The sequence below is a fragment of the Benincasa hispida genome, chromosome 8 (genome assembly GCF_027475165.1).
Source record: "Benincasa hispida cultivar pf3 chromosome 8, pf3_genome.v1.1, whole genome shotgun sequence".
Classification (NCBI taxonomy): Eukaryota; Viridiplantae; Streptophyta; class Magnoliopsida; order Cucurbitales; family Cucurbitaceae; genus Benincasa; species Benincasa hispida.
Genome location: NC_143485.1, coordinates 26,825,145 through 26,897,233, shown reverse-complemented (window position 1 = coordinate 26,897,233; position 72,089 = coordinate 26,825,145). Strand labels below are relative to the sequence as shown.

Sequence of the window (72,089 nt, the reverse complement as noted above, 5' to 3'; positions counted from 1 at the left end):
AGTAGGCTTTTATAGGTTTTGGTTAATTGTATGAGCTTTTATAGAGAATTTTGACTGTTTTGCAGAATTTGTTGTCGATATGCATGCATCTCCCAAAGTTGATGCTCTCACATCAAAATTCTAATTTCTAGAATTGTGGCCAGTCATCCACAGCTACTATTCTCTCGATCCAAAATTGTTTCTCAGTGCCAAAATTACCTGGTAAACCCCTTTGAAGCATCATTTTTGGCCTCCTCTCAACCAATTTGGTTCTATGTAGGGAGGTCAAACTGTTGAAAAATATTTATAAGATATAGCAAAATTTTAAAACTATTAATAATAGACGTTGATAGACACCGATGGACTTCTATCAATGTCTATCAATGTCACCAATAGATACTGATAAAAGTCTATCAGTGTCTATTAGCATCTATCATTGGTCTAAAATTTTGCTATACTTTGTAAATATTTTGATTCATTTTTCTATATTTAAAAACAGTCTTTCTGTAATGGTAACTTTTTATATATATTTTTATCAGTTTGGTCATTTTGATATACAGGTGGTATGTAAATTCAAATCTTGGAAAAATTTTCTTTTCCTTCCATCCAATGGGCGCTTCAAAGTTATCTATCATTCCCTATATTTCTTAACTGCATATGTTTTTGTCTTTTCATTTTTAGGCATTCTTGGTCTACAAGGTTCAAAATTTGTTATGATTTGTTATCAAAGCATTGAATCTAAGTCCTCTTTAAGTGCTTTCAAGAACAGTCATAAACTTTCATGAATGAATAAAAAACAACATTGGACTATTTTGTTTGTTATGATTAGATCTTTTACTTATATGTACTTGTCTCCTGCTTTGTAATTATATTTCTAGAAATTTGGTTTTTAAAAATTTTAAGTCCCACAGGTCTTTCAGCTGCTTCAAGCCACTAAGAGGGTACCTGCTAGTTTACCTGATAAGTTAAAAACAATTGTTTGAGAATGCTAACACTTTAAATGATGTGTACAAGCAAGCTTGGCTTTATTGGAAGCTACACTATTCAATTGATCCAGTTTTTCTTATTCTGATATAATTGTCTGCTAGTATTCAAGTTTTGAGGCATGAGGTCTTCAAAGATTCTTGATCCATAATGGATGGCAAGGTTGACTATTGTTTTTATTCGAATCATGTCTCTCTATCACTAAGAAAAAGAAAAGCAATTTTGTTTATTTATTTTTAATTTTCAATCCATTGTATTTTCTAACATGGTTGCTGCTTTTATTTTACATGCAGGACACGTTATGACATATAAAAGGAGGATGCTTTCTTAGGTTTTTGTTCTCTAGTAAGTCTCCAGTTTGTAGTAGCAAGTATAACATATGTTTCTGAGTGATAATTATTAATGTCTTTATTGCTTTCAGGCTAAACCAAATCCTTCAGAGCAGTAAATTCACTTTTTTATATATGCAAAGCTATTGCTAGTTGGCATGTAAGAATTGGAGGATCTTGAGTTATCTCTTTCTTGAATCATGATGGATTGAGGATTATGAAAAAATCAAGACTTAATCTTTTTTTCTTCTAGGCTGTTACAGAAAGAACCGAGACAAAATGAAATGAAGTTGCAGGCAGTTGATTGTTGTCATCTTTTTATGTTTTGTTTGTTGTAACTATCAGAGCTTCTTCATTGAAAATGAGCGCTTGTATAAAAAGAAAATGAATGAGAGAATAATGAAAATGAGAGAGAACAAGGCATTCATTTTGTAAGGAAGTTTAAAGAAGAAGTAATAAAAAGAGACCCTCCCGATTTGTACAGTGGATGTAGGCCTTTGGCTGAACCACTTAAATACTTGTGTTCTTTCTTTCTTTCTCTACGATCATCTAGCTTTTACTTAATTATCGTGTACACGATAGTTTAGTTCCTCTTGCATTGTTTACACGATCGTCTAGCTCCGCATTGCATCGTCTATACAATCGTATAGTTCCTCAGCTGTCGTCCATACGATTGTTTAGTTCCATTCAACTATCGGCTGCACGATCGTCTAGTGCTTCGTAATATCGTTTATATAATTGAACTATCGTCTAGTTCCTCAGAGCTTCGTCTACAGGATTAAGCTGCATTCAGGTAAACGATTGAAGAGTTTTGAAGCTTGAAGGATACTGTCTTCCCTGAATCTTGAAGTGAAGTTGACCGTTAATGCTTAGTAGTTTAGACCTCAAAACAAGAGAAATATAGTTATCTGGGGCAACATAGGTAATCTAACTTCATTCTTTTTTCTTTTTTGAATTCTTTATTTACCAAGCAATATTCGAATTGATAACATGATCAGCTATTAAAGCTATAATCAATTTACCCATAACATTTAAGGTCTAGATCTATAATTTCGGTGATAGCTCGTAGAAATGCATGTTATTGTAGCCTTTTACTTAGAATTATGAGAGCTAATAAGCAGAATATGCGTTGATAATACTAAGAATTCATGTCAAAAGTGAGCTTGCGTCAAGCAGCACCAAAAATCCTCACCAACCCTATACCATACGTTATTTCGGGTCAAAGTTTCCCTTTTTGCAGATATTACAAGAATTGATCACATGCGTCGGTCCCAGACTGCCGCAAGGTTGACCGCATGGGTTGATTGTCATAAAGATTAGTTCGCCGCATGGAATGTTGCGTCCACAGAATGATAATCATGATAGAAGTCTACTCGCAAGGTAGATGGAATGTGTTGGCACTTCAGGAGAAACAAGCATAAATGCATACCTTGGGAGTATCAACAAGATAAGATGATGTTGACATTGTCCATACCACGACAAAGATAGTAGTGAGGCAGAACGCAATCATGAACGCTGTCAGCGTTTAAGCTCTATAAATAGCACCTTATACCTTCACTTCAAGGCATCCGAGCTCCTGCCTTAAGACAGATGTTTGCGATCACAGATGAGAGCATGAGCGAGATTTTCTTTGAGGATTCTTCACCTCCACAACCCATTCCGAGTGACGACCGGAGTCTTCGCTGGAGATAGAGCTCGAGAGAGACTTCTCCATCATCTATCCATGGCACCACCAACAGCCTTAACGCATTTTGGATGAAAAGCAAGAGATTGTTTTCATCCAGCCTTCCATTTCTCCTCTTGTCTCTGTATTGTATTACATTTTGGCTTAATACATTATACATTTTGTAATCAATGCATATCTTAATTCCTTCAACACCATCTTCTTCATCTTTGTCATCGTTTAGTTATCAAAGGCGGTCGCATACTCAATCGTGTAGCCTAGTTGCATGTAGCAGCCCACCGAGAGGTGTGCGTTGTGCGAGTATAGTGAGATAATCTTCTTCGCTTAGGTGTGAGGCGGTAGCAACGCTCATCTATGAGTCGTCGCAATGCTTGTCTACGAGCTGATTAGTCGCAACTAACCACCTGAGAAGGTGAGTGGTGGAACACACCAAAGCAAAGTATGCATTATTCCTAGAGATATTTACGATCTTATGCTCGACGCAACTATGCATTATAGAGATATAAGCATGCGGCTAGCCCCCGAGAGGTGCGCGATACGTTAGTGTGGCGAGTTGGGATTACGCGGGGGGGCTAACATAATGAACATTAGTATGCGTTAACGACTGTTGCATCTCTATCAATTCTCATAGTTAAACTTCCATTGCTCAATCTGTCTAGTTCGAAGTAGGAGTAACACATAATCCTTTACTTTTATCTTTTTAGTTTTATTCATTGCCTCAAACGCATTACTGCACAAACATTGAGTTACAAGTCCTTGAGTTCAACCTCGGATCATCCCGAGAAACTTGCGTTCTAGTTATACTTGGCGAGAAAACAAGAAAACTTGTGACAGGAACACATAGTCATCGCATATATGCTTAAACGTATATTGTATATTTTTCTAGTTTAATGCATGACCATCGATGCATGGAGGTTAACGTATAACATAAGTTGCATATTTATTTTCCTCTCCCTTTTCCAAAACCAACAAGTTTTTGGCGCCGTTGCCGGGGACTTGGCATCTAATCGTTTGTTAAGTTTTGTGTTTTCGCAGGCACCCTTTTAATCATGGGCGTATTGTAGCTTATGCGACCAAGTTGCAAACAATATTTGAATGAAGGCGATGCTCTGAAAATCAATATTGACCCCGAGGTAGAAAGGCTATTTGTCGCATGAGCTGGAAGTAGTCTTAGAAGCATGTTAACCAACATGCATCCAACAATTGTTGGAAGCTCCAATGGTCAGGACAACGAGTTCCTTGACCTTAGCAGTTGAGATCAATCTCCTGCATGGAAGACTCCTTGCGGCGGTTTCACTCCAATTTCTTCAGGGACATCTTCTGCCCTATCTTTACTTTGCTTTCCTAGTTAACTTTAGTTTATTCATTTGATTATTGTCATTTTGGATTTACGGCTGCTTTCTTGGATGAGATGTGCGTTCGCTCCTTATAGGTACGTTAATAATTTCACTCAGTGCGATGGTTCGAAAGAAGAATCTTCTCCATCATTCAACGCATGGCTATTTCCCCACATGAATTCTAAGTATTGACGAATTTGATATTCTACTCATAGGTCTTTTCTTGTTAACTTTTATGCGTTATCCTTCTGAGATTCTTCTTTGTCCGCTTGCTTTCTTATGCGTTGATAAATCAGCACCCATGATACTTATAATTCACCACATCCACTAACTAGAAATTGCACAGCTGACCCCACTTTAGTAGCTTCTTCAAAGTTTGACAGTCTAAGTTTTATTATGTGTAAACCTCTGCTAAAACATCTTTTACCGCATTTTGGAATAAGTTTTTTTTTTTATCTTTTTGGCAAATATCCCTACCACTCTCTAAGTTTGGAGGAGGCAGTGGTCCGGGAAAATGCGTCCAGTCTAAGCATTGCGATGTTTACTTCATTTAAAAAAAAAAAAAAAAAAAATCCACTATCAGTGCAAAGGGGAAACCCAAGCTGATAAGAGTTGAAGTTATGAAAGGCACTTACCCGTAGTTGGATACTTCGCATGACACCCATGCAGGTAAGCCAAAACGAAAGTAGGTGACCAGAATCAACGCATAATAACAGCTCCTTTGTCTGGTGCAACCCAAATAAGCTAAGGCAAGAGTTGAATTGAATATGGCACGCAACTGAAGTTGGATGTCCGCATGACACCCGTGGGGGCAAGCCAAAACGAAGAGTGTAACCAGGTTCAACGCCTCAAGCTAATAATGTATCGCAAAGCTTTGAATCACTTTAAATGAATATATTGTACAAAGTTAAATGCAAAGTTGCCAGAAATGGGTAAAAAGGCTTTTGAGCAGAGGCTTACCAGATTTAAACTTAGAAAATATCTCTTTGAAGAAATAGCCAAAGTTGAGGGGAGGGTTGCTGCCAAGGTTAGAGGTATGAGTGAATTATATTTTGAAAAGCTGGTCATCATAAAGGAAAAGCCAGTAGGTGAATTTTTTAATTTCCTAAGTATAGGACATGCTTGAGGACAAGCATGATTCTAAGTTTGGGGTGTGATAGCTCGTAGAAATGCAAGCTATTATAGCCTTTTACTTAGAATTATGAGGGCTAATGAGCAGAATATGTGTTAATAATACTAAGAATTCATGTAAAAAATGAGCTTGCGTCAAGCAGCATCCAAAATCCTCACTAACCCTATACCATGCGTTATTCTAGGTCGAAGTGTCCATTTTTGCAGATATTACAGGAATTGATCGCATGCGTCGGTCTCAGACTGCCGTAAGGTTGACCGCATGAGCTGATTGTCATAAAGATTAGTTCGCCGCATGGAATGTTACATCCACAAAGTGATAATCATGATAGAAGTTTGTTCGCAAGGTAGATGGAACGCATTGGCACCTTAGGAGAAACAAGCATGAACGCATACCTTGGGAGTTACAAGATAAGATGATGTTGACATTGCCTATACCGCGACAAAGGTAGCAGTGAGGCAGAACGCAATCATGAACGTTGTCGATATTTAAGCTCTACAAATAGCACCTTGGACCTAGGCATCCGAGCTGCTGCCTTAAGGCAGATGTTTGCAATCATAGATGAGAGCATGAGCGAGATTTTCTTTGAGGATTCTTCACCTCCACAACCATTCCGAGTGACGACCGGAGTTTTCGCTGGAGATAGAGCTCGAGAGAGACTTCTCCATCATCCATCCATGACGCCACCAGTAGCCTTGACGAATTTCTGATGAAAAGCAAGAGATTGTTTTCATCCAGCCTTCTATTTCTCCTCTTGTCTTTGTATTGTATTACATTTTGGCTTAAGACATTAATACATTTTGTAATCAATGGATATCTTAATTCCTTCAACGCCATCTTCTTCATCTTCTTCATCTTTGTCATCGTTTAGTTATCAAAGACGGTCGCATACTCAATCGTGTAGCCTAGAGAAAGGACGCATGTAGCAGCCCACCGAGAGGTATGCGTAGTGCGAATATAGTGAGATAATCTTCTTCGCTTAGGTGTGAGGCGGTTGCAATGCTCATCTATGAGCCGTCACAATACTTGTCTATGAGCTGATTAGCCACAACTAACCGTCTGAGAGGGTGAGTGGTGGAACACACCAAAGCAAAGTATGCGTTGTTCCTAGAGATATTCACGATCTTATGCTCGACACAACCATGCATTATAGAGATATAAGCATGCGGCTAGCCACCGCGATGCGTTAGGATTACTTGGGCAGCCTAACATAATGAACATTTGTATGTGTTAACGACTGTTGCATCTCTATCAATTCTTATAGTTAAACTTCCATTGCTCAGTCTGTCTAGTTAGGAGTAGGAGTAGCGCATAATCCTTTACTTTTGTCTTTTTAGTTTTATTCATTGCCTCAAACACATTACTGCACAAACATTGAGTTACAAGTCCCTGAGTTCAGATCACTCCGAGAAACTTGCGTTCTAGTTATACTTGGCGAGAAAGCAAGAAAACTTGTAACAGGAATGCATGGTCATCGCATACATGCTTAAACGCATATTGTATATTTTTCTAATTCAACGCATGACCATCAACGCATGGAGATTAACGCATAACATAAGTTGCATATTTATATTCCTCTCCCTTTTCCAAAACCAACATTCGGACGCTTTCAAACACCATCTAACATTATTTAGAGACTTTTTGGTAAGATTCGGAAAGGCTTGTTGCTTTAATTCTTATTTCGAATTGGATTTAAGTGTTCGAATGATATTTTGAATTCTTGGAATTTTTTTGTTGTTATGGTTGGATAAATTTCTATTTATTTGATAAAGTTCCAGCAAAGTTGAATACCTTCTAGACTAGTTTGGACTCGATTAAAGTGTTTTAGATCAGTCTTTGATTTATGAATATGGTTGTTGGTTGTAGTTTCGGACTAATTTGGAGTGATTGTTCCAAATCGACCTATTTTGATTTTAGAGTTCTATCTTCTTCATCCCAAAATTCCAAATCTTCCCACTGGTTTCCACCATCTCTGTGCAAAATGTTTATTCTCCTTTTTCCTCTTCTTCTTCTTCTCATCCTTCTCTTATCCCCCACTAAATTGGAGAATCATAAAACTTATATTTTCTTCTCATGCTTGATTGGTAATATATGTCGGAGAGGGTTTCGTGGTTATTTATTGAAGTTTCTAATTTAGTTTCCCACAGAACAAAGATATAGAGGAATTGGAATAATGGTTGTCATATTTCTCAACCCAACAAAACTGAGATATAGGTATTGAGATTTTATTTTCATATTCTATATGGTTTTTGGTGGTTCAGTTTTGTAAAAGTACTATAGTTTGTCAAATTGGGTGCTGAAATGTAATGGATTCTAATTGTTTTAATGATTTGTTCTTCATGTGCTTATGCTTGACCAACAAAATATGGACTTGTAATGTATTTGTTCATGTGCTCAATGTTGTTATATTTTAATTGTTTTGAATCCCTTTTAATCCTTTCTTTTTCTTTCTCTTCCTTTATTCTCTCCAAATTACATGGTATAGAGCTTCAAGTTGAAGGCTATTCAAGAGATTTAAGTTCAATTTGAATGCAAGTGATTAAATTTGGTTTGAAGCTTGTCATGTTATTAAAATGTGAGTTTGAGCCAATTGTGTTTTTAAATTTTAAGATATCATATTTTGAGTGAGCAAAGTTTGATAGTTCATAAGTTTTAAATAGGTTAAAGTTTAGGGGGTTTGATTGTTTTAATTGCTAAGGGAGAGGTGGATGCTTGCAAAGGTATTTATATTAATTTTCTCTTTGAGTTTTAAAACTGTTTATAAGCTTAAGAGGATGGAATAATTTATTTACTTTATTCAAAATTAGATTTGTTTATATGTATAATCTTTCTTGTAATTACTTTTGTAGGTGGATGGAATGAGACTTTTCTATGGATGGAAATGACGACTCACTTCACCCTGGAACTTTGTACTTGTAACTATTATTCAAGACTATGGTGAATCTTGTATTTTGTCTACTCACTTTATAAAAATTGCTTTGTGATTTTTTTTTATTGTATTAGACATTAATTAAATGTGTTATGTAATGAATTACAAAATTTCAATTATGAGATGAGATTTGTGATATTTTAAATTAATGAATATTAGTGAAATAACTTATTACTCCATTACAAATAATAAAAATTTGCTAAAATGACTAAAATGGCTATTATGACATTTGGTAATATATAGTTAACAAGAAAATGCTATAAAAATTTTTAATAATGTAATGAAAAAATTATAAAATTCTTGCAATAGTGCATACAAAAGGCTTACAAACACATAATGGCATAAAAAATGCTATTACAAAGTTATAATAGCTTATTTTATTAGATATGTAAACTTAGCTATAATATATTTCAATACCAAGGTAAATATACTATATTTTTTAGGTTTTTAATAGTATTTGACATAGCCAAGAAAAAAGGCTATCAAAAGTTCTAGACTTTTAATAATATAGGTTGCCACGACCTTCGAAAAAAGCTATAAGATGTCTATTTTGGTCTTTTCGTTAGCTATCTTATCTATTATTTCTTGTAGTGAAAGCCCCATTTGTTCCCTCTTTACTTTGCTCTCAACACTTAGTATTCGTTTGGTTTATTTTTATTTTTTGTTAATTGTTAATCTAAACTAACTACATTTAGGTTATCGTACCATGTTGAGTTTAATATCGAAAGAGTTTGGTAATATATAGTTGTCATAATAGTAATACAGGAGAAAAGCCTAAACATAGGATTTTGTTTGAACCCTATATATTATGTATCATTTTATCCCCTATTTCTTTTCTTATTTTGTAAAATCATGTTAAATGTTTACTATCTAAAATAAAAAATATATATATATATATATTTTATTCAATATTCAATTTTCATCCTCAAATATGTTTAAAAACTTTTGATAGCGTGCATCTTACGTGTTTTTAACTAGTTATATTAAAATGGACAATGAGGGAGAATCTTTCTCCCCATTTTGCCTCATTTTACCCTCCACCTATATTAAAACATTTCTTTTTAAAGCACCTCTACATATAAAACTATCATTTGATGATTGACCCTTATTTAAGGGGCAATGTACGATATCTTTTTCTACAACAAATCCATCTTTTCGTCAAAATCTACAATGAAAAATGTATCATCAAAGAAGAAAAAATGTGTTATCTATTTCTTTCCATAAAACATATAATGATGGTAGCTTTTGTGTACTTTATATTTGCCTCTTTTTAATCACTGTGATTTTTTTAAGAGTTTTTTTAATAGTGGAAAACTTATTATCAACTAAAGTATTTCATCTATTTTTTTCTCTTTCTTGAATATGATGTGTCTAAATTTGTTTCTTGGGACATTTCGAAATACATTCAATAATTTTATTTTATTTTTTTACTTTTCATATACATTTTGGAACATCTAATAAGTTTATATATATATATATATATTGTGATTTGGTGTATCTCTCTTTAATCATTAGGATTTTTTTTCCCAAGAGAAAACAACAATATTTATCAAATAAGGTATTTCATCTATTTTTCTCTTTTTAAGTATTGTTGGTAATCTTTCTGAATTTTATGATGTGTATATATTTTCTAATCAAAACATTTTTAAATACAATCAATAATTTTAAAATTTTATTTTATTTTCATATACATCTTGGAACACCCAATAAGTTTATATTTTTTGTGTTTCTCTTTAACCAGAAGGTTTTTTTTTTTCCAAGGGTCAATCGTATCATCGAATAAGGTATTTCTTGTATTTCTTTTTATTTTTTTGGTACAGTTTTATTATCTAAGGTGTAGTATAAATTTGTTTTATTTTGATATAGATTTGTTTGTGTTCGATTTTGGAACCCTATATAGGCCTTTCTTTAATAATTTTGAAGATTTGAGTGAACAACTTTTAATCAAAGGATTTTATTTTTAGTACCGTATTCAAATTCTAATTGATTTGCTTGAATATGTTTATTATTTTTATTTTTTATTTTTTACCTTTTTTGAACGTTCAAATCTTGAAATCAAGATTCTATATCTAAATAATTATAATTTTTTAAATAAAAAATCATTTTATTTTGATATTATTTTTAACCGCTAGGAATTTTTTTTTTTCTTTTAAGATTTGATAGTGAAAAAAATATCAAAAGAAGTTTTTCAATTTTTTCACCAAAATCTATTTATTCCATCGAAAATATTATCTATTTCGTTTGTTCATGCGATAAATTTAATCGATCATTACTTTTTTTAGAATGTTTTCCTAGAAAAGATTATTTAAAAAACAAACCAGTATTTGGTAAGTTAACCTAAAACAAAATACATATAGTTTTAGCAACTATTTCTATTATTCCTAAATTTATATCAAATGCTTAATATTCAAGCTAAATTATATATATATTCATAAATATTAAATTCTACCACAAAAAATTAAATTTTAATAAAATTTAACCACATGTGCTGCACGTGTCTTTTAACTAGTTATTTTAAATGTCAATCTATTAGAAATATTTTCAAATATGACAAAAAGAAAAATAAAAAGTTTTTCCAATAGACTAGGGAAATTTTTTACTATTTTGCCATATTTGTAAACAAGTTGTCATTTCGCTATATACCAAAACAATTCTTATTGAAACTTTTGAAAGTCCATAAGTATTTTTTACACAATAAAAAGTTTAGGGATATTTTTTATAAGTCTTTTTCTTTTAGGTTAAAATACCATTTTTGTCCTTATACTTTGTACTTTAATCTAGCTCTTAGTCTCTATATTTTTAAATGCCTAATTTTAGTCCAAGTACTTTCAATAAATCTCTAAATGAGTCCTTCAAAGTTAATTTTCAACAAATGTATTTAAATAATAATAATAATCTTTCATGCAAGAAATATAATATGCAGCCAAAATTTATAGTGAAAATGTTAATAGATAATAAAAAGTTTTTGAAAAAACTCAACAATAAACTAACAATAAGCTAAATTTAAGATTTATTAAAAGTACATGACTAAATATTGAATATCTGAAAGTACGAGGACTAATAGTGAATAACTTCCAAAGTGTATAGGAACTAAAATGATATTTTAACCTTTTTTATTTAGCTTATTACAACATCTTTCTTTACCAAAGTATATAGAAACCAAAATGATATTTTAACCTTTTTTTTTATTTAGCTCAGTACAACATCTTTTTTTTTTTTTTTTATTGATGGCAAAGTTCATCACCGTTGAAAAAATTAAGAATTTTAGTAGTTCTAGTTTCTATATTGGGTTGTTTTTAAATATAGAAAAATGAATCAAAATATTTACAAAATATAACAAAATTTTAGAACTATCAATGATAGATGTTGATAGGTGACATTGATAGACACTGATAGAAGTCTATCAGTATCTCAAAATCTATCATTGATAGTTCTAAAATTTTGTTATATTTTATAAATATTTTGAATAGTTTTACCATTTGAAATAATTTTCTTTCTATATTCTCGATTAAAAAAAACATCTCATCGACAAATTTTAGTAGGTAGAAGCTTTCCTTACCGAGATGGTATGAATTTAATTTTGATCTCAAGCAACAAAACTAATGTCAAAATTAGGGACTAGACGTGCCCTAGCCCACTTCTAAACTAGTTAAAATTAGCACTTTAAACATCAAACTACATAATACCATAAATATGCCTAAAAAGCATTTTGGAATTTTAATGAACCAAATCCTAGCCTCAAGGAACTTAAATGTGCATAACTCACTCTTTAGCAAATCTTCCTAATATGTTTTGGTTTTCAGATAATATTTTCTTTTATATCTCTTGTTGAATATTATGTCTCTGACTTTATGTGTAGATGTTTGGCTCTGGTTCTCTTGCCTTTCTGGTTGCATATTTACATGGGTATTTTTTCCTTGTATGATTCTTTTTTGTCACGGTGGATTCTTTCCTTTTTGGTTTCATATTTAGTTGCAGGTCTTCTCATGAATTAGGGCCATGTCGTCTATTTGTTTTGCTTGACTGAAAGTACTATGAAAAAGACAACAAACAGTGTATCGTTGTGGTGAAAAAGAATAACAGAAAAGAAGATTTTAGTTTGTAAAGCTTGATCTGTCCAAATCATTAGTTTAATCTATAACAGTGAAAAATTGGTTGAGGGAGCATTCAACTAGTTGGTGAAAAGTGAGGTGAAGTTGTTGCTAGCAGCATTAGATTAAGGGGGAGCCTGAAGCTACAGACTCATTTATAGCAGTATCAAATTTTGAGGAAGCCTAACTTGCTCGCTAACATTCAACTATGTATAAAACTGATAATGTTATATCATAGTTGATTTATATTTTATAAATATTTTTCATTCTAGTGAATCTCTTTTGGCCCAGGCGTTAGACTTAGGTTTACATTGAACTGGGTTAACAACTCTTTGTGTCTCTCTCTTTTCCTTACTTATTGGGTTTACTCTTGTCTTTATGATTGTCAATAATATTGTAGCTATTTTGTAATCCATCTATTTTTCAATTGGTAAGAGCGAGTTGACTTCTAGTTCATTAAGTCTTCAATGGAGTTGATCAATGAAGGTAGATCTACTATCCGTCCTCCCGTCTTGGACAGAACCAATTACTCACACTGGAAAGCTCGAATGACTACTTTTCCCAAATCTATTGACAATAAATCATGAAAGGTTGTTGTTAATGTGTGGTCTTTTCCACAAGTTACTGACAAAAATAGAGTTGTCAATTAAAAACCAGAAAAGGACTGGAGGCTGAAGATGAAGCGTTACTAGGGACCTCCCGAGCCTTAAATGTTATTTTCAATGGAGTACATCAAAACATATTTAGATTGATCAATATTTGTGTTTCAGCTAAGGAGGCATGGGACATACTTGTTGCTGCCCATGAAGGAACCTCTAAAGTAAAGATGTCGAGATTGTAGCATCAGACAACTCAATTTAAATCTCCTAAAATGCGTGATGATGAGACTATTGCATAATTCAATGTGCATCTTCTAGATATTGTAAATGAATCAGTTACTCTATGAGAAAAAAAATCTCAGAAGAAAAACTTATTCGTAAGGTGTTACATTCGTTATCTAAAAGATTTAACATGAAGGTTACAACTATTGAAGAGGTCCAAGACATTAGCACCATGAAGATAGATAAGCTATTTGGTTCACTTCGAACATTTGAAATGACATTCTTGCATTTTAGTCCTCTGTGAGTGAGGATAGTTCTATGGGCAAAAGAAAAGAGTTTGATGAAAATTTAGCTGAGTTAATATCTCATATGGAAAAATAGTTTGACAAAGCTCTTAGATGTTGAGACAGACGCTCAGGCTCCCAAGGCAACTACGTTCCTCCTAAAGGAATCGAATTCCTTTTGCGGAATGTTTTTTTGCCCATTTTATTTCTTTTTACAAAAACTTCATACATAATAGAAACAAAAAATAAATAGGCTAAGAATTCTTTTCTATAAGACTAATTAGGAAGAAGAACAATACCTTTGTAGAACAATTTCTTCGAGGACATCTCTCAATCTTGTTAATTAACAGCAAGAATAAGAATCACGAGCAAAACCTGACCAATACATCTTCTTTACTATTATCTTAGAACAAGGAAGCTTGTGGGAGCTTTCTATGTTTCTAAGGGAAATGAATTAACTCACGAAGAACTTTTCTCTGATCTATTTTTCTAGAGAGAATATTGCTAGAGAGATTAGAGTTATCATTTTTTCCTCATGTGATCCCCTTTTATATCCAAAAGAGAAACTAACATATAATATTTACGTCTCCCCTCACCCCACCACTCACTCCCCTGTAACTTTAAGGGAGTTAATTAATTAAATTAAATTAAATTAATTAAATCAAAATTTAATTAATATATTTATTAAATATCTTATATTTAATTTAATTTATATTTGAATCATATTCTAACATACATATCTCTCATAACCTATAGAATTAATATAAATCTCATTCCCATTAATTTTAATATTAATATAGTTTCATAACCTTTAGTTTCAATATGAATCCAATTCATATTAATTAATATATGAATCTTATTCAAGCATTAATACTCTCCTATTGTGAAGTTTAAATTTTAATTTAATTCAAATTAACGTTATATTATAATGTATCAATATGCATTATATGAAATTGTATTATATATAATTTATTCACTTATATATTTATTTGAACACTTCAAATTTTTCAACACCTAATACTTGTTTAATCCCATTATGAGCTAGCAGGTGAACCTAATAGACCTGCAATTATAAGTTCTAATGATACAATAGTAATTAATTAAACTTTTTTATTAAATTAATCAACATTAACTATAGGGCACTACAGTTGTTACAACATTAATCAACATTATCTAATACATTAACTATAGGACACTCCACTAAAGACCCACAGATGCACTCTTATGAACTATAGTATATTTATGTGTCCATTGATTTAATCGTTTTATGTAAATCAATCCTTCACAGGTTGTTTGTAACTATAGTTGGGTCAAATTACCGTTTTACCCCTGAAGTTATCTCTTGCTCCTTAAGTACCACCAATCCTCTAATGAATAATCTATTTATGGTTCAACCATAAACAAAGTCCTTTTCAGGCCAATGAGAGGATGAGGTCTCATTTTTCAAGTTCCAAAGTCAGCACTTAAGGGAACATCCTATCTACTTTCCCTAAAGGAAGAAAAAAGTGAATTTCATCTTCTGATGCTATGTTCCTAGCTTCCTACTCGGTCGCATCCCAAGATGATAGGCATATTTAGTCGACAACTAAATCCACTATCACCCATATAAATCAAAGAATGACCTTCATAAGCAAGAGTTCATAACTCACTAAGGATTAAGACCAAGTTATATGGTTATCGTTTGAAATGTCAATCTCTTCATTTAACGGCGTTATAAAGAGAGATTGTATATTTCGTGATCCGGTCATATACAAACTCATTGTATAGGATACCCCCACTACATGTCTTGACATTAACGATTTGGATCAAATTGTTTGTTACACTTACAACACTTGTAACACTTACAAAGTGGGTTGTATCCATAGTGTCACCAGGATAAGGCACCCAACCTTATCCATATACTATAGACCTTTTGTTGGGGTTGATGTCCTAAATCTCATGTAAAAGCAGTAACTCTAACTCTGAAGAAACTGTAGGTGAGATCATTCAGACATCAAGTTGAATTCAAAAGAATCATCCCTCAAGCAATATAATTAATGTAAGTACTATTCCTACTTACATTAATGCATGTATCTACTCATGAAAAAAGAGAAAGTGGACTATCTCAAACTAATCAGGAATGTGTGTTTCACTTCTTCTATCAAACCTAAGAATGTAAATGAGGCTTTGAATGATGAATTTTGGCTGAATGCTATGCAAAAGAAGTTAGGTTAGTTTCGACACAATGAGGTATGGGTTGTCGGCTGAGGGTTAAAGAAGATAACTTATGCCAGGTAGTCGGACGTATCATTAGGCCAGCCTCGATACCTCGTGTACGTCCGTAGCACACACAACGTGTGTGTGCATCCAACGTTGCACCCTCTTTCCCACTCGACACTTAGCATACACACCTTGCCCACCATAACTCACTCAATGCCCAACGTCAAGCATCCAACGACAGCACGCCCAGCCTCGCACACACACTCGATGCAGCATACACAAGTTGTCGCTCATCAGTTTTCCTGTGTGCATGTCCTAGTGCCCACACCCAACCTTGCCATGTGCCCAGCTACTCATCAATCTACTTAAGGGTCTTGTCTTGGTAATTCAGTATTTTGGTGAGCTATTATGAGTTCATTCATTGTTTACTTGAAATTTTGGCTTTAAAATGACTATGTATGGACTCTAAAGAGATCTTAAGAGTTAAATATAATCTAAGAGAGGTCTAATTATATATTTGAAGGATATGGGAATTAAGGGATAGTCTAGAGAATAACCTAGGGTTATGATCTAAGTTTCAGGTCAAACATAGATCGAAATAGCCTATAAACCACTAGAAGCCAGTCATTGACTATGAGTGACAATTATTCAGAAAATAAATTATTTTATGATTTATGATAAGGATTTCTTAACAAATGAGTTGTTTAACTAAACAGACATGTTTAAGCATGACTTACTATTTATGAGTTTTTATTATCAAACTCCAAAATGCAATGTTTTGAGCATGGTTTACTTAAAGTGAGCTTTGATAGTTTTTGTGATCTAACTTCAAAATACTCTCACCGTTTGCAGATCAAATGATAATGCCGAACAAACAGGATTTCATAGCTAGCTCAGGATTAAGATTGAGTTAACCTAGGTTACATAATAAATGAAATAGTCATTTTTAACAGTAAACGGTCGTTATAAAGAAAAGTGACTATTTTCGTGGTCCAGTTTATATGCAAACTCATTGCATAGGATGCCCTCACTCACATGTCTTAACATGAAAGATTTGTGGATCACATCGTTTGTAGTACCTTACAACTTCTTGTAACAACTACAGAGTGGGCCGCATCCAATAGTGTTACCAAGATGAGATACCCAATTTCATCCATATACTTATTAAACAATTTAGGCTATATACTGTCAACTTGATCCTGTTTATGTCACTACATAAAGTTACAGCATTCAGACTATAGCTAAGGATGCATTTATTGGATTTCCATAATAAGATGCAAAATCAATAGGTCATTATTATTAATAAATAGAATGTTTAACACGAACTGTGAGTTCTATGACATTCCCAACAGATATAAGCATGATTTTCTATGTTTAACACGAACTGCGAGTTATAGATGCATATGGAATTCTTTCATCTCCTCAACTTCTTGAGGTGTCTTAGGACATTGTTCCTTGGACAAATGAATCCCATGCCTGAAAGGTAATAAACCTTTCTTGGAATTTTGCATATTATATCTTGACAACATATTGTCAATATAAGATGCCTGAGATAGTGTCAACGTTCTATTCTTTCGGTTCCGAAAGATCTGTATTCCTAGAACATACTGAGCATCACCCAAATTTTTCATTTGGAACTGTGTTGCTAACCATCTCTTTACGTCAGCAAGAAAACTTGTCTCATTCCCAACGAGCAAGATATCATCAACATATAGAACTAAGAATGCTACAATTTTGTTGACTATTTTCTTGTATATACAAGGTTCGTCAATGTTCTGTTCAAAGCCATAAGATTTGATCGCAGTGTCAAATCTTATATTCCAGGATCTGGATGCTTGTTTCAATCCATAAATGGATCGATTAAGCTTAACTTTCTATTCCTATCCTTTTTCGACGAGACCTTCTGGTTGAGACATATAAATACTTTCATCAAGATAGTCATTCAGAAAAGTTGTCTTGACATCCATTTGTCATATCTTATAGTCATAATATGTGGCAATGGCAAGAAGTATTCTTATTGATTTGATCATGGCAACAGGAGAAAAAGTTTTTTCATAATCAATTCCATCTTTTTGGATAAAACCCTTTGCCACGAGTCTCGCTTTATAGGTCTATACCTTGTCAGTTTGGTCTCGTTTTCTCTTGAAGATCCACTTACAACCTATAGGTGTAACACTGTGTGGTTGATCTACAAGTTCCCAGACTAAGTTGAAGTACATAGACTCCATTTCTGTCCATGGATTTTATCCATTATTCCCTGTCGACATCTTCCATTATCTTCTTAAAGGTTAATGGATCCTATAAACTATCATCTTGTATGATGTTTTGAGTTTTTGTTAAACCCATGTAGCGTTCAAGTTGTTAAATAACCCTCCCACTACGGCAAGGCATTCCCAACTTTTGGGATGGACATGGCGGGATAACAACCGTTGTTGATAGACTAGCTTGATCAACAACTCTTGTTGATCTTTCTATAGTATCTTTAGATAGTTCTTGCAATATTAGTTTACTATGAGGTAGATTATTTTTAATATGATCCTCTTCCAAGAATGTTGCATTTGTTGATACAAACATTTTATCTTCTTAAGGATCATAAAAGTATCCTCCTTTTATTTCAATGGGATATCCTACAAATAGACATAATTTCGAACGTGTTTCCAATTTCTTAAGATTCTATACCAATACATATGCTGGACAACCCCTGATACGAAAATGACGTAAACTCGCTTTACGTCCTTTCCACAATTCATATGGTGTTTCTGAAACAATTTTGGACGGAACAACGTTCAGAATATAAACTACAGTCTGTACTACATACCCCCAAAAGGATTGAGGTAATTGAGTATAACTCATCATAGACCGAACCATGTCTAACAAGGTTCGATTTCTCCTTTCTGCAACACCATTTTGTTGTGGTGTTCCAGGTGCTATGAGTTGGGATTGAATTCCATGATCTACTAAATAATTCTAGAATTGCAAATCCATATACTCACCACTTCGATCAGATCGAAGTGTTTTAATTCTTTTACTTAATTGATTTTCAGTCTCTGTCTTAAATTCTTTGAACTTTTCAAGAGTTTCAGATTTGTGACTGATTAAGTAAATATAGTCATATCGAGAGTAATCATCAATAAAACTAACAAAGTACTAATATCCTCCGCGAGCTTTAATATTCATCAGACCACATAGGTCTAAATGTATAAATTCAAGAGGTTCTTTGGCACAAAGACCTTTGTCAGAAAAAGACATTTTTGTCATTTTTCCCTCAAGACATGATTCACATGGAGGTAGGGAACTGTCTTCTAACTGATTTAGATGACCGTTTTACCAATTTCTCAATCCTATTGAGATTAATGTGACCAAGTCTGAGGTGCCAAAGATAGGCATGAAGAGAAATTTTTCGTTTTTTGTTATGAGTCTCAACCGTTTTAAATATCTCTATATTTAAAATGACTCTTGCTTCAGTTGGTTGTAATATGTATAAGTTATTTTCAAGTCTAGCAGAACAAATATGAACACCTCTTGAATAAACAAACACTTTATTACATTCAAAAGATACATTGTACATATTCTTTAAAAGACAGGAAATGGAGATTAGATTTCTTTTCATCTTAGGTACAAAGAACACATTCTTGAGCAAGATAAAAGAATCTCCAAAAAACAACTTCACATCTCCCACTACTTCTGCTTAAATGACTTCATCTATTTCCACCTTAAAAGTCATCTCATATTCAGAAAGTCTTCTTCAAGAACTAGTTTCCTATAGAAAAGTACAAACATGATTAGCGACGCCTGAATCCAATATCCAGGTAAGGTGAGAATTTTCCACTATACATGTTTCAACAACTAGTAAATCATATTTACCTTGTTTAGCCTTTTCTGCTTTCTTTTTAGCCAGATATTTTGGGCAGGTTTCGTTTCCAATGCCCAACATCACCACAATGGAAACATTTTCCCTTGGGATTTTTGTTTTTGTATTTCTTTGCAGTGGATTTCTTTTTTCCTTTTCCTTTCTTCTTCATTTGTATGGTTTTATCCTTAAAAGAAGAAGGACCAGCTTTCTTATCATCAATGGGTTTCGTACCAGATGTGGACCCCTTGTAAAACTTCTTCAGTTTCGAAATAACATTTATTTCTTTTTCCTTCATTTCATCATAGATTGATAAGTTTATAACTCATTCAATGGCTTCGTTAAGTTATAAGTGATTTTGTTCATGACAGCATTTGTCCTAAATGGCAGATAGCTCTCAGAAAAAGATTCTAGTATCATACTCACTTGACTTGTCTCGTCTATCATATCCCCGTGAGCCTTTGCAATGTTAAAATGGACCATCATGTCGAGAACATGTTCTCTTATGTTGGTCCCATCTTTCATGCGAGACACATACACATATTTGATGGCTTCATGTCTAACAGATGATGATCGTTGCCCGAACATCTCTTGTAATGATGCCATAATCTCACGGACTGTGGGCATGATCTCATGTTTCTTGTTGAGTACATCAGAATATATTCACCAAGATATAGGCCCGGGCTTTCTCGTTCGCCCTCACCCACCTATCATAGACGTCCCGAACATTTTGGGTAGCGGTTGAACTGGAAACTGGAGGACACTCCTCCGTCAAGACAAGCCTCAAATCGTCTACTACTAATATTGTATTAATGTTTAACTTCCAATTCGAATAACCTTATCCATTAAATTTGTCAGAAGCAAGTAATTGTATAATTGAGTTCGACATTGCTGAAACATTTTAAACAAACTCTATTAAATATGCATCCAAATCCATTTTTAGCAAAAACTAATAAAGTACCTAATAAATCTTTATTTATTTGCATCGATACTTAAGTAATTTAGAACAAATACTACCGTGGGGCAGTAAAAAATTCCTTCACAGATGCAAGACAAGTCTTGACCAAATACTATTATCTAGAATAATTCATATTCCAATAGTTCTTTTGGTTATCGTTTTCGGTCAAGATCTTTACTAATAATTAGTAATTCTCGTAAGTGTGACTCACCATTTTCAGATCTTATAGGATGGTATGAATATGCCTTCGAGATAGAAGACAATATCCAAGACGGAACTATAAGACCCTATTTATTTTACTAAAGCCTGGGTTGTGAATCCTATGTTACAACCCTCCGTAGGGATCGCCACAGTTAACGACTAGCTAGTGCCACATAAAAATGACAGCAGGCGCAACATAGAATCTCACGGTTCAAACTAATGGAGGAGACCGTAGATCAATGTTGACACATTTCCTTCACCCACTTACTATGAACCACCTCCCTCATTCACCTTGTTATTGACCCATGAAAACACTTTCCGTATGGAGCAGTCGAGGTAAAATTGACACGAAGCCGAGCATAGATCTCACGGTGTGAACTCTTGAGGACGTGAGAGCTAATAACTATATATCAAATATATTGTTAATCTCCTACTGAAGTGTTCTAAATGTTTGGATAATTTACTTAAGCATGACGGCTAATTTCGTACAACCTAAGTCTAAGTGGTTTATCCAAATATAACTCTTATAATTGGACTTAACCTACGATGTCTAGGTGATAAACCATTTTATTACCTCACATCACTCACACAAGCTCGTAAAATCAGTTAACAACTCTCAATAGTTCGATCATAATCCTCAGGTAAGAGGTGTTCCGTAAACCTTCAACTTAAGTACCCCCAGCCTTAGACAGGTTTATGAACCGATATGAGTTTGTAACCGTATTTTATAAGGTAACAATCTATTTTAATGTTTTAAAATTAGTTGTTAACCTAAGTGAGCATGCAGCTGTTCTTTGTTATGGATTTTAAACATCTAACCAATTTTATAACAATTTACAAAATTTAGACATGCTTAACATCTACAACATTCGACAAAGGTATCTAATATAACCATTATATTAAACACAACCCTAACATACATACTATATATTATAACAATTATAACATACTTTCAATGCATGTAACATGCTTTCTACGATGGGGTTTTAAATACATGGCATACTGTATATATATACATGAATTATTTAATTATTACATACATCTCATGCATAACAATTAAATACTAATTGTTATGGTTTCCATTTTGGCATAAACAAGCAAACAAATGCCTAACTATTACAAACAGCTTCAAAACTATCTTTGAACTGCTCGAACCGCTCCAAAACCGACCCCAAGCAACTTGAACCGGACTGGATGAGTCTGAACCAGACCAACAAAGTCTGAATCAAACCAGCCAAAACCCTTTGAGGCTGAACCGGATTGGACCTTGAGAAAACCAATCGAACCGGCTGCTCTTGGTCCAACCTCAAAATGTTGCTAAGGCTGATTGTGTAGCGCTGAAGGCAATCATCTAGTGTCATCGCCTTATGTCTGAGAAGAAGTACACGATCTCTTAGTGTTTACTGAATCTAAACAATCGTTTAGCTCTATCATATAGAACTACATGATCGCTTAGTTCCATCGCCTTGCTATCGCTTAGCACCATCGTATAGAACATCATCGCGTCGCTTAGCATTTGTCTACACAATCGCTTAGCTTTGCATCTCGATCGCTAAGTGCTATCGCGTAGCACTTCCTCGCATCGCTTAGTGTGCATCGTAGCTAAACGATCGTATAGTGCCATCGTTTAGCATATCCAACGTATCGTTTAGTTCCCACGTCAAAGTTAAACGATCGTGTAGTGTTATCATATAGCAAATAAATGCATCGCTTAGCTCTCGCAGGTATACGATCGTTTAGCGTTCAACATCACAACGACTAGTGCCCATTGCTAAACGATCATCTAGCTTTTATTCACATTATGTAATGTCTGGAACTAAACGATCGCTTAGCAATTAAACCTCAGCAACAAATTTGAGCAGAAGCTGGAAAAACTGGAACAAAAGCTCGGCCTCCTTCATTTGTTTCTTCAATTATATCTTAATTTCAACTCTAATGACTCCAAATAAATTACAGACTCTTGCTAACACATAAAAGCTCATCAAATAAGAGCCAATTACAAATTTAATTGAGAAATTAAAGAGAATCACGATACCAAAACTCAGAAAACCATACCAGTGAATCAGTTTCATATATCTCATGAAAAACACCCACCACACAAAAATTAAACCGAATTGAATGCTTAAGAGATGCTCTGATACCAATTGTAAGAGTTAAATAACATGCAGCGGAAGTATCATGATCCATAAGTATTCAAATTCACTCATTTTAGCAGAAACTAAAGCATGCTTTTCTAAAAAGAGGGTTTTAAGATCTTACCTTTGAAGAACTCTCCAAGAACTTAATTGTATAGCAGCAGTCTTCACCAAAGATCACCGTGAACCACCTTAAGGTCTTCCCCACTATCCTCTTGGAGCTTTAGACAGAGTTGTGGGACTCAAGAACAGCTTGAATCGATGAAGAACAGTGAAGAACTCACAGCAGCCCAATTAGAAGAACTCTTTTTTCTCACAGAGATTTTCTATCAAAATTTCTGTATTAGCCCTCTTCAAATCACTCCAAACTTCTTTATTTATTGCAGATGAACATGCAAAGAAGTGAATTGCATGGCTTGCAGCTCATGCTTGGAGTATTAATGAAGAGAAGGAGATGGGCTTTATGTGAGCATGATGAAGATTATAATGGAAAAACAACATTTTCCATTTTGAAGACATGCAAAAACCGTTTTTCCAATTTTCTTTTAAAATAAGAATTGATTTCAAAAACCATTTTTGATTTGATAAAACTGAAAAAAGATTTTCTAAAATTAATTTTATAAATTAATTTAAAATATTAATTAATTTAATATCAAATATTAAATTAATTTTTGCACAATAATCATCTTCATATATTTAAATCATCTTTAAATATATATTCTTCTATTCCGTTTAATTTGAACGTTTCAAATTAATTTCTCAAGCTACTCTAAAGCTTATCCATTTACAAGCTAATAGGGGAACCTTGCGGATCTACAGATCATAGGCTCCAACAATTTGAGATTAATCAGCTAAACTCATAAGTCCGATCTAACCCTATTTATTAACTAATGGGACACTCCATTATAGCCCATAGTTGAACTCCCCTCACTGTAGATATATTATGTCTACTTAATAACCATAATCAGTAACTCGATCCTTCACAGGTTGTTCGTAATCACAGCTAGGTCAAAAATATCATTTTACCCCTGTGAATACATCTTGTTCCTTAAGTTCCTACTGACCCTCTAATGTTATTCTGATTCATAATCTCTATGAATCAAATCATTTCTCTATCATGAAAAGGCGGGGCCCCGATTGTTCAAGATCTGAAATCAATACTTAAGAGAACAACCTATCTACTAACCCTAAATAGGGTAGGAGTGAATTCCATCTTGCAAGACTATGTCCCCAGCTATTCATCCGGTCTTATCCCCAAAATGGTAAGCTTATTGAGCGGTGCTGTTAGACTTCTCACTGTTTGCAGATCAAAAGATAATCTTGAACAAACAGGATTTCATAGCTAGCTCAAGATTAAGATCGAGTTAACCTAGGTTACATAATAAATGAAATAGTCAGTTTTAACAGTAAATGGTCGTTATAAAGAAAAGTGACTATTTTCATGGTCCAGTCTATATGCAAACTCATTGCATAGGATGCCCCCACTCACATGTCTCAATATGAAAGATTTGTGGATCACATCATTTGTAGCACCTTACAACTTCTTGTAACAACTACAGAGTGGGCCGCATCCAATAGTGTTATCAAGATGAGATATCCAATTTCATCCATATACTTATTAGACCATTTAGGCTATATACTGTCAACTTAATCCTGTTTATGTCACTACATAAAGTTACAGCATTCAGACTATAGTCAAGGATGCATTTATTGGATTTCCATAATAAGATGCAAAATCAGCAAGTCATTATTATTAATAAATAGAATGTATAAACGTTTACAAACGATACTAGTTTTAAACTCGTCACTTACTAGGCTTCCTAGAGCCTGCCACAACTTCAAGTCGTCAGTTAGCTCAAGTTTTCTTAAATCTTTGTATGTAATGAGTTTTGGTCAGTTTGACATGTACTCATAATAGCAAGGAATGAGAGATGAACTGTTGGTATGTATTTTTCTGTAAATAACTATGCAAGGGTTGTATAAGTTCTTGATTTCCTAGGAGGCTGTTGGATGTGCTGTGAATATTATGTTTGCAAAGTTTATATTTTTCATTATAAACTTTACAAACTTAATCACATACTATTTTTTCTTTCTGGATCAAATCACAATTTTTCTTTTTATTATAGACTGAACAACTATCTGAAATTTATGGGATTTGATATCATATTAGATATAACATGAGGTTCCATCTAAAAACAATTGGCAATGAGAGGAGTGTCTCATCTATCTTATGAAAAGTGTGAAATCCCTTGATTTTTCCAATATGAGATCCTCAGTAATAAAGGAATTCAAACCACGGATTTCTTGATCGCTATTACATTTATATGCCAATTGAACCATACTCATTTCAGTTGCATTGGAATTATCTTATAAACATGTCCTCTACTCATTTTTTAACTTTCTTTTTTCCCAATGGAAACTTGATAGAAAAATTTTAATACAGTTAATCTTTTATTGTTTTAATTATTTAACTGAAAGAAAACATATTCATGAAGAGAACAACTCAACTCATTTCCAAATATAAGTCATCTCTCATGAACTGAACTCTATATATTAGACTTATATTACATTATTCTAAAGATAAATTGTTTGTTTCTAATACATTTATATTGCTCAATATGAATACAGAACACTACAATTTAAGAAATATCACAATTTTCCTCTACAAAATCCATCTAAAAAGAAAAAAGGCAAGAGCTTCAAGAAACACCAACAGTCTTGTTGAGCAGCCACAAGAAAAGTGCAAGTTCAATAGCAAAAATGGATTTCAGCCATGTTCTGTCCACCTCGAATCCATACACTGTAATTCCTGCTTTGTTATTCCTCAAATATGTCACTGCACAAAACAAAACAAACAAATATGGTTGGATTACCTTAAATCTGTTGTCTAACGCTTTGAATGACCCAGAGGCAATATGCCCAAAACCTAAGTTATATTCGTATTTATCCTATTTACATTATCTACGATTTTGGTCCTAAGTTCAGAAAAGTGTACTATATTAACTAACTTTTTAACTCTACAAATGCCTCTGACTTTATAATATAATATTTTCTTCCTCTACTCTTGGATGTAGCTAAACACTATGAACCACTTAGATTTTTATGTCGATTTATGTTTTTCTTTATTTATATATATATATATATTTGATTGTCGATTTCTTTATAAATATCCTCCTTTTGTGACTTGAAAAAAAAATGATTGATGGATTTTAAACATGTTTTTAATTATTACTTACCAAGTGCCTGCCTCTTCTGGAATGAGATTGTGTGGGCAAAAACTGGCATCAGTTTGGCATCATCCAAGTCGTCCTCGTCGCTTTCCTCATCAGAGTTGGATTCAACAATGTTCGAAATCAGAGATGCTGTTGGGGGCGTCTCACTGTCCAGGTCGTCGAAGGTGTTTATGACGGCGGAAACGTGCCATTTTGCAGCAAGGCATGTAATGGACTGTGCTTTGTGGGTGATCTTTGCAGCACTGCGGAGGCATATGAACAAGCCTGTCACCAGGCTTATGGAGCATAGCTGCATTGTTCTCAAAACTCATAGCTTTTACTAATTTATATATATTCAAATAAATTTCCATCAGGTAAAAACATTCAGTACATTAGAATTAAGAGCATGATAATACCATGCTTGGAATTACTTCTGATTCAAACATAAGTGAAAAATCAAATGTTTCTCTAATGGTAAGAAAATGAGAAGAAAACAAGCATAAATTTTAAAAACAAAACCGTTACCAAATAGACTTTCAAGTTTGCGTATATTAAAGTTTAAGAAGTATCTAATATGACTCAACTTTTAGTTTAATACTAATTGCTCTCTGAAACTTTAAAAAAGTTTATAATAAATTCATAAACTTTCGATTTCATGTCCTACTAGGTCTCTAAATTTTCAATTTCACATCTAATAGTTGCTTGACCCATTCAACATTTTTTTATAATTTATGGCCCTCTACTAAATACAAAATTTAAAATTTAGGGTTGTATTACATAAAATTATATTTATATCTAATAGATTAGTTAATTTTTAAATCTTTCAAATATTTTAGGGACAACTTACTATACACAAAATTAAAACATCGGGAACCTATCAAACATTCTAAAATCCAAGGATCTAACAGACAAGAAAATAAAAATTAAAAATTTACTTAGACATGACTTTTCAAATTTCAAGAACTTTTAAGGCATAAAGTTGAAAGTTACTAAACTTGTAATTTAACCGATAATGAAATATTTAGCTCTATAACAATTTGCATAAATCAATCAAATTGCTCGAGACAAGAAAGACATATAGTAATTTAACTAGTACGAGAAGGTTAAGAAAGTAGATTATTACCGCAAGTTGTCCAGCCTTGGAGAGGTTAACATGAGCTTTTGATCTTGTAGTCATCAATAAAGAGATAAACTGACTAGCAGTGACCAAAATCAAAGACAGCAATATGAAGGCTCTGAAGCGATGGCTAATGATGGTGAAGGTTCTTCTAAGGACCAAATGCTGCATCAAGATGGTGCCGACCTCGGCTTCCCGATGAAAGATAGAAGCGAAATCTTCGAGTCTGATCATTTGGAGGTGGCAGATGAGGCGGAAGAGAATGCAAACAAAGAAGAAGATGGAAGTTCTGTAAAGCCATGAACAGAGCTCCAATGTGCAAGAAATAATGTAGCTGATGTATATGTTATTAGTGTAATATGGGATTTCCTTAGCTGCTGAAATGTACCACCAGATTTTGTAACCTGCTTCTGCCATGAAGCATGGCAATAGGAAGAAGGACATCAGCACCATTGATCTCTGCAATTATACATTCATCAACATATTAATTAACACTTGCTAAATGTTGGGTTGTTTTTCATTCATTAAATCTCTTCAAGAATTTGTGTTTGAATCACTTTTTAGTTCCGAGTTTTGAAGAATAGGTATATTTGATTAATGAGTTTTCAAAATATATCTTTTTAGTCGTGAATTTTTTAAGAATAGATATACTTGGTCCCTGGGTTTTCAAATTGTGTCTTTTTAGTTTTAGAGGTTTTAGAATGCACCGTTTTATTTAGCCTTTTAAGGATAAGTTTGAAAGGTCTTAAAGTATTTTTTTTTATTATTATTTTACATAATTATATGACATTTTAAATTAAAAAAATAATTTTAGAGTAGAGAAATCTTTTCTAAAATAAAATTATTTTTCTAATTTAAAATGTAATATAATTATTTAAAATAAGTAAAGAAATTATTTATGAGACCTTTTAAATCTATCTTGAAAACTCGAATTAGAAAAATATATATTGAAAATTTAGAGACGCACCTTTTATTAAAAAAAAAAATGAAAAGTATATTTTAAAAACTTAAAAACCAAACATACATATTTTTCAAAATTCATAAACTAAAAAGGTAATTTTTCCAATTATATATACTCTATATTTGATTAAACCTTACCGACCACAATCTCTATAGTTAATCAAATAATCTATAGTTTGAGAGTTTCTTCAAATTTTGCTTTTAAATTAATCTAAGTTTTTAATGCTCTTTAATTTAATAGGATTTAAAAAGAAAAAAAAATATATCATAGAAAATCATTCAAGAAACTATACTAAATGTACACTAAATTAATAATTTTTCCAAAATTGTTTATTTAAAAAAATATTTGTTTAAAATGTAATTCTATAGACACTATAGGCTCATTTGGATTAATTTTTTAAATACATAAACACTTTTTTACATTTATAAATATTTATTTAAACACTTAGAAAGTTAATCCCACGATCTTGCACCATTCCATATTTTTCCCATTAATATGACTTTTCATATTCCTTGAACAGAATGGTCGGTGAAACTTAACTGCTCTAGTGCTATATTATTTCACATCACAAAACTAACCTACAACATTCACAAATAATTTTATTAAAGAAAATTGGCCACTTGAAATAAATTTGAATAGAAAAATTAGAAATGAGAGGAGGTATGGTATTTGACATATAACATTATGAAGGAATCATTAACTTCATAATTTTAAAAGATATAGAGGAAAAATATGAAGGGGTTTTTTTTTTTAAATAAATTTATCTATATACATAGTTATTTATTTATTTTTTATTATTATTATTATTGTTTAAAAAAGAAATCAACTTTTACTTCTATATTTGTCAACTTATAACAATTATTTTTAACCCCGTTCATTTTTTTCTTATTCGTCCACTACTTTAACACAAAGCAGTGTAAAATTACTTCATGTACTTATTAATTTCAATGAAATCAAACTTTGCATAAATAATAATAATAACTAATCAATATAAAAACTAACCATGGAATAATGTTGCCAATTTTTAAAATTTTCATATAAAAATTTAGCTTTTAAGTTTCATCAATTTTGTATCATACGTATGTCCTATAATTCATTAAACACATATATAAAACCTTTTCTTTAACAATATTTGAAACGCTGATTTATTATTTGAAAGATAAAATTGCAAACATATATAGTATATTATTTTTAAAATAACTTTCTATTAATTTTTAATTTATTTATAAAAAAACAAAGGAAACAAAATTGCAGGCTTGCACGTGCTACTACATATTAGGAGTGCAACACAAAATTAAAAAGTGAATTGGTTTGATTTGATTTCTTTTAGTATAAATATAGGACATCTTGATTTATATTTGAAAAACACAAAAATTGGTTCTAATCAATTTTTTATTAAGAAAACCAATTAAAATCGAACCAAATCAAGGGTATATCTTAAAAATAAACTCTAACTTCATGTATCTTTTAGTATTTCAATTATCATGATGCATGTATATTTATTGTAAAAAAAATAATTATTATGGAGCATGTATGTTTGTTATAAGGTAATTGATTTAAATAGCAAAACTGTTGAAAATATTTTCAAATATAATAAAATGTCATTAAATACTGATATATGTCATCAATGATAGTTAATTATATTTTGCTATATTTATAAATAAGTTTGTTCATTTTTCAATATTTGAAAATAGTTCGTTGTTCATATAAAAAAAAGGTCAAGAAAATAATAAGAATGTTCAACTTCAATTTATTAAAAAAAATGACCCAAAATAAAAGTAGAAATAAAAAAATAAAATGTCAAAAATCGAGAGTCAATCCATATAAATTGAACAAAATAAAAATCAATCTATTGGTTTTGTTTTTTTTATTGAATATTGATTTGGATCTCTTCTTTATAAAATTGATTGGTTGAATTTCTTGATTGGCGATAAAATCGTCAAAATCGAATTCACTTTCACTCTACTATATTTATAAAACGTGCAGCTAATTTCTTTAGGGAAAAAGAAAAAAACAACTTTCTTTTAGAATGAGAAGTGATAATAAAATTGAAAACAGTCAGAGTCTGAAATAGTCCAAACCTGTCTATTTTTATAAATACATTAACCCAAATTAAAAGTAACAATAATAGCAATAACAATGATAAATTTGGCATTTAGTGCACTTAATTTAATCAAGCTTCTTTCAACGAAGCTACAATTGTACATCTAATCATTTTTAATTTTGTGCATACATATAATATATTATTTTATGACACAAATAAAATTTTAAATTTTGTAATTCGTATCTATTTAGTCAAATTTTAAAAATTTTATTAAATTTTTAATTTTTCGATTTTATGCCATTTATCATTTTTTTTTCTTTTGAAAAATTATATAAGCTTAGGATAAAATGTATATTCAAGCTTTTATATGATAAATTGTTTCATTTCTAAAATTCTTAAATATGGACATTTTATTAATTAGATGTGTTAAAACTTATTAAAATTCGACACAAAATAAAAAATAAATAAAAAGTTATTTGATCTCTTACAAGAAAAAAGTTTAAAATATTATCTTGATCGTATATGTTAAAGTTTATTAAATTTTAATCCATGTTATTTCAATAAATTTTAAATGGAGCCATAACTCTAGTCTATTGTTGATTTTTTCAAAAACTTTTTATTATCTATTAAAATTTTAATATCAATTTTAAAAAATATATTAACATATTATATTTTTTATATTAAAATTATCATTATTATTTAGTCAATTTTAAATATATATGATTAAAACTTAAGATTTATTAGAAGTAGCGGAAATTGAACATTTAAAATTATAAAAACTAAAATCGAAATATACATCAACTTAAAACTGAAAGTGATAGATTGAACAAATGTATATTACATCAACATCAATTATTAATTTTCCATTTTTCAAATAAAATTAAAAAAATAAACATATTAATTTGACATCAATTTGGCAACAATTTGCAGTTCAGGCACAAAATATTGACTCATAAAAACAATAAGATAATTTTTTAAAAAAAATATATTATTATTATAAAAAAGAAAAAAAAAACAGAAAAAGAAAAAGTGGAGTTCCTCCATCTACAGGGGAAATTGAAATTATGTAAAGAAGAGAAAAGAAAAGGAAAAAAAAAATACCTGTAATTGCCTGAAATACTCAGCCCGAACCCTAGGACTTGCTTCAGAGAGCTTATCGAGAAAGAGAAATCGATTCAATCCGAAGAAACGAAGCCAGAGAGAGAGACAGAGAAAAGAGAGCGTAGCAACGGCGGAGAGAGAGAGCTGAACGACGACATGGAAAGGCCTTTGGTGATCTTCATCGCAATCAGAGCAAGAAAGAGCAAAGTGCGATGCGACAGGGACGGCGATTGCAAACACGAAGAAGACGATGCAGGAAAGCGAAGCGCGATACGGATTCGAGTGATCCGTTATGCAAATCCATTTCAGGATTGATTTGAACCTTCTCAATTCCGCTGCTTCTGATTCGGGTTCTGATTCGGGTTCTGATTCTAGTTTCTGTGAATCAATTTGAGGTTGAGATTTCTTCTCCTCTGTTTCCATGGCTTCTTCGAGGAACAGAGGAGCGGGAATTTTGGTGCTTCGACAAGAAAAAATTAGAGACACAGAAAGAGAGAGGAGAGAGAGCGATATTTATGTATTTTTCTTATTACTATATTTATGGGTTTCTTTTTTGAGTAGTTTTATGGATTATTATTACTATATTTGTGATTTTTAATTTATTTATGTAATTAGAATTTCTATTTTAGTTATTTTTTTTTTTTTAAAAAAAAAATAGGTGATATTATTATACAACAACAAGGGATTAAGGCATCAAAGCAACAAAGCACGAGCAAAGACTGGGCAACAAAACCAAAACAGAGCCAACAAGATAAAACCAGAACAAAACCAACACAAAAATGCAAAACATCCGGGAGAAAGGTAGAGAAAAGAACCCAAAACCCCACAAACTAGGGGCTACAGCAAAACAGAGAACATCATGAAGTTCAAAAGAAAAAACATGTACACACTAGATAAGACCAAGAAGGTCAACCCGCTAAGAAATAGCACAAGCACGAATCGTATAGACCATAAGGTGAACCAGCGTAGACACCGACCTCGGTCAACCTCCATGCAGCTGCCGATTACGCTCCTGCCAGATATAATATAGAGAAGCACACCAGAAAACACGAAACAACTTACTACGCACCTCCTTACCCGACCCCACTCGGCACAACCAACTCAACTCTACATCCCAACCAGCCACCCGATGCGTCAAACCCAACTGATGCAACACACTAGATTATACCTCTCTCCCAAATCCACACTCAAAAAATAAATAATCCGTGGCTCCACACCTCCTCACACAGAAGACACCCATTTTTTTATCCTAAACTTTTGTGTAATTAACAATTTAGTCTATAAATTTTGATTTGTAACAATACTTTCAATTTTGAAAAATTTTATTTACTAAAGAGAGATTTTCAAAAATAGAAAAATAAGAGAAACTATTTACACAAAATAGTAAAATTTAATCTTATTTAATAGAGGCTAATGAAGTCTATCAATATTTATCAATAATAGAAACTAGTACAAGTCTATCATCGATACTATGTGATAGACGCTGATAGAAGTATATTAGTGTCTATTAGCATTTCTTTTTGTTATTTCTATAAATAATTTGACATTTTTTCTATTTGTGAAAATTCCTTTGAACTTTAATACCTTGAAATTTATAACAATTTAGTCCTCAATGTAAAAGGAAAAAAAATCATCAGATGTCAATTTTTACTATTTTATGATTTAGAGTTTGTATTTTATTAAAATATTGGATCTTTAATTAATTTATAGATCTTAGCATTAAATTCTATAAGAATTAAATCGTTACAACTTTTAAAGTACGAGAATTAAATTGTTGCAAATAATATTTATAGATTAAATGGTTAGAAAATAATATACATATATAGCCTAAATCATTAGAAACGAAGGTTTTGAGATTAAAGTGTTGTTTTTATGAAAAATCTAGGGATTAAAAAACAATTATATAATTTACCCTTTCAAGTGTGTCATCTTTTTGGGTTTAGGTTTAAGATAATCTTTGGAGTATAGATTATTTGGGAGAGGGGACAATTAGACAAGGGAAACAAAGAAGGGGGGCCCAGTGGGAGCAATGTCCACAGTAGAGTTGCCACGTATTATTTTATTTTATTTTATTTATTGCTTTTCATTCTCTGCTTGAAGGTGCACCGTAATCTCCACGTGGCGATTGGTCGGCTATACTATTTTTAATCTAATTGTGGACGTGACCTTCACTTCTATCATGACTATTTTTATTTTTTCTAGTTAAATTATAAAACATGTGCTCGAAATTTGCCCTTTACTTTAAATATACTCATACTTTTTTAAGAAAAATTATTCTTATATTTTTCTAAAAGTAACAATATTATCTTTGAATAATGCATGTTTCAATATCTTTGAACTATAAAAATTCTTTAAAATTTTAGATGAAAATTGAGATATGAAATGGTGTTACGGTGAACTACAAAAATTTCAATCACTACATCGATTTAAGACATTTCATACAGTTCTATATCTCAACTTTTATTCAAATTATAAAGAGTTTCTATCCAATAGTAAATTTGAGAGATTTATGAAAGTTCAAGAGTAATGTTTTAGTTTTTGAAAATATGTGGGTATTTTTTTTTTTTTAAAAAAAAACAAATAGAAATGGTCAAGAGTATTTATTATATTTTAGCTTTGTTGTTTTAGAGAAGTTAAGAAGTATGCTTGATTAGCGATTTCATTCAATAGATCAACAAGCTAAGGGTAATCCAACATACAATATCAATAAGGGCTTCGTATAGATTTATCATAATAAGTTTAACAAATTATACAAGTTTTAGTTTTTCAAAAAGGTCAAAAGCCAAGCCCATTTGAAAATGTAAAATTACCTTTCTACCCTCACGTTTCAACTTCCACCACCCTACATTTTAGGGTTTCACCTTTTCACCTTATTTTCTTCACTTTTCAACTTTACCTTTCAGTTTCCTCACTCACTGTTCAACTTCCTATACTCAAAAAATTGTCGATCACTATTCACCATTCATCGTCTGTTCATCTTTCGGTCAACATTTTTCTCCCTTACACAGCCTTTCATCTTCCGATCGCCCATTCATCTTCATCGACCATCAGTGTATCATTTCGTCTTCTTCCCTTATGTTTTTTTATTATCCACTGTCTATTCATCTTTCTGTCTACATTTTATTCCTCTTACTCAACATTTCTTTCAGTTGTACGTTCATCTTCTTCGCGCTACCGCTGTGTTTATACATATCAATCAAAATTGCTAGGTAGTTCATACTTTTTAACATTTATTGATTTTTTTTTAATTTCCTAATTTTTCTATTATTTTATTATTCTTGATTGCTGTTTTTTTTTTCCTTTATCTTATAATTTATTGACACTAATCTTTTATTTTTTTTGGTTGAATATAAACAAAATATGGGAAATATTAAAAAAGTCAAGACAACAAAGAGGAAGATAAACTTCAAAATAGGTGAAAGTTCAAAAACTAGAAAGAAAACAAAGGTAACGAGGTAAGTACTGTACCGATACACTTAATCCACTTTATACGTTTTATATGTTTGATACACTTGATGTGATGCTGATACACTTGCTATGGTTCACTGATACACTTGATGTGATGCTGATACACTTGCTATGGTTCACTGATACACTTGCTATGGTTCACTGATACACTTGCTATTTTGAATAACGAGTCAAGTATTGTAATGATAAACTTAATCACTTGATATGTTTATATGTTTGATATACTTGATGTGATGCTGGTACACTTGTCATAGTTCACCGATACACTCGATGGATTTAATACATTTTTTTTAACATTTTTTGGTGTTGAGTGCTCATAACTATATCTTAAATTATCAACCATACATTAGCTAATAAATTATAAAGATGCTTGTTTATGAGAAGAACGGACAATTATGAAGCAATTATGATCACTAATGTACTTCTAAATCATCTATAATTCAGTACTTTTATAACATGATGCTCTAACAAACCAATGACAACCATCTTGAGTATATTCCAACTCAATAGATCTTGAATTGGATCTCAAAGTCCTAAACTCAAAATTAGACTTGACAACTATAGAAAGAAATGACTTCAACAAAATTTCTTTACTACAAAACAAATCCTCTACCTTAAAAGTCAACTCATCTTTAATATTGGTAATATGAATATCTCTAAAAATTGATAATTCATCTCCCAAATCAACCTCAACTATGGAATAAAAAGAAGAACCACCAATTGAAACATCCAAAACCGTTATAGCATGAGTGACTAAAGGATATTTGGTACATTGATCCTTAATCAATGTCAAAAATCAAGAAACATTTTTATCTTCAACAATCTTAAGGACATGTTGAACATCATTACTATCTATATCCAACAAAACTGAAAGTTCAATAGATGACTCAATTTAAAGTTCTTTATGTATCAAGGTAACAAAAGAATCAAATATCATCCCACCATCAATCAAAAGATAATTAGTTTTATAATCCACAAAACACATTCTATCATCCCATTGACCACTATGAAAAACAATTACTGGAAGATTAATCATAAGTACAACAAATTGCAAAAAATATAAAAATTAAAATCGGTTATAACTAAAAATTTGAAAATAAATATATCAGTTCACTAATACATGTAATATAAATATAGCATGCCCCTAAAATACTATATAAAAATGAAACAAAACCAATGTAAAAAATAGAACAAAATCAATGTTAAAAACATCTGAAATCAAAATCAACTCTAAAATTCACATGGAGAAAAAAAAAAGAACAACCAAACACTCAGTTGAGTTCCTCAGATCACCACCCATTATATGAAAAGAAATATATATATATCTCAACTTTCAATTAAATGCAAACGATTTAAGACAAAATCAGAAATCCAACTTCATATAAACACGAACGATTCCTACACAAGAAGAAGAAGAATAAGAACAAGAATAAGAAGAACAAGAACAAGAAATTGTGGATGGCTAATCTCAATACTTTAACTTCAAAACCAGAGAAAATAAAACAAAACAATCGAATCCTAAATAGTTGAAAACAAGAAAAATTGAACTCTAAAAATCGCAAGAACGAAATCAAAATCAGTAACCATTTAGGATGAAATCAAAATTAGAAATCGAACTACATGCATAAACACAAAAAACTTAGATTCAAATGTGTTTCAGAGAGAGAAAAGAAAGAAACTAAGAAAGAAAGAGAAAGAACACGTTCGTGAAGAAAAAAGAACTTGGGTAGTTTAAGAATAATAAAAAATTCAAAATAGAAAATATCTCAAACGTATTTGATATTTGCCATATTTGAAAAGTTTATAAAGTGGGAGCCATAATTGCTAAACCTTGTTTTTGTATTGCTACCCAATACAATTTTTCTATCAATAAGTCCAAAGATCGATCTAGTATATAGGAGATCAACAAGCCAAGGGACCATCTAGCATACAAGATCAAGAAGCTCAATAGTCGATCTAGTGTACAAGATCAATAGGGAAACTAGATAATGTAGCAAAATTTGAGGATTCATTTGGATATATAGCAAAAATCAAGAACAATAAGAATTTTAGCAAACCAACTGTACAACATGTGTTCCATCTTCCTTTATTCCAAGATTGCCCTTAATGGGTTTCAAAAGTACCCCCAACATAAGTTAACGGATTTGAATGACAATGTTCCATATATTTTTCTCTTTAGTTAGATTTGAATTTCAAATTTTAATGTATCTACGTGCATTTGATAGATAAACAAAGGGAAGTGTGTGGAGATGGAGATAGAGTTTGAGAATTTTGGAAAGGGTTTTAATCTGGAATATTTTATAGGAATTGTGGCATCATTCCTATTGAATTGCTAAACCTTGGAAATTCTCAACCGTCATGGAAGATGGTTTTTGAAACTTCTCTACCTTAACAAACTTTGCACAAGGAGAAACCATTTTTCTTATTCTTTTGAGTCTCTTTTATCACTATTTCCTTCTACTTCTCAATCATGTCAGAAGCAGAATTGTAATCTATTGCTTAAAAGGATTATGGAATAACAGAGAGGTTTGGATGATTTTTCCTCCCAAATGACATTAGATGCAAAAGTAGTCATTTTAAAGAAAAAAAAAATGAGGAAGAATTACGCAGAACCAAAGAACATCGCCAGGTAAAAGAGTTTCTTATTCAAGTTATCCGATGAACTTCTTTTTCGTATGTTGAATTAACCAAGTTGAGCATCATCCATATCGTGACTCATTAAATACCTCGTTTTTTCTTATTACTTCTTTCTCTCTCAAGTTAGACATTTGTTAGTATGTTTTTTCCCCTTCTTTTCTTTAAGCTTACAATGTAATTCCTTACTTGATTTGGTAGATTCTTAAAGAGAATAAATTAATCAGGGATAAATTTATTTCTTTATCAAGTTTGCCAAGAATAAGCTCTCCAACCCTCAATCAAATATACACACTACAAGAAATTCGATTTTTTTCGATAAACGAAACCATCGGAAAAAGTAAAAAGATCATTGGGAAAATCTTTCCCGACAAAATTTTGACCATCAACATTATTATTGGAAAAGCCTTCCTCAACTCAAAAAAGTCTTGTCCACGAGAAAAATAGATTTTGTGACGGAACAAGGATGAAAGATTTCTGTTGACTCTAAAAGGAACCGTTGATAAAAAGATATTTCTCCTGATAGTAAAAATTTTTTCACTGTCGGGATAATTTAACTTCTATCGACAATTCTTTTTAGCATCAGAAGATAGTTACTTATCCTGACACTCAATCGTCGAGAAAGATTATTTTAGCATCAGAAAAGTTCTTTTTAATGTTGAAAGAAGTTATCTTTGTCGACGGTGGCCTATTTTAGCATCGGAAAAAAGCTCGACGCTTGTACCGTCATGATTATATATTTAGATATCAAGAATACCTTTTTTTTCTTTATTTACAACTATTAAATCTATTTTTTTTTTACAAATATCATACTTGTTTGAATCTTACAAATATCAAATAAACTAAAATAAAAACATATAAAATTAATTAGATGTCTACAATATTAAATAGTTGTAGGGATTAAAGTCCTAATGCAGCGGAAGAATACATGATTAAATTTGAAATTATTTAGGAAATATAAAATACTCACACTGGGAAATTCCAGAAAAATTATAGAGACAACAAATAACAACAGGCTATTATAAAAATTAATCTAGGTTAAGCATGCTATTATATAATTCTATAGAGAAAAAGGAAAGAATACTTACTTTTGTAGAATAGAATAACTTCGCCAATTCTCCAATTGGATTGAAATCAAGAACACTACCAACAAGACTATCTTCCTATTCTCTAAGAATGTATGAGGTGTGGTCTGTGGGAACCAGAATTACGGGAAGAGAATGAGGGAACTTGTTTATGGAGAGGAAAAAAATTCACAGAACATTTCTGTGTTTTCGATCGCAATTCATTTGCAAAACATAACTAACAGGAGAGAGATGAAAAGAACGTATCCCATGTTTCAGATAACTCCCCTACATGGGAGTTATTTGATTAATTAAATTAATTAATAATTAACTAAATCTAATTTAATTAATGATTTCATTTAAATCATACTAAATCAAACATCTTTCACATCATCTATAGTTTTAATTCAATTAATTCAATTAGATCAAATTTAATTAAATTAATTAAATTAAATAATGATCTAATTCTCCAATTAAATAATTACCAAACTAAAAATCAAAATTTTAATTTAGCCTACATTTGAATCATTTTCAATTGTATTTTTCTCATAACCTATAATTTTAATATGCATCGAATACACATTAATTTTAATCTGTAGTTCTAATATGAGTCTAATTCATATTAAATTAATTGAACTCTTTCAAAATATTTAATTCTTCATAAATTAATTTTGGATCATACCCAAAATTAAATTTATATTATAAAATTTAATTAAAATATAAATTTTATATTAAAATGTATCATTATACATTATATTATGTTCCTAAGTGAATTTGAGCATTTGGAACTCAATTCAAGACATAATTATCTCAATTCCCTTTACAAGCTAGGAAGGGGACCTCATGAAACTACGATAAGAAGCTACAATGATATGAGATTAATTGACTAAACTAATTAACCAAATTAATCAATATTTGTTAACTGTGGATATACTGTGCTAGCACACAAATACTTTAGTGATTAGAGGTGCTAAGAGAAATCTTTGTTTATTATGGTAAAGGAACGTTTCTGTTAATATTCTATCATATTCAAACAATTACATAGATTCTACTTTTGAATGTAATGGTCTTAATTAGAGATTTATGGGTTTATATGGGCATTCTGAAACTCATAAAAAGCATCTAACGTGGAATATTTTAAAAAATCTCTATAACTTTGATAAATTTCCTTGACTTTTAGGTGGAGATTTCAATGAAATCCTTTGGAATCACGAAAAATTAGAGAATCAATAATTATATGCGTTATAATTAACGGAATTGGAGAATCAATTAATATTTAAATATTATTTAAAATATTAAATCATGAATAGGGTATACCGTCTCTTTTTTTTAGAATAAAGTGTTTATTTTCAAGAATGGAATAGAAATTGGTTATGGTTCAATGGAAAGTGATATAACTATAGGATCATTCATACTAAATTGTCAATAATAACATACTGGATTCCATTGCAAAATTGACGGCAATTATAAGACAACGATTGTCTTCCTCAACCAACTTCCTAATGCCTTAACTGAGATCTTTCTCTAGATGGGTTCAAGAAAGATTGAGTGGTTAATGTTTTGGTATATCGGGGACCATAACCCCAAGTATCTTTATATACTAGTTCAATTAGAATTCCCATCAAACTCTAATTAACTAGGAATAGACTTCTACCTATTAAGTTTATATTTAATTAGGAATCTAAGGCTTTAATTAATTAGATCACATAATATGACCCAATCTAATAAAATAATCCAATGTGATAAATTATTAATCTACATGCATAGCCCATATTTTAACTAAACATATTATTATTTAAATACGTCTAACACACTCCACTAAAGATCTACAACTATACTCTTCTCGTTGCAGATATATTTCTGTGTACACGAATATAGACCAATAACAACAAAATTAGTCCTTCACGAGAGTTCATAACACTAGATGGGTCAAATTATCTTCACGAGAGTTCGTAATACTAGATGGGTCAAATTATCGTTTTACCCTTGAGTTACTTATGTTTCTAAGTATCAATGCTCCCTTAATGAATAACCTGTTCATAGTCCAACCATTAAACAAAAACTCCTCTTGGGGCCGTGAGAGAGTATGACCCTTTGTTCAAGTCTCGAAGACACCACTTAAGGGAACATTCATCTACTTACCCAAAAGTCGGGAAGGAGTGAAACCCATCTTGTATTATTATGTTCCCAGATCTCCACTCGGTCGTGTCTCCAAAATGGTAGGCTTGTTGAGTTAGCGAATGTTCGGATTCAGGATCGATGTCGTTACTCAACCCCAAAATGGAACAAAAATTTATTTATTTTCACCGATCTAAAACTTATACCACAAACGTAACAAAGCAGTAAGATCAGGGTCGAATCCACAGGGAGACTGAATCAATCTAGGACAATTTATGAATTCCAAAAAAAGGATTTTGATTGTTTTGGTTTTGATGAGAGAAATTAAACAAAAAGAAACAAGAGCAAGTGTAGAAAAAGTTTTGAATCAAATTCAGGGAAAATCTTGGGATTAGTTTGTATGCTTTTTATTTTCTATCATTAGGTACAATTTTTTTTTTCCAATTATGTAAATCTCTAGACCTATTAGAAATTCTAATAGCCCAATTAGTCAATTTTTGATAAAAATCTAAATCAGCCATAATTTAGTTAAAAAAATTTCTTCTTAGCGATGCCAAGTTAAAACTGAAAAACATTAAAAAAGAGTTTAATTGTCGAGACATTCAACAAGCCGAAAAGCCATATCTTGTTGCATGATTTATTTGGGAAAGATTATATTAGGAACCATATGAACTTGGCCAGAAAAAGTCTAGACCTCAACCATGCGATCCTAATATTTGCAACTTAATCGATCAACAATGCATAGGCTAGAAAGATTTTGGAAACATGAAATTTAACAAATCAATTTGTCAGAAAAATTTATTGAGTTCAATTAAAAATAAAAACAAATCCCCCAAAAGGGTTCACAACAATGGAATAAAATAAACTAGATGGCCTTCAAGAATTAAGGCATACAAGTTATCCCAAGAAAATAATTTAGCCTATAAAAAGCATATTCAGACTACAATGATAAAAAAAAAAAAAAAAAAAAGAATCGAGGTTGACTATACCAACAATTTCTCAGCAAATTGACTCAAATCACTCAAAAACTGGACAAAACCTCTCAAATTTCTCTTTATTTGGGCTTAATCTCGAATGTGTAGTAGCTGCCTTCAAACCTGACCCTGAAGGTCCTATTTATAAGAAATCTAACTAGCCAACGGTGTTACATCTACTATTTCGCGGTCCGATCTTATTCAAACTCATTATATAGAATAACCCTCTCGCATGACACCGACACAAACATGTTGGATCATTGCGTTTGTATCAAATATAAAGTGAGTTATATCCATAATGTCACAAGGATAAGGTACTCAGCCTTATCCCTATACTATAAACCCTTTAGACTTTATCTTGAACGTTGATCCCTATATGTCTCCACATACGGTTTATAACTCATAAGACAACCTAGGATGTTAATTTATTGGATTGAAGGTTATTAAGACAAAACACATACAACACAATCAATAACTCTTTATTAATGATAGTCAGTTATTTACATTTACTATCTACAAATTTTAGAACATAAAACCCAACAATAATATCCAATATAATTATACATATTGAAACAAACCAACTCATATTTACATATTTCAATTTCAAACTCAATATAGAACTTAAAACTCAATTTAAACTTAAGCATAATTATACATTTACCGCTATACCAACTTTGGATCCGATATAAGAACATTAACAAATATAAGTAAACTTTATGCAATCTCTCTTCCCCAACCACTTTAACCTCAAAATTAATATAGCATATTCTCATCTCAAAATTAATCTCAAACTTAATAAATTCAAATGAACTTTATACAATCCCCTATTTACAAATTGAAACAAACCAACTCATATTTATATATTTCAACCTCAATATCCGACTCAATATAGAATTTAAAATTCAACTCTATACATCACAAACATATTCAATGGATGAAAGACACATAAAATTATTGTACATTACTTCAAACCATTGTGATAAACTTTGTGCTTTTGTATACAATTAAAGAGCGCGCACTACATAAATTTTAACTTCTCCAATAAACGAAGTAATTATAGTATTTTTTTCTTCTCGAAAACTAGAAATCATTCATGTTTGGGACAAGAGTGCAATACTTTAAATCCATCTAAATCATTTTATATTTCTGGAATAAACAATCTAAACAAGTAAAACATATACAAAATCACATTCACGGTTGAAACTAAATCAAGGAACACAAAATAAAAAACAAATAAAATAAAATAAAATAGAAGACGATATACCTCAAACTAAATTATACAAGAGAGAAGATTGGGTAAAGAGCTTTGATTTTCTCAGTTTTAGAAACTAAAAAACTTGATGGGTTTAATAAATAATGACGTCATAATAACTGCCAATATGTTCTACTAAACCCGTGCAAGAAAACTTATTAACAAAGAAAGAAAATACAACTTGAAACAGAACAAACAAATCCAAAATTTATGTATTATATTCTATTAAAATAACCAGAATCGTAAAAATTTAATTATGATTCTATTTTCTATACCTTCTTACATCCATTTTTAAACATAATAAATTTAAACTATGTAAATGCTTATGAGGCACCTTTATATGTCATATAATTGCATGCATATGAAAGTTGAGTCTACATGATTTTATGTCAGATAAACCAATTAACACAAATTAATTCAACATACAAAACAAATCAACTTAGTCAACATACAAAATAAACCAATTCAATCTAAAACTTATCTAAAATTTCAACTTTGGTTTATTTTATATATAAAATATGAAATTCAAAATAATGACATTTAAATCTAAAACTTTTAGAAGCATATAAATATGAAATTTAATCTTAAAACTTATTGAAAATTTAAACTTGATACTGAGAAGAAAAAAAAAACTAGAAAGGGGAATTGGCATAATACATGAGGAAGAATCTCAATGTCTGGAAGAGGCTTGAATCATCATCACTTTTAGGAATCAATATTTAACTATGTGAAAATGGGGAAGGAAAGTGACAATTTCAACTTCAACAAGAAGGCGGAAGTAGAACAACTCATTGGATAAGTTGTCAAAAGACCAAGGAAGTATCAAGTAAGGTACGTAAAACATATAGTTTTTCATTACCACTATCAAATCAAGAGGATTAGTTGTTGAGAGATTATATACAGAACTTAAGTTGTTGAGTAAACAAAGCAGTTCATTGATATAATTCAGGTTATGAATTCAATCTTAAACCTTCCCTTTTAACTACATTAACATAGCAACCTTTATATATCACTATGAGATGATAAGAAATCCCATTTCTCAGTAGAGAAAATGGGGAAGAGGTAGAGAGAAGAGAGTATGAACTAGTATATGCTTGCACTTGGTAATCAAACTAGACGATATAAAAATAACCGACCTGGAACAACATTAATGTAAACCCCAACCTTGTTTTTGGTTAAGTCCTCTTAATTATGAATTTAAGTTTTTATAAGTATGTGTGTATGATTATTGAATTAGTTGAAATGGATGAAAAGTTTAATGTGTGTGTATGATTATTGTATGCGATGAAGTCATGTTACACTATGCGGTCAGTCTTGTTGAATATGTGACCAGAAGTCTGAAAAGAGAACATTATGGCTAGGTATGGTCCATGAAATATGGAGAAGGCTATAGAAGAAGCTAAATTGGCTCTTGTGTGAGTCAGAGTTGGCTAAGATTGGTAAAGAGGTATGCGACCAAATTCATATGAGGTTTTTGAAGGTTAATATAGGCAGTGTGCAAGCAACCAAATTCCCTAAGCAAGCACTCCAAGAGGATGCAAAGGTAGTGTGTTAGGAGGGTTGCGAAGTAAGTGTCGATTGAGAGGTTTAGAAGTTAACAAATGAGGCTTTCGTGGATTGACGTGGTGATGGTCTCGTTCAATTGATGTGATGATGAATAGAAGTATGTGATGACTAGGAGAAGATTTAAGTGATCGCAAGCCCTATGCGATGAAGTTAAACTGAAAAGTTAAGCTTAATCAAATAGTAAGATGGCTAGTAGCACCTTTAAAAATGTGAATTGATGATTAGCATGCCAGGTGGCGTTTAGTTAAGGCAAGCTTACATGAAAGCTCAATTATAAATATATCTTGTAAAGAAGGGAATTATTTTGCCAAAATTTTTAGACTCCTAAGAGGAAGTATTACTGCCACTTGAAACTCAGTTGTATTGAGGGAATTTTAGGCAAGCTCGATAAGAGTAGAGGATTTCTAGCTTAGCCAACGAAATTTGATACTCAAATCCTAAGGTAAGAAAGTTAAGATGTTTATGAGAAAATTCTTAAAAGGACGTTTAGTTAAATAATGGTTGGTTTACAATTAAATCTGGAAGTTGAAATCTAGATTAATGTTATGGATGAATAAGTAGGCAGTTGCATCCAAAGGATAAGCAAGCAGTTGATCGGATAGGTTATGCGACAAGCACGTAAGCAATTAGTAAGGATTCATGCAAATGAAGGTAGTCGTCGGGTAAGGTGCACGCGCAGGGTAAGGTGTGAGACTGCATGAAGAAGTGTGTTAGCAGCCGAGGCACACTAAGTGAAACGCACATTAGACGCTCGTCGCATAGGCACGGAATCCTGTCTTCGTGACTTTTTGAGCACCCGTAAGCGTGGGTTGCTATTCTTCAGCCAAGTAAAAGGTAAATTAGCTAAGTATAAGTGATGCGATGAGTTCAGTCACGATGCGATAAAATTAGTAATGATGTGATGGGTTAAGTTATGCGATCAATAAATTAAAAGAAAAATCCCTGAGTAAGATGTTAAACTAAATGTTTAAGTTGAGCTCAAAAGGGAGCTAATGACATTAACCAAGGGATTTATTCTTATAACATAGCAATGTAAATAGGGGAGACGTACAAACCTTTTTGGGAGTAGCTTAAGACAGTGAGTGACAAGTTCTCACAATAATTTCTAATGAGTAGTTTTATAAATGATTTTCAGTGAATAATCAATTTGACTTGCTGTTTTTTATCATGATTTCCTCGATGCATGCTCAAAATATATGTTGATCATGTGATCCATAATTTAAAATAATTAAATTTTATATGTAAATTTGGCATGCGTTTTCAGTACGCTTATGTCAATTTATAAAATATGATAAGTTTCTACAAAGAATTTATAAGCATGTTTATATATACAAGGCACTATGCGATGACATAAAAATTTTAAAGTTTAATCATTTTACCATGTATATGTTGTTTTATGTTCATAAAATGTTTAAAATTTTTTGTGCCTTGTACAAAAAATCTACTCTGAATGTTTGATACCGAAGGAATCGTTAGGTACCTAGATTTCCAGTTATGTTAGAAATCCCTGAAATCGAAGATATGATAAGGTAGTCAGGATCCTATTCAGTTCTACGTACACGTATGACTTATGTTCTCGACGTTGATGAGAACGAGCAATAGGCTCTCTCTCAACTAAGGTTGAAAGGGATTGAGTAAAAGAGTTTTCTCTCATGTTCAGGCAGAGGAGTAGAGGTGTTTTACAGGAATTAATTATGAGTTTTAATTCAAAGTTTTCATATGCTATAATTTCATGTTTTCAGTTTTTATTTTCAAACCTTGAAAACGAGAATGTAAATATTTTATGATAAGCATGTTTATGTTATATATGTATGAAAGCATGTTTCTTAAAAGTAGTCACTCACTGAGCATTTTGAGCTCATACTTTCAAATGTTTTCCTCCATTGGTAGTGCTCGATGTCTCGAAGCCTAACAGATCTACTAGTCAGTCACTACTCAGGATCATCCAAGCATTTTGAAGTTTAGGTGTCCATTTTGTTATGTTTAGACCCTAGTTTTTGTCTATACATGTCATGGGGGAAAGAGTAGAATTTATATCAAATTATTGTTGTATTAAACTTAAGTTTCCAGAATCTATTAATGTACGTTAGTTTGGTAGCTGACTAGCAGTATGTATATATATGCAGTGATTTGATGACGAGTTTATGGTGCATGTAAAGATTATAAACTACTAATCAGGTTTAATAGGTGCTAAGGAGACAAATTCACAGGAGCAGGTTGGATAGTAGTTGTCATAAAAGGGTTGGCGACTGTTGTCTTCACATCCCTTCTCAGGTTTGAAGGATAATTTGGGAGGGGGTATGACAATTAAAGTCAACTTATGAACCGAGATCTAGACATGAAAAGAAGGTGCATTCAACAATAGATTAAGTCAATCCAAATGATATATGGGGAATTAGATAATGCTGAAAATAACTAGTCAATACTAACAAATTCATTCTTATTTGATGAAGATTATCATTATCAACAATCCAATGCACATAATCACATTCTTCGGTGAACAATTCTAGTAGGTAAACTAGATACCTAAACTAGAAATTAAAAGTTACAGTCACAGACTCTTCGTAGATCAAATCAAAAGGTTAAACAAAAAGCATCAAGAAGACCCGTGAAAGAAATTAAATAACAATTAAACGTTATTAGATTAGGGAAAGTCTAGCATACAAAAAAAGAACATCCGAACTTTAAAAATACTGAAGATTCAGCTTAAGTATCTTGAATTTTAAATAACTGAATCTTAAAAATACTGAACTTTAAAAATACCGAACTTTAAAATACCAATGGTAATGCTGTGAAACATCAGCGACAGTGACGTGAAGCACCGACGCTAGGGGTGTGGCTTCTCGACAGGTTGGAGGAGTAAACCTTCTCGATTGTGCGGTCTGTGGAAGAAAGAGGGAAAAATATTAGGTTAGGCAGCCAAAGATGAAAAAAAAAATATGGAGTTGGATATTAGGGTTTTAAATCACCCTATCGTGATGCCTTACATGGCGTCGAGAAAAGTTGGTCTCTCGTGACCGTAATGTAAACTACCATTAGGATAGCCTTAAAAAATAATATCAATTTTTTTAAAACTTCCACGGGCTTCCTTCCACCGTCGAGATAAGTAATTTCTCCCAACGCCTAGACCATACCGTCGGAAGAGGTCTACAAATTTTTTTTCACCATTTTTTATGTCGACAGTAAAAAAAATATTGTAAGGAATACTTGTTTTCCTGACGACATTTAAACTACCCTTGGAAAAACCCATTTTTTCCTACGTCAGAAAACCGTGGTGGCGTTTGGAAAAAATTCGTCGAAAAAAGTCAAATTTCTTGTAGTGACATATGAGAGAGAGAATCAAAGAATAAACATCAGAGAATACATCACACTTACATACAAAATCAATAAAATTCAAGTTCATTTTATGTATCAAATTTCTTTGAAAATCTAGATCAATCAGTAAGATATAAAAAAAATATATTCTTAAATTATGGATAGGTTTCAACAATAGCCTATACTTTGAAATGTTTCATTAGAACTCTTAAATTTCAAAATTGTTTTGACTATTAAAATGTCACACCAAAATTGACATGGAAGCTTGTAATTAGGAAGGCACATATAACATCATTTGTTACTATAATTTAACATTATATAAAATTAAAATTATTAGTACCTGTTATTTTGACTCATTCTTTAGTCAATTATTATATATCAATCTCGAAGTCAAAAGTTCTATTTCCTCACCTCACATATTTGTTAAAAAATGAAATAATTTTTACATATTGCACGATAATTTATTTGAATAATGTTGTAAATAATGTCATTGCCAACTTGATTTACTCATAAGTTTCACATCTATTTTCAATCTATTATTTTAATCCAAGAAAACTTTGAATTACATTTTTGATCTTTTGAAGTTTGGAATTCATGTCAATTTAATCCATGAATTTTAAAATTGAACAATGAAGTTTTAACGTTTAAAATGTTTATTTTTAATTCTTGAATTAATAGAATGCATTAAATAATTAACGGAAGTTGATGTGACAATTTTGAAAATAAAAAATTAGACAAATTAATAATAAATAAACAAAGGAGGTAGAGGGTAGGGGAAAATGGAAATGTGAGAGAGATTTTTATTTATTTTTTAAAATATTATTCTTATTCTTGTTTGTTTATTTTAGTCATTAATTTTTATTTTGAAAATGGTTACGTCAACTTGCATAAATTATTTAGTAGATTTATTGTTTATTGTTTATTTTTTTATTTTTTTATTTTGTTTATGTTGGGGACTTGATAGTAGGATTCTTTTAAATACAAAAAATATTTACAAATATTTACAAAAAGTTCCAAAACTACATAGCATTTTTAGAATTTTTTGCTATTAAGTTTAAATATTTTTGGATTTTTTTTATTTATAAGAATTTCCCTTGATATAGTATAAACTAATTTGATACGTTATTTGACACAAATTACAAACCTAAAAAATTTAAAACCATGTGATAACCATTTCGTTTTTTATTTTTACTTTTTTTTTTTAAATATTAAACCTATAGAACATCAAATCTTTAAAATTCTTGATATGTTATCTATTTTATAACATTTTTTTTAAAAAAACACTAAAAGAGTACTTTTTAAAAACTTGTTTTTATTTGTGGACTTTGGTTAAGAATTCAACCCTGGTATTCAAGAAAGATGCAAATCATTGTTAAATATTGAAAGAAAATATATTTAACTTTCAAAAAACCAAATTATTACTAAATGTGGCTTTAAAATTTTTTGTTATTGTTTTTGAACTTTAGCTAAGAATTCAATTAATTTATTTAAGAAAGACGAAAACTATTATAAAAAATTGAGAGAAAATATTGATTTTCAAAATTCAAAAGCTAAAAATCAAATGGTTGGACCTTAATCTCAATGATTTGTTGCAATGACATTAAATTGCAAAGAAAGGGGAAAAAAGTGAAGAGGACCTCACAAGTCACAACCCAAGGTCAAGGCACAAACAAAACAAAAAATACAACCAAAGGGAATAAGAGAAATAAGAACACCAATATCAAAGAAAAGACAAACACAACTCAAGATAAAAAGGTCCAAAGGAGGATAACCAACTTCAGTCCCCTTAGTAGAAGCCCCACATCACTACGAACAACAAAGAAATACCTCAGACCTCATATCGTAAACCTAACTAACCATCCTACGGTAGCTCCATGGACACAAATGCCTCAACCGTTTACTCACACTAAAATGATAGATTCAAATGAGTAGTGGTGCTTGTGGGTTGGGTTGGGTTGAGTTGAAGGACTTTTTAGACCCAACCCAATTGTTTGAGTTATTAATTCTTTAACCCAAATAATCCTTATTAAAAAATGAACTCACCCTAACCATGAAACATTTAGATTGGATTGGTTCAGGTTAATCAGGTTATTTATCTAAACTTTTGTTTTAAAAAGAAGTAAGAAGTTAATTATTTTCATATAGTGAATTCAGATAAACAACTCAATTTCAATTTATATAATAAATTCTTTCTTTCCAAAGTATTAAAAAAACTATTTTTAGAAGTTGTTAGAGAATAAATTATCCAAAAAAAAATAAAATAAAACTTAAATAAATATGTGTATAGGGCATTTTTAAATATAAAAAAAAATATTTACACTTTATAGCAATAAGTTCCAAAAGTACAAAACACTTTTAGAATTTTTTGTTATAAAGTGTAAATATTTTTGGAATTTTCTATTTATAAGAATTTTCCTATATATATATGTAATTGTTGTTGGGGATGATGTCCTAAAGTCTCATGTCCTGTAGTTTGTAAACATAGTTTTGTACGAACTTTTGTGATGTATAATATATGATATTTTCTTCACTACTTACTTTGTACATTGGATGCTTTATTTGTTTTATCACAAACCAATAAACTAAAATCCCTGGTTGTCATTATGGGGAAAATTAAAAGGATATTGTACTTTTAGAAACTATTTAGGAAAATATTGTTGTTTTCAAACTATTTGTAAAAATATTGTTATTTTAAATAAGTCAAGAGTTGAAAATTCGACCTAGATAAGTCGAATTTTGAACCCTCGACCTTCTTTTTTTTTTTAGGAAAATATTGTTGTTTTCAAACGGATTCTGTCATCTCAGCAAGTCTGACTAAATAACGAGCTAATGAATCTCCTTCTTTTTGCCACTGAACTTCCCAATCAAATTCGAGAGCGAGATTATGAGAGATAGCGAGAGTTTGAGAGAGCGAGAGTTTGAGTATGAGCAAGAGCGAAAGCCAGAGCGTGAGCGAGATTTTGATATAGAGCGAGAATACCGTACAAATTTTCTTTTTTTTCCTTTTTAATTATTACACATTCCACCTTCTTCTTTCTAATCATTCCTTTTTTTTTTTAATTTTCCATTTTATAAAAAAAATTCTAAAATATTTATTATTTTATTTAAACTCTAAAAAGAATAAATTAAAAAAAAATAATAACTCATAAAAATAAAAAAAATGTAAATTAAATATCTCATTTATATAAAAATAATTATAAAAATCAATGTGTCCCATAAGGCGGATGTCGTCGATTTCGAGCTAGTTGTCATCATCGACTTAGAACTTGAGGTTGCTCGGGTTCTTCTTGATGTTGCTCTCTGCAGGCGCTTCACAATATAAATATTCATTATACTCTCTACGACCCCGACCATGTCCATGCACATATGAAGACGAAGGACCATCTCTGAGTCATAATGTCCTGAACCAAATGCTGGCATCATCATCATCGGACTAACATAATCAGTTTGACTCTACGTCTGCGTCATAGGGGGCAACTCTTCCACATTATGTGCAACCTCATCAAACTCATCCTCTTCCCGAACAGGCCCTCTACGTCTAGGAGCTGGTGGAGGAACAATAGGTATATCGTACATATAATGAATTTCCTCTATATAGCTTTGGTTGTCACTACATATAGCAAGAACCTGGTTCGGATCATTCGCAACCTCACTGAGTCTATTGTTATTCGATCTCTGTGAATTATAAAACAATTAGACAATATTTAAAATAAATTTAAATTAAAAAAATTAGATAATATTCATTCATTTACCAGATGACCCACAGCTGCTCCCAAACGAGTGACGTAGCGCCTTGTGATATTATTATACCGATGAATATATTCTGGAGTGATATCTGTGTCAAAACTGTTCAAGAGAAATCCCTATTGCAATAAACCTTGCACAATAGTGCCATCGCACTACCAAATGTGCAACTTTTTCGGACCAATCTCCAGTCCTTAGGTCAATATCATGCAGTACGGGTTCAGTATTACAAGGCGATGGGATATCCTGCTGAAAACCGAATTGTCTTATCACTCTGTCAGGAAGATGCCATTCACCAATGTGAAAACATATGAGAGGACTCATCGTCCGCCATATGTTTTAACCATTCCTACAAAAAGTAGGCAAAGTATGCACAATAATTTTGTACGGCTCCCAAATAATCTGAAATACAAAATATTATATTAGAGAATATTAAAGAAAAATACAATAAAAATGTGAATAAAATAATCAATTAGGTTTAGTGTAATTTACCTGTTTAGGTTGAAGCAGATCAAACATGTATCTATACTGGTTGACTACATGTGTGGCTATCCTAGTCACACAAATTTTGTCTCTCCACCTAAATTTTTAAATTGATAATTTAGAATTTAAATTAACTAGATCAGTGATATAAAAATTAAATCAACATATCAAGAACCGTATGCTCGTCCAACTAACTGAGCGTCATTAACATGATGTAGCTGTGGAGCTATTGTTGGAAATCGCTCCCAAGCCCATAGTTGCAAAAGTATGAGAGGCCCAGTTATCTCTCGAATCTCAGGTCTTATTGCTTTGCATAGTTGTCTATACAACCATGCCAAGCATGCTCCACCCCACGAATACCGCCCCACATCATGGAGGTTAGCTAACAGTGGCAGAAACATCAAATGAATAAAATGACTTGATTTATCTGAAAACAAACTTCCACCCATCATTTGTAGTATATATGCTCGCACATATCTTATGATGGTTTCCTCGTCTGCATCATCTGTGAGCTCACGAAATTGTGTTCCTAACCATATTAAACTTAACCTCGATCCTTTAATCTTGTTGGCAGGTAGGGTCGCACCGAGGTACAGTTGACAAACTTCTAACTAGTCATCATACATCACTCCGGTGACCGGCTCACCGTCAACAGGTAACCCCAACAACACTTCTATGTCTTGTAGAGTGATAGTGCACTCTCCAACAAACATATGGAATGTATGCGTCTCAGGCCTCCATCTCTCGACCAAGGCTGTGATCAGATGCCAGTCCAACTGAATAAATCCTGCCTCTCGATGTCTGCAAGATATTTCTCCAGTAGTACGATTTCGCCATACAACATATGATCGATGAATGGATTGGTCGTACAAAACATCGGGAGCAACAAGTCCTGGGTTTATCTTGACGCTCCAATGCATCCCTTATTTCTATTCTTCTTTTCTCGAAATAGTTCACGCATTTGAATAATGTTATCTGAACAAGAGCATTTATAGGCAACATTCGAGCTCATTTGAGAACTCCATTTATGCACTCTGATAGATTTGTCGTCATCCACCGATATTTGAATCCTTCATCATGTGCAAGTCCATTGCTCTAAACTAATGTTGTCAAAAAAACTTAGACAACTTCGATTTATTCCTTTGATATCTTCAATTGCTTTGTTGAACTTTTGAATTTGAAACTGACACCTGACACGATAAACATAAACTGACACCCGAAAAGTTCACGTTATCACAACGAGATGAATTGGACAGAACCAGCTACTCGACAACGATGTGGATTTTGTAACCAGTTAGGACATAATCGAAGGAAGTGTCGTTCGTTACTAAGACGGGCTCCAGATAGTTAGGGATTGAATAATAAATAATTTTTTTATTATTATATATTCATTTTATTGTATATTCAATTTTTTTATTATAATTTATTGTGTATTCAATTTTTTTTTATAATAATCTACTGTATATTCAATTTTTTTTTTGTAATCAATAAAGTTTTACATTATAATAATCTAATATATTCAATTTATAGTATAATAATCTAATATATTCAATTTATTGTCTAATGATTATTCAATTATAGAATAATAATCTAATATATTCAATTTGTTGTCTAATGATTATTCAATTATAGTATAATAATCTAATATATTCAATTTGTTGTCTAATGATTATTCAATTATAGTATAATAATCTAATATATTCAATTTATTGTCTAATGATTATTCAATTATAGTATAATAATCTAATATATTCAATTATAGTCTAATGATTATTCAATTATAGTATGATTATTAGCTCTTTTTTCTTTATATATATTTCTATGGAAAATTCAAATAAAGTGAAGACTCTCGCTCTCTCCTAAGATCTCGCTCTCTCGATCTCGCTCTCTCAATCTCGTTCTCTCCTAAGATCTTGCTCTCTCCTAAGATCTCGCTCTCTCACTCTCGCTTTCTCTCAATATCTCGCTCTCTCTGTTATTGTTGTTATTTTTTCATTAATGATTACTAGCTTTCATTTCTTCTGGAACAATCACAAACACTTTTTTTTTTTTATTATTATGGATCTACTTTTTTGTTCGTAGACAAAGCTAATTCGGAATTGTCTTTCATTCCAAGGCATAACTTGTATCCATGCACTTTATGTTTGCCTGGAGTTCGCTCCCAAAAATATAGTCATCCCCACCCCCTCACGTTAATCCCACAAGCCTTCGTCTAATTCGAAATGATAACAAAATGCATAGGTTGTTAGAAGCAGCTCGAGTACACAGATACATATAGTATACCATCTCATTACTTTATTTCCTCTATGAGAGAAAAATAAAAGTAATAAACCTGCAATCTCGAGGGCGGATGTGTGTCAAAACTTCAACCTTCGACAACCTAAGTGAGATTCGCGAGATTTCCCTTTTCGAAGGTTGAAGTTTCGGCTTATGTATTGTTTCCAAGTTTTTCTTTGTTCATCGAGTTCTCAACGTTCGACCTCCACATTAGTCGAGTTCTCAACGTTCAACCTCTAGCCTCGAATTCCCAAAACAACAATATTTCTCTAATAAGTTTCAAAACAACAATATTTCTCTAATAAGTTTTGAAAACAACAATATTAATATTAAAGGTCCTGTCATTATGTAACTTAAGCATGTATGTGATGATATACAAGTGGATCATGTCTTAAGTGATAACCAAAATGGTCTGTAGTATATGGATATAGGAGGGAAACCTTATCCTGGTAACGCTATGGATGCGGCCCGCTTTGTAGAACAAGTTACAAGTGTTGTGACTTGTTACAAATGGTCTGGTTCTGATCATTCATGTGGGAATATGTGAGCAGGGGTGTCCTATACAAAGAGTTTGTATAAGACCTGACCATGAAATGTTAACGTCTCGTTATATAACGTCGTTCATGACAGAGACTTCACTTCACTAGGATGACCATAGGTAACATGACCTCAATCCTAAGTAAGTTAGGAACTCCTGCTATTGAGGGCAGTCCTTTGATTTGCATGGGTGCGAGTGGCCAGTTCACCGACTCAAACCTATCACTTTGAAGATTCGTCTGATTTGGGAGTTGGGAACTCAGCTACACAAGATGGAGTTCACTCATTCCTCGAAGCAGGGGTAAGTAGATAGATTGCTCCCTTAAGGGCTGATCCCAGGGCTTGAACGATATGGTGCCACACACCTTATCATGGCCCAAGAGGTGTCCACACATAGTAGAACTATGTTGTATTGTTCATTAGAAGGATCAGTAGTACTTAAGGAGTTAGATGTAACTACAAGGGCAAAACGGTAAATTGGCTCAGCTGTACTTACGAGCATCTGTGAAGGACTATCACACTGTTGATTGGTTATATCTGATGGACACATAAATATATCTGTGGTAAGGAGAGTTCAGCTATCGGTCTTTAGTGGAATGCCTGACAATTAACAGATGGTGGATCTCGTGGCTAAAAAGTTTAGTCAGCTATTCATGTATCGTTGGAGCTTCGAGCCATAAGCCCATAAGGTCCCCTTGGTAGCTTAATGGATTCAAGTTGAGAATAAATTTTTGGATCAATTTGAAATGTTCAAATTGATAAGAGGAAGTTCGATTATATATGATATAATTGAATTGGTTGATTGTATATGTTATGATTGACTTTATGTATGAGATACATTAATTGAAGGAAAATTGATATAAACACGATAGTTGATATATGATATTAAACTATAGGTTAATGAATATAATATGATTATATTTATTAATTTTTAATTGGACAATTATAGGATAGTTGGCCGTCGTTTTCTCCGTAAATGTGCATTAGTGGGAAGTTCCATTCGGTTTTCGTAACTGAAGAATAAAATGAAAATTGTTTTCATTTTGCAAAGAAAACACAGCACACACGGATAATTGCTCACAAAGGTGTTGGTTGCCTATCGCTTAGTAAATCAGAGACTATACGATAGCTTGAGTTTACTACACGATCGCTGACACATGCGCACTGTCTCGCACTATCTTCTAAACAATTGCTTACTTTTCCCCAAACGGTCGTCTAATGTTGAGCTTTTACTAAACGATCGTATAGATGATCACCTACCTTTTCCTACACGATCGTGTACTTCATCTAAACGATCAAGCAATTTGTCTATATGATAGACTTAACTTTCTCCCACTTGCTTGATCATTGTCTACGATCTATTTTCCTCCTCCCCTCTACCAAATCCGAATAGAGCCCACTATTTGGATTCTCACATCGAGAATACTAAGGGTTCCAAGTAGTGGTGTCGTCCCCTTCTTCCTGATGTTCATGTAGAGGCCGTTCATGGTAGACGACCGGACTTTTGGTGAAGGATAGTTTCCCGTTTCAACGAGAGCGAGAGCGTCCGTTCGTGGAGAGAGCGAGATTTGCCGAGAAGAAAGAGTCTTCAATTGGTTAGTTTCCTTGTTCTCTTTGTTGTTTATTTTTTAGCATGTCGGTAAATTTTTAGTATGATGCATATCTATTTGTTTGAATGCAAATGTGGTAAGTCTGTCACAATATCTTTGGAAAGATCCGCTTCCACTCAGAGGTACTCTTGTATAAGAGTTCCTACAATTGTATCATACGTACATATATATATATATATATATATATATATATATATATATTAAAATTAACAATAAATTTGAATTATTTTAAGTGAACCTATGAAAATTTATTTAAACTCAACTTAACTCAAATGAATTAATAATTCAATATTTTTAACGTGATTGGATTTTTTGAATACCTTTAGAAATGAGTTTTGTATCTCAAGATTCTACGAGAACATATGTGATGTATCCATCGTAAAAGGTAAATCAAACAATAAAGGATCCCTAATCTCACATATAATAGGGATATCTTAACGCCACCTGTTACAAATCTGATGGAAACTTATTTAATAACACCATTGAAAAAAACAAAAATAGAAGAACTTGATTGGAAGGTGGCAGTGGCAAACAACGGAAATGGCCACGGGAAACTGGCAACTGCCGATTGAAAATTCTTCCACCGAGTTCATCCTCCTTCCCCTCACTTTCTCTTCTTCCTCCATCCCAACCTTCATTTCCCAAAGCTATGGCTACTGCTTGCGCCATCTCCTCCGTCCAATGGAAGCCAATCAACTCCAACAACCTCGCCTCCTTCAGAATCCCCACTTCCTTCTTTGCACGCCCTTTCATTTCCAGGTAACAGTTTTTCTAAATCCTTCTTTAACACTCACACTTTTGGATTTCATCTGCTTCCTTCATCGCCATATCCTGAAGGGTTTTCCCAGGACTGAGTTTCGGGATTGATTTCTTATTACGAACTTTCATTTTCTTTATTTATGTAGAAAATCATGTCGGGTGAGGGCAACAGTTGTTAGGGAAGATGAGGAAAAAGTGGCTGTGGAGGATTCATTCCCTCCTAAGGCTTCTCCTGTTCTACACGGGGAAGGGGGTAGTAACCAAGGACCCGAAAATTCACCCTCCAATGGCTTTGATAAATGGATCATTAAGCTTGAACAATCTGTTAATGTTCTTCTCACGGTAATCTCACTTCAAACTGATCACTGCTCTTCATTTGTGCACAATTGGTTCTATACTACTTGATATGTTGAATCATGACTCTGCTTTACTAATCTTTTCAGGATTCAGTAATAAGGATTCTTGATACATTTTACCACGATAGACACTACGCTAGGTTCTTTGTCTTGGAAACTATTGCAAGGGTTCCCTATTTTGGTGAGTTTTTTTTCTTCCTCCTTGAAACAGAGCTAATCTGTAATAATCTTAATATGGGTGACACTTTTTTTTCCTTTTCGGTGAAGTTTTGAAGGTTATACAAACGATTTTATGACATCTAATGAAAAGCATTTTCATTCACGTGAAATTAAGTTCTTTAATAAATATGCAAATAGTTGTTTATTTCATAGAATTGATTCTGGAACTAATTACTTCTGGAGCCAGATTGTACAGCTCCTGTGGATGTTATTTCAGGATGAGAACAGTAGTATCTCGTTTGTAATTGTTTCTAATAATTCTCCCTTTCAAATTGTAGCGTTTCTGTCAGTTCTGCATTTGTATGAAAGTTTTGGCTGGTGGAGAAGAGCTGATTATCTGAAAGTTCACTTTGCTGAGAGCTGGAATGAGATGCATCACTTGCTGGTCATGGAGGTACTTATTATCTGGGGCTTCCTTTAAATGGCACGTAATATCCTTTCCTATGTTCCCCCTCGGAAACCCCATGATTTCGTCTTGGTTATAGTTGGAAGTATTTCCTTTTTTTCAGTTGTCCTAGTATATTGTAGGACTATGGTCAATAATGGGAGTATTAAGGGCATATTAATAATTGGTTAAGGAGTTTGTTAGGGGAGTTTGGTTATAAATACAGTGAGCTGAGGAGGAAGGTAGGCAATGTGGTTTAGCACTTGAGAGAGATCCCAAGATTGGGAGGATCCAAATACCTCTTGTAGTTTGGTTACCATTTATATTCCAATATATTTGGAGTTCTATCAGACCTTATTGATCATAATGGTGGCTGCATAAGACTTGCCTATTTCTTACAATATATTTTCCTTCTAAATCATCTCGATATTGCATTACTGGATTAATTGTCTCTGTTTCTGACTTGAGTGCAGGAATTGGGGGGTAATGATTGGTGGTTCGATCGTTTTCTTGCTCAACATATAGCTGTTGCTTATTATTTTATGACGGTAGTTATGTACATGATTAGCCCAAGAATGGCATGTAAGTGTTGTTGGAGCTGATAAATTCACACCTGCTTACACTCCTTTTCCAGCATCCTTCTATGGGCCTGTTCAGTTTTTACACTGTAATAATTACCAAGAAACAGAAAATTGGCATGGCTTTCCTTCTTAATAAAACTTACAAAGGAATTAAAATGTAAATTGCAGTTTGGCATCAATTTTGGTGTAAAACAATACGAAGTGGCTAGATACTTTGGGCCACCTGTCTACTTTGATGCACTTTAACATCTTCAAGTTTTTTGCATTACTTTTAGTTTTAGTGACATCCGATCTATATTGATATTTGATTAGTGCAGACCATCTTTCTGAATGTGTTGAAAGCCATGCGTATTCAACTTATGATAAGTTTCTAAAGGCCCAAGGAGGTATGTCGGTTCACTATATGATAATGATCTTATTTTCATCTAGTTAACAATAATTCTCAAACAAGAATATCATTGTGATGTGTTCCATTCCCTGTGTTTATCTATAGAGGAGTTGAAAAAATTGCCTGCTCCCGAGGTTGCTGTGAAATATTACACTGAAGGAGATTTGTACTTATTTGGTAAGTTCTAGCTTTCTTACCACATGCATAGTTCTCTTTTCTTCAAACTGACACTAACAGATTGCTTTCATTCAGATGAATTTCAAACTTCCAGAGCTCCCAAATCACGAAGACCAAAAATAGGTACATTTCGAAATCTGGGCTAGTTACTGTAGTTCATCACCCAGTGTATCATAATATAATACTGCCATCATGAAGCCATGTCTTAAACAAGAAAATGTTTATTATTGAAAAGAATGGTTGACAAAAATAGGAGGATAAGAGTAGAAGCACCGAGCACGTGTATGTGACTCTTTTTCTATTCTTGTTATTTGAAGTTTTAAGCTCCCTCAAATTAAATGGACATTTAAATTTAACTGGCTTATAATTTAATACGTAATGGTTGATACTGATGGTAGATGGTTTGTTGTATTGGCGTTCTTTGCGTTAGAAAGTTTGATACCTTCATGGCTTCATTTCCAGATTTGAACTTAAAATTAGAATTGATTGTGAAAACATCAAAAGTTTTACAACTCTTCAATTGTAAAACAGGGTTTTGATTCCCTCTTTTCTGCACCGACTTGATCTCCCTCTTCCTCCTTTGCTTTTCTTCAATATACACAGTTTCGTTCGGTGAAGTAGCAAGATAGCATATTGATATTGTCTAGCAATGCACAAGTTGGCATCTGTTCTATAGGTTGTAGTCCTTGAGTTCTAAGATATTGTCCTAGCAACTGAAGATCATTGTATCTCAGACCTTAGTCGCTTGATTGACTTCAAGCATTCAGAAATTTGCTCTAAAGAAACTGTATAATACATGACAGCACTTGATTTACATTATGGATGTTCTCCCTTTATTTCGTAATACTGTTATATATATACTTTTTCTTGAGACAATAATACCGTTGTATATTTGTTTTCAATTGTGGGCATATTTCTAATTCTTGCACGTTTGAATGTGTGACATCTTTTTCATAGAGAGCTTGTACGACGTGTTTGTGAACATCAGAGATGACGAAGGCGAGCATTGCAAGACCATGAGGGCTTGTCAATCGCACGGGAATCTCCGATCGCCACATTCTTATTCAGAGAGTTGTCCCGAAGATGACGAGCCACCCTGTGACCTTGCTGAAGCAGATTGTGAAGGCATCGTAGACTGTATAAAGAAAACCGTTACTTCTTCCCCTCAGGTAAAATAAAAGCTATGATATATATGCATACATAGAAAGAAATTGTAAATTCACTAGATTCCTACATAGTAAATATCTGTCACATTCATACAGAAGAAAAGATGTAAGGTCCATATATAGGTTATTTGATGATCTTATCTTATAAAAGGTGACATTTCGTCTATCTTTGTAAATGCAGTGGTTTTACCAATTATATAGGGTTCAAATTTCTAATATTATGCAATGGATGCCAATGAAAAAATGATTTTAGTTCACTACTGAGCTCTTATAAAGAATTATCTTATCAATTTAATAAGATTCGTTTAATTTAAGTCACTACGTCTTTGTCACATCATAGTTCTAACTTTATTTTGTTTTTTATTGTATAAAATATTAGGACAACCATCCTTTAGAAGCTATATCAATTGAAAATCGAAATTAATAATTATATCAAAAGATTTTTACACGGAAAATCTTTTGTATACCATATATTTCATAAATGTCCTAAAATTTTAAATTATTTTGTTAAGAGCTTTTCACTTTAGTTTTGGACCAATTTAACATTTTTTACCCTTATTTCAAAATATTTGAAATATCTTGTTCTTTTCTCATTATCATTTTCGAATTTGGACTTTGTTTTTGTTGTTTATTGGTTGATATTCATTCTGGGGTTGTTTGGGGGCTCGAAAAATGGAATGGACTTATAATATATTCTAAAGTTCAGGTTTGGATTGAGCTTGATTTGTAAACCAAATTTATTCCGTTTATTAATCCATGTAGGTTATATATTATGTAAGTAGTCACCATAGATTCCACCAAATGATGAAAATGCTTTAGTTATTGCATGTGCCAACCTAATTTATGAAGTTTGGTTTAATTTTGTATTGATTCAACTATACATATTTAATTAACTTCTAAACTTGGAAGGAAATACAGAAATGCACATAAAAAGCATATTAGTTTTTCTTATTCTTAATTGGATAAGCGGCTGCTAAATAGAGTCTACTCCTCCATACTGCCACTCTTGCAATCCTCGTGCAGCCACATTCCTCCATTCAAGTCCCCAAAATTTTTTATTATTATTTTTTTAAATAATGTGGTGTACATGGTACACTTTGTACAAAGTTTAAGAGTTAATCAATTATTTAGTGTTCAAATCAATATAAAATTAAATTTTGAGTATTTCTTAACATTTTTTTGAACGTTAAAATTTTGGAAACAAGATTTTATATTTAAAAATTTCTATTTTTTCCCAAAACTCATTTTATTTTGATATACGTTTGTTTATAAATCACTAGGCCTTTTTTTCTTTTCAAGATTTGACAGTGAAATAAATAATCAGAATGAGTCCTTTTTTTTCTTTTTTAATAAAAAAAGCTATTTTATTTGATAAAAAATATTATATATATTTTTAGTTTAGGTGATACGTTTAATCGTTCTGTAATATTTTATAAGAATGTTTTCCTCTAGAGAATACTATTCTAAAAACAAAGCACATTATTGATAGATTTTAGTACTCAATACAAATAGGCAGTGATTTTGTTGAATATGTGTACTATTTTTAGATTTTATGAACTAACAAAACTTGAAAACACCGTATTGTGTGTAATAAACAATTATATATTTTTTATATTTTAAGGAGATTCAACTATTTATTGATAGATTAAGAAAGTGAAATTATTTCAAATGGTAAAACTGTTCGAAAATATTTATAAGATATAATAAAATTTTAGAACTATCAATGATAAACACCGATAGACTACTATCAATATCTATCAATGTCATTGACAGACATTGATAAAAATCTATTAGTGTCTACTAACGTCTATCATTGATAGTACTAAAGTTGTATTATATTTTGTAAATATATTTTAGTTCATTTTTCTATATTTTATTAAAATTTTCAGTTCAGCAGGTTTATTATTTTTACATCTTGAAAACAAGTGTATGTATCTAATAATTTGAGTTATTTTAATGTTTAATCATTTATCAATAATCTATTTGAAAATGCATGTAAATATAACTCTAAAGTTATTTGGAGTTCGTCCTCATTTTATGAATGTACAACTTTTTTTCAAACGAAATAAATTGTGTGTCTAAATCATTCCCTTTTGTTTTATTCTTTTAAATTCAAGAATATATAACATAATTGTTTTCTGATTACGGATTCCAGAATGCATATAAATATTTATTTAAAAAACTCAACTTATTTGATAACTTTTTATGAACCTTGTCATTTTACTAATATAAACAAGATTTTGTAAAGAATGTTGATACTGAATCTAAATTAAGACTTTTATGTTCAGTACTAAATACTTACAGGTTCTTCATTTTGTTAGATTTTAGATTTTATGAACGTTCAAAACTTCGAAAAAAGATATGGTGTATCTAAACAATTATATATTTTTCATTGAATATGCAGTTAGAAACCACAATGCTTGGTTTGTTCATATTGACTTTTTCCTAAGAAATCCATAAAAGCAGATAGTTTCTAGCTGCATATTCAGTGGCGTGTCGATGGACATAAAAGGACAGGGAAAGGAGGGGGAAGGAAAAAATAGAGAAGAAGCCAAAGAAGAGGAAAGATAACCCTAAAATTGACTAAATAAACCAAAATTAAATATAAAAAATAACAAAATTTCCAAGTCATTCATATCATCTTTTCATTAGTCAATTAACCGTCAAACAAGCTAAAGGATCATTAAACATATTTTAAACATATTTTTTTAATTTCAAAGAGTTGAAAATGTATCTTCTGAAACTTCAAGAATCAAATAAATACTATCTTAAATCTTAAGGACTAAAAGTGTATTTTGCTCTCTAGGAGATACAATTATCTATCGATAATTTTATTTGAAAATAATGTAAATATAACTAAAAAACATAGTCATATTTCCCCCCAAATTGATACGTTAGAATGTATGTAAATTCAATAAAGTATTTTGAGCTTTTCCTTCTAAAAAACTACATATTACTTATTTCATAACATTTCATGAGCCTTCAATTTTTTTCAATAGAAACAAGATTTTGAATTAAGGATTATATATATACATATATTAGATTTTAAGAAGAAAAAACACATAAGTGATGATTTGGTCATATTGTTTCTTTTTAAATTGATTTTTTTTTTTTGTTTTAAATTAAAATTAGGTGATTTCTCTTATTCCATATGCTTTTTTCTTTTATGAATATTCAAATCTTTTAACACTAAGATTTTGTATCTAAAACTATTGTGTTTATATTATAAATATTATAATATATGCATAGTATAGATGTTCATGCTTAGTGTCCTAAAAGACCATTTGTCACTCTCCCATCACCCCATATGTCATTCTACATGTTGTTCATGCGTCTTATAATTACACACTTAGTGTCCATGTAATTTCATCTCATACTTGTGAAATTGCTTATGGATAGTAGAATTTTATAGATCCCGGAGGAGAGCACACATTGGTGAGAAATTGAAGAGATTTAAGAGATTTTCATAATTTTCTATTTTCTATAATTTCCCTTGTTATTTTATTTATATTTTATTATTTATTTATTTCTTTTAAATATTACAATTCTCGATATTTTGTTCCCATTCTGCTCCTCACTTTTATAACATGTTATTAGTATGAGCTCTTGGCATTTTTCTCACTGAAGGTAAATCCTAAAGGTAGGCTATTTTTTTTCTCTTTATTATAATTAATAAATTAAATGTTGTTTTGCATGTTTCAAATTTCTAATATAAATACAATGTTTTGTGATAGTGTTATCATGAAAAATCTTACAAAACTAGAATTTGCAACCCTTGACATTAATTATAATCATTATTTATCATGGGTGCTTGATGCCGAAATATACCTAGATTCCATGAACCTTGGAGAAATAATTAAAGAAAGGAATACAACTTCCGATCAAAAAAAGGCAAAAGATATGATTTTATTCGTCATCATCTCTATGAGGGATTAAAGATGAAATATCTAATAGTAAAAGATCCCCGCATCTTGTGGAAGAATTTGAAAGGAAGATACGGTCACCAAAAAACGATTATTTTTCTTAAAGCTCATTAGGAATGGATGCATTTGAGGCTCCAAGATTTTAAATCAAGAAATTATTACAACTTCACATTATTTAAAATCAGTTCAAAATTGTTGTCAAGCGGAGAGAAAATTGTTGATGTGGATATGTCAGAGAAGACATTTTCTACATTTCATGTCTGAGATATGCTCTTGCAACAATATCGAGAGAAATTTTTTAAATAATATTTGAACTCATTTCATACCTTCTTGTGGCCGAATAAAATAATAAGTTATTGATGAAAAATCATGAATTTCGACCAACTAGAACAACATTATTCCCTGAAGTGAATGTTGTGAATTTTAATGATCGTGGTCGAGGTTGTGATCAGGACAAAGGAAGAAATAATTATTCTTTCCGTGATGGTCATTATAATCATCCAAATTTCAAAGAACCACATGAAATGATGATTATAAAGGAAAACCTTCATAAGATAAGAGTTAAAAAAATATTCAATCGAAATACTTCCGATGTGGTATCACTAGGCATTGGATACGTATATGTGGTACATTAAACATGTAGTTGATCTTTATCAAGCTTCTCTGAAGAAAAGATGAAAAAAAATATGGAAGCAAATTTTTCCTATCAGGATAATAATATATTTGATTCATCGATCCAATTTGACAAATTTAGGTGTGGTAGACGTCTTTGAATTTCCTGAAGAGAAAATTGCCACAATTGATGGCATAGCAAATGCTTCTTTTGATTTTGAGAATATCTAGAATTAATGTTGTTTTTTTTTAGAATCTATCTTCCATTTTTTTTAATTAAAGATGAATTTTTATATTTTTATTTCTCTTATTGTAATTATTTTGTTTAATGAAGAATCATGGATATTTTTCATATGTTGAGTGACTATATGTGGATTTATTAACCCACCAAGTGGACCATTTAGATATTTTATGGTATTAATAGATGCATCCAGTAGATGGTCACACATATGCTTATTATCAACTCGAAACTTTGCATTTGCAAGATTACTTGCTCAATTAATTAAGTTCAGAGCACAATTTTCTAATTTTACAATTAAATTCATTCGTCTTGATAATGTTGATAAATTTATTGTTGAGGTTGATGCCTTAAATCTCGTGAGTTTCATAGTTTTTAAATTTTGCATACAAATTATTTATTTAATAAAATAAGATGTTATTTTATTTGACATTTAGTATGCATTAACTCAATCTAATAGACAAAGTTCCAAGCTTATTTTATGTAACTTAAACATGTATGTTCGATATATAGGTGAATCATGCTTAAGCAATAACCTAAATTGTCTGTTGTATATGGATAAGGTTGGGTACCTTATCCTGGTGACACCACGAATCAGCCTACTTTGTAATTGTTACAATAGGTGTAAAGTATTACAAACGATCTGATCCTGATCGTTCATGTGGAGACATGTGAGTAAGGGTATCCTATATAAAGAGTTTGTATAAGACCGGACCACAAAATGATTAATCTCTCTTTATAACGCTATTGCTCGAAGAGATTAACATTTCACTAGATGACTATAGGTGACTTGTCCTTAATCTTGAGTGAGTTATGAACTTCTGTATATCAGGGCGATTCTTTGATTTGTTTGGGTGAGAATGTCCAGATTCATTGACTCAATAAGCCTACTATTTTGGGAATTTGTTCGAGCGGGGAATTGGGAACACAACTACACAACATGAAATTTACTCCTTCCCATCTTGAGGATAAGTAGATGAATTTTCTCTTAAGGGCTGATTCCGGATCTTGAACAATGAGACATCTTACCCTCTCACTGGCCATGAAAGGGTTTAGTTTATAGTTGGAGTATAACTAATTATTCATTAGAGGGATCAGTGGTACTTAAGAAGTTAGATGTAACTATATGGGTAAAACGATAATTTGACTCAGCTGTAGTTATGAGCAATTCGTGAAAAGTCAACTTACTATTGATTGGTTATATCAATGGATACAGAAATATATCTACAGTGCGAAGAATGCAGTTGACAATCTTTAGTGGAGTGACCGAAAATTAATGAACGTTGATTAATTTATTAAAGACTTTAATAAATTAATCTCATACCATTGGAGCTTCAAATATGTAGGTCCATAAGATCTCTTTGCTAGCTCACTAAGGATAAAAACAAGAATTAATTGTTTTTGGAATAATTTAAATTGTTCAAATTATTTAAGGGAATTAAAGGTATTACTTATATTAATGTGATTAATATAAAGTTTAATGTATATTGATACATTATAATATATAGTTAATTATAAATATGATTTATAATTACAACTATATAATATGTGAGAAATAAATATTTGAATGAGATTAAAAAATTATTTATATAAATACTGTAGGTTAAAATTTAATGTGAATATAATTCATATTAAAACTACAAATTGTAAGAGAGATGTGCATTTTATTGCAGTTAAAATTTGATGAAAATAAAAGATGAAGAATAAGAGAAACACAAATAGTTACGTGGAAAACCATAGAACCAGGGAGAAAAAACCACGATAGAGACTTATTTTTTATTATTGAAATGATACAAAATACAGGAAGACTTGCTCAAATAAATAGATAGACAAGAAGCTCTAGGCCCATAAAAAAATTATAAAAAATTCATCGGAAGCTCACTGTCTTGATGAAAACCTGTCAATACTTTCTTCAACCAAATTTCTTCACATATCCCTAAACTCGTGGCCCTGTACTCGGCTTTTGCACTACTTCTAGCAACCACCCCATGTTTTTTACTTCTCCAAGTGACCAGATTGCCCTAGACAAAAGTGCAATACCCAGACATTGACTTTCTATCAATAGCAGACCCAGCCTAGTCCGAATCAGTATATGCTTCTATGCAACGTTTACTTGACTTCCTGAACAGTAGGCCTTACTAGGAGTGCCCTTCAGATATCATAAAATGCGTTCAACGGTTGTCATATGTTCTTCTTAGGGAGCTTGCATGAACTGACTGACAACACTCATTACATATGATATATCAGGTCTCGTGTGAGATAAATATATCAATTTCCCAACTAATCGCTGATATCTCTCTTTACTGACATGAGCTCCATTGTTAATATTGCTCAACTTTGCATTATACTCCGCAGAGGTGTCCACTGGTTTACACCCAATCATTCTTGTTTCCTTAAGAAGATCCATAGTATACTTTCGTTGTGAAACTGAGACACCCTCCTTCGACCGAGCCACCTCAATCCTAAGAAAGTACCACAATTTTTCCAGATCTTTAATTTCAAATTCTTTGTCCATCTTTGTTTTATGTCTCATAATTTCAACAGTATCATCACCGGTTAACACAATGTCATGTACATAAACAATAAGCACTGAGATCTTTCCCGAACCAGACTTCTTTGTAAACAACGTATGGTCTGAGTGCTTAAACTGGGTGCTTAAGCAACATAAACAATAAGCACTGATCATACCCCTATGCTTTAACAAACGTGGTGAATCTGTCAAACCAGGCTCTTGGAGACTATTTCAACCCATACAAAGACTTCTTTAATCTATAAACCTGGTGCTTAAACTGGTTCTCGAAGCCAGATGGAGGGCTCATATAGACTTCTTCTTCAAGCTCTCCATTAAGAAACACATTCTTCACATCCAATTGATAAAGAGGCTAATCTTTATTAACAACAACAGATAACAACACCCGGATCGTATTGAGTTTGGCTACTTGGGAGAATGTCTCAGAGTAATCGATATTAAAGGTTTGAGTAAAGCCTTTGGCAACTAGTCTCGCCTTGTATCTGTCAATCGTGCCATCGGACTTGTACTTAACAGTAAACACCCATTTACATCCAACCGTCTTGTGCTCCTTAGGAAGAGCAACCTATTCCCATGTCTCATTTTTTTCTAGAGCTCTCATTTCTTCCATAACTACAACCTTCCACTCAGGAGCTCCAATGGCAACATGTATACTATTTGGAACCACCACTATACCTAGGCTGGTAGTGAGAGCCTTGAACTCGGGAGATAAGTTACTATACGTCATGTAACTATGCATAGGGATATCGTACATGATCTAGCCCCTTTTCCCAAAGCAATGGGAAGATCGAGAGATACATCACGACTTTCATCCTCTCCAAGTTTCTTACTACAACCAGTCGTTTGATCCATGGGCCTTTCTTTAAAAGGACTTTCCACACAATCACCTTCCCTTGCACTATTCTCGTTTTCTGGAGCTATTTCCTTAATGTTGTTCTTGTTGGGATTGGTGTCCTAATTCTTTTGGGGTCTCGTTGTTCGTATTGAGACACATTGTTTGACAAATAAAATAATTGTTATTTCATTCTGGCATTTACTCATATCCAATAAACAAAGCTCGTTGGTTATCTTATGTAAACCTAAGCATGTATGTGTGATATACAAGTGAATCATGCCTTAAGTGATAATCTAAATAGTTTTGTAGTATAAGGATTAAGGTTGGATACCTGATCCTGGTGACACTACGGATACGGCCTGCTTTGTAGAGGTTTGCAAGTGTTGTAAACTACTATAGAGGTAGATCCTGACCATCATGTGGAGACATGTGAGCGGGGGTGTCCTATACAAAGAGTTTGTATAAGACCGGACCACGAGATGACTAGACTCTGTATATAACGTCGTTGATACTAGAGACTTACATCTCACCTAAACGACCATAGGTGACACGACCTCAATCCTGAGTGTTTTGGGAACTCATGCCTTTGAGAGCGGTCATTTGATTAGTATGGGTGAGAGTGGCCAGGTTGTCAACTCAATATGCCTACCTTTTTGAGGATTTGTCTGATCTGGGAGCTGGGAATTCAATCCACAAGATGGAATTCACTTCTTTTCCGAAGCAGGGATAAATAGAGAGATTCCTCCCTTAAGGGCTGATTCCGGGGCTTGAACATAGTGGCCACAGCTTCTCTTTGGAAGAGAGGACTCAGTCATAGTAGGATTATGACTTATGTTTATTAGAGGGATTAGTGGTACTTATGGAGTTAGATGTAACTATAGGGGCATAACGGTTATTGACCTAGCTGTATTACGAGTTATCTGTGAAGGGTTGTTGCACTGTTGATTGGTTAAGATGGACACAAAATACATCTGTTGTAAAGAGAGTTCAGTTGTCGGTCTTTAGTGGAGTGCCTGACAGTTACAGATGGTGGATCACATGACTAAAGAGTTTAGTCAGTTATTTACGTACCGTTGGAACTTCGAGCTACAGGTTCATAAGGTCCCCTTGGTAGCTCAATGGATTCAGTCAAGGATCAATTCTTGGTGTTTATTTGAAATGTTCAAATTGACAAGAGGTAATTCGATTATATATGATATGATCGGTATGATGTATGAGATACATCTAATAGAGGATTAATGTAAATGAGATTTACATTAAGTACCATGGAATATAAAAAGAACTATGGTTTATATGTTTCATGAGATGAAATATTAAAACTATAGGTTATAAATATAGTATGATAAGTTGATTATCGTTTATATTTATAATAATGTTAATTATTGGATAATTAAATATTTTTCTCTAATAACCAATTGAGTGGGAGGTTATTGGTGGTTTTCATGGTAACCGTGAGATAAAAGCAAAATTGTTTTCCTAATTTTAAGAAGTCTTTGTCAAAATTGAACTTGAGATTTTATCTCTTGGAAAAGTATCTCACGAAAGTTGTCAAGTAAATAAGACTTACTAAGCGACAACTTGACATAGTGTAGTGTTTTGTAAGAGACAGACATGGAACTAAGCGATGAGCTAAACGATTGGGTATAGACCTATACGATAGGTTTCAGCCATCTCCCACTTGCTCAATCGTTTACATGATTGTTGTATCCTCCATCTTCTGCCTCAAACCAAGTCCACATAGAGCCTATCCTCTGGATTTTCACACTGAGAATACCAAGGTAGCCTTCTTGGTGGTGTCATACTCAACTCGACGCCATCAAGGTTCTGTGGAGGCTGTTCATGCTGTTGGGGTGTTCATGACTTAGGCGATTTCTGAGTTCGAGTGTGCGGTGCTCGTGCTGCATAGCGGTTGTGTTGTTCGAGCGTTCGAGGTTGCTGTGTTCGAGTGTTTGTGATCAAGAAGTGTGGAGATGAGTCTAGAAATGTGTATAGAGTTTCTCCTTGATTCTTTGTATTATCATGCTGTAATTTCTATATTGAATGCATCTGTTTTGACTGTAATTTTAATGTTCATACATGATTGTAATTTAGAATGATCTTTTTGCTGCTCATGGGAATCCTCGTGATCGATTTCCTTCAGTTCTTTCCATCAGTTTCTTCATCCTCCTCAATCCCTTCTATTTTCTTAGCACTGTCACCATTTTCTATATCTTTATCCATTCTACAAGTATTAGTCTCAACACAATCATTAGTATCAAAAACAGAAATGCTCATACCTGGAGCTGAGATCGAGTTAGACTCATAAACTGGAGTCGGAGAAACGGCAGGTGACACTATTTCCTTCCTGAGATTCTTCCTATAGTATATTATCCAAGGAATGATTGGTAGGAAGAACAGGATCAACATGTTTAGGTTCAGCCGATATCTCTAAGGGAACAGAATACATGGACCAATTAGCCTCTTCACTAGGACTCTCCCTTTGAAGAGGACTAATGAGAAATAAAGGTTGATCTTCAAAAAAGATGACATCCATAGAAACAAAGTATTTTCGAGACGAGGGATGATAACATATATACCCACGTTGATGGAAAGGGTAACCAACAAAGACACATCTCTGGGCATGAGGGGTAAATTTTATACAATTGGGATCGTGGGCATGGACAAAGACAATACAACCAAACACTCGGAGAGGTACGTTAGAGATTACCTGGGTGTTGGGGCACGACTTTTTGAAGATGTCAAGAGGAGTGTAAAAGGCTAAAACACGGGTAGACATGCGGTTGATGAGGTGGGCTGCAGTTTGGATAGCATCTCCCTAGGAAGGAAGAAAGGTAGATATCATAAGGGATCGAACGACTTCTACCAGATTCCTATTTTTTCTCTTGGCTACTCCATTTTTCTGAGGAGTGTAGGCACAAGAGCTTTGATGGACAATCCCTTTAGAAGCTAGGAAGTCCCGAAAAGAGTTATTAACAAACTCATGCCCATTCTCACTTCACAAAATGGCAATTTTTGTGTTGAACTGGGTTTCTACAGTACCATAGAATTGTTGGAATAAAGATTACACCTCAGACTTATCGGCCAAAAGGAAAACCCACGTAAGTCTGGTATGGTCATCAATAAAGGTGACTGACCAACGCTTGCCTGTAGAAGTGGTGGTTGGTGAGGGACCCCAGACATCACTGTGGATAAGATTAAAAGGTCTAGATGGTTTGTAAGGTTGAGAATGAAAGGGGACACGACTTTGTTTGGCCTGAATACACACATCGTAATATAAGGACGATATATTAATATTATGAAATAAATACAGAAAAAGATACTTCATGGATTGAAAATTAGAATGTCCATGACAGTAATGCCATAACATAAAATCAGTTTCAGCAGTAGAAAAATTTAATGAAATAAAACTAGTCCTATAAGCATCCCTAGAAGAAGTATCATCAGTTAGGAAATAGAGCCCCTTATTGTGCCGGGCAGTGCCAATCGTCGTCCCCGAGCTCAGATCCTGAAACAAAACAATGTCGGGAGAA

The 72,089-nt window shown here is 32.1% G+C and overlaps 2 protein-coding genes and 1 long non-coding RNA gene across 3 annotated transcripts; 2 read left to right on the top strand and 1 right to left on the bottom strand.

Annotated features, from left to right (window-relative positions):
- Positions 1–25,424: 25,424 nt before the first annotated feature.
- LOC120082620 (uncharacterized) lies at positions 25,425–31,903 on the bottom strand. Its single transcript, XM_039037872.2, has 4 exons — positions 31,349–31,903; positions 27,249–27,701; positions 26,150–26,435; positions 25,425–25,749 (listed from the first exon to the last, which is right to left on the bottom strand). Exons 1-4 carry the CDS (start codon positions 31,769–31,771, stop codon positions 25,613–25,615), a joined length of 1,299 nt encoding a protein of 432 aa, XP_038893800.1. The 5' UTR covers positions 31,772–31,903; the 3' UTR covers positions 25,425–25,612.
- Positions 31,904–34,259: 2,356 nt separating this feature from the next.
- LOC120083590 (uncharacterized) lies at positions 34,260–37,352 on the top strand. Its single transcript, XR_005483465.2, has 4 exons — positions 34,260–34,400; positions 34,498–34,557; positions 34,728–34,803; positions 37,042–37,352. It is a non-coding gene; the product is annotated as an uncharacterized LOC120083590 (long non-coding RNA).
- Positions 37,353–56,816: 19,464 nt separating this feature from the next.
- LOC120084228 (ubiquinol oxidase 4, chloroplastic/chromoplastic-like) lies at positions 56,817–60,597 on the top strand. Its single transcript, XM_039040130.2, has 9 exons — positions 56,817–57,149; positions 57,296–57,491; positions 57,593–57,686; positions 58,003–58,118; positions 58,583–58,691; positions 59,008–59,076; positions 59,184–59,255; positions 59,331–59,378; positions 60,213–60,597. Exons 1-9 carry the CDS (start codon positions 57,040–57,042, stop codon positions 60,431–60,433), a joined length of 1,035 nt encoding a protein of 344 aa, XP_038896058.1. The 5' UTR covers positions 56,817–57,039; the 3' UTR covers positions 60,434–60,597.
- Positions 60,598–72,089: the final 11,492 nt, after the last annotated feature.

Excerpts from the sequence above, each read along its gene's own strand:
- LOC120082620 (XM_039037872.2), bottom strand. The coding sequence starts at position 31,771 with ATGGAAACAGAGGAGAAGAAATCTCAACCTCAAATTGATTCACAGAAA. Across the intron at positions 27,702-31,348 it reads AGTATTTCAGGCAATTACAG|AGATCAATGGTGCTGATGTC; the intron begins GTATTTTTTTTT and ends GTATAATTGCAG. Across the intron at positions 25,750-26,149 it reads CCAGAAGAGGCAGGCACTTG|TGACATATTTGAGGAATAAC; the intron begins GTAAGTAATAAT and ends TGTTTTGTGCAG.
- LOC120084228 (XM_039040130.2), top strand. The coding sequence starts at position 57,040 with ATGGCTACTGCTTGCGCCATCTCCTCCGTCCAATGGAAGCCAATCAAC. Across the intron at positions 58,119-58,582 it reads ATCACTTGCTGGTCATGGAG|GAATTGGGGGGTAATGATTG; the intron begins GTACTTATTATC and ends ACTTGAGTGCAG. Across the intron at positions 59,256-59,330 it reads AGGAGATTTGTACTTATTTG|ATGAATTTCAAACTTCCAGA; the intron begins GTAAGTTCTAGC and ends GCTTTCATTCAG.